The sequence below is a fragment of the Hibiscus syriacus genome, unplaced genomic scaffold (assembly GCF_006381635.1).
Source record: "Hibiscus syriacus cultivar Baekdansim isolate YM2019G1 unplaced genomic scaffold, ASM638163v2 tig00111022_pilon, whole genome shotgun sequence".
Taxonomy (NCBI): Eukaryota; Viridiplantae; Streptophyta; class Magnoliopsida; order Malvales; family Malvaceae; genus Hibiscus; species Hibiscus syriacus.
Window position 1 is genome coordinate 4,463,390 of NW_024062956.1, and position 60,948 is coordinate 4,524,337.

Genomic DNA, 60,948 nt, shown 5'->3' on the forward strand with positions numbered 1-60,948 from the left:
TTGGTTAAATGATTTTATTTTAGCTTCTATAATAGTTGTAGGTATTTATATGCATGGTATGTATTGTTCTTAATATAAATGATGTTGCTGCATTTTTCTTGACTATTAAAAGTCTCATTGCTTTTGCAGGTTAATCTTTGGTACCCGCTTAGTATTATAACTGGTGGCACCACCGCAAAGATCATGGTTGCTGCAAAGGACAATTTCCTGGGAAAATACATCTACAAGGATACGCTTGCCAGAAATCTCGCAGCAGTTATTTACAGAGTAAATTCTCTCGACCCTGACATTATCTCTCCATCAGATCATTATTTTCCCAATAATATGAGAGTTGTTTAGCATTTTTCTATCATTTTTTGGCTCCCATCTGGAGTACTTGCTTTCTATAACACTCTTTTGCTTTTATAGGATCGATTTTTAGTTGGTTTTCCTTTTGCTTCTTTTGTTTTGTGTTGCTGTGCCTTTTTTAATGCTTAGTTAATAGGAAGACACAATGTTATTGCGAATGATTACTTATCTCGAGTAGATAATGTTAGTGTCAACCTCATTCAAGGATTCATTGAACCTAAACTTGCAGGTTTGTCCAAAGTTATAATTTTGGCCCTTGAAATTTGGCTATGCTGTTGGGGAAAAAAAACTGAATTTGACACTTGTTTTGTGCCAACTGCCGAGTAACTCTCATCAATATTTATCACAGATTTGAAGCTTGTCCAACTCCAATATTGATGTTAGTAGAATTCTAGCACTATCAATTATCAAATAACATATATGAACTATGTTAGTGGAGTCGGTGTGATTGTTGGACATGGGTATTTATCCGAAGTGTATATGTTCAACTTCCCAATATTTTCAAGTTTGTGTTCCAAATATGGTCGGAAATGGGTACTTCAACAAAAATGAAAAACTCGAGCAACATAACATATGAATGTTTCATGCTTTCGGATTTTGACTTTTTCAAAGTTAATTACTTTCCACTATTTCAATCCGAGTTCTCAGGTTTTCTTGACTACTTTTTCTTTTTTGGCAAATAGGATGAGAAGGAGATACAAAAGACAGCATTTAAACAATTCCGAGTATTGCAATCTGCCACTGAGTTCAGATATGGTTACAAACTTGTTGTAATGTTTTTACCCTTATATTTTATAAAGTTCAATTCATCGTTGGTTTTCTTCCTTTATTATCTTCAACAATGTTATTCAGACTCGGTGAAATGTCGAATATTTGTGTCTGACACCAGTATGTTTATTCTTTTATTTTATGTTTATCGATATATTTGAAGGGTTTCTGGAAGATCGTATTCTCATGCCCATGTTCAATTATGGGCTGCATACCAGTGTCAGACACAGATATTTTGTTTGTTGAAATAACATAATTTATTAGAACTGTTTGTTTAGTGCACCTACATGATGAAGAAACTCACTGCTTTGTTGTCTTGATTGTATGCTAAATGTGCAGGAAAATGGTAATATCAAAGCTGCAGTTGCTACCAATGATGTTATCGAGGTGAGCATACATTTTTTTGTTGTTGATAATATCGGAAAAGAAAGTTGAACATACCCGTGTTGGACATATATCAATGTCCGACACTTACCGATCCTAGTAAGATAGCCTTTATCAACTTACTAACATAATATATGTTCCAAATGGAATTCAGCTTCCAACACAAGACCAGCTTAAAACAGTGGTTGATAAAGTGAAAGACTTCTTTGGTGATGCAAAAGAGTCGTTCGGGAAGATAACATCACTAAATTCTGCCGATTCTGAGTCGGAGGAAAAATCCACAGAAAAGTCCTAGTAAGTTTTCTACCATATTTGCTTTCTTTATTGTTCTGGAGTATGTATTTATCCAATGTAAGCATTTATATATTTTAAGTTTCTTTTATGCATTTAGAAAGTCCTTAATGAGTTATATCATCGTACTCATGTCCTAATATTTCTCGGACACGAGTATTGGACATAGATACTCGAAAGCAAAATGAAATATCAGAACAACATAGGAACATAGGGTATGAGGATATGAACATATTCGTATCACACAGTCGCATTGAATATTGGAATATCGAACAGTCTTTATCATTTTATCTTATCCTTGATCCATTCGAAGGGTTTGAATGATTTCGTTTTCCAACTTTTATTTCACTTGCTAGGGTTGAAGGTTGAGGAAAGACTAGCCATGGGAACTGGATTTGGATGCTGCATGTGTTCAGGCAAAAAGTAATAATTAACACAAAATTTCGGCTGCAAAGTTTTGTTCATCATTTATATATGTTTCGTTGTGCACAATTCTTAACTTCAGAAGTTCCGAACAGTTTATTCATGCACATATTTAATGTTTTTGTAGTAAGAAAGTTCGACATTCAAATTTGTTAGAACTTTGTCATACTTGGATACATAAAGTATATACTATTTTAGGGAGAACAATTGGTTTACTGGTCGGTTTTCGGCGGCCTTCTTTAGTTTAGATAAAACAGAATCTTCAAAAACCAGCCTCAACCAGATTACTGAAACAATCAGGTTTGTCAGCTTTCCGGAGAGGTGGAACATGTGCAACAATTGCCGGTTTAAGAGGCATGACCAGCAATGGATTGTGTAGATCCCCGGTAATGCTTCCGATAGCAACAGCAGCTGCTTCTTTAGTAGCCATGACTACTAGAGCAGACCCTTTTTTCTTTGAGCTTTTGATTTCAGTATCCTCCGCTTCCCCAAACCTGGAAAACATTTGCCTTAGCTTCATCGGTGTATAATCTTCCCCAATTCTTTCCCAAGAAACCTTTAAAACCTTCTCTTTATACAACTCAGCACTAGCCGCACTTTTATTCACGTGCATTGCTGCACGTATTATGGCAATCTCCTCTGAATTTTCTTGCAATTCTCTCTTCTTCCTCTTTAGCTATCACAGCAGGACCCGGAGCAAAAGAAGAACGTTCTCTACTTCCAAATCTGACATCATTTTTTTCCTTCGCTTTGAGTCTTGCTGTGCCGAACGATGTTTCTGTTCACGTTTCACACGGAGTAGATCATCGAAGAGCTTACGAGCTTTGTCGTCAACCGTACGAGGATTTGAGGTTTACAAAATTGTCATGGGCATTTGGATCATCTTATCGTTTATCAGGATGAAGATCACGGGCTTTTTCTCTGTAAGCCTTGGTAATTTATAAGTTGAGTTTAGAGTTTCAAAAAAATACCTTATAAACAATACGAGAGTGGGTCGGTTATTAAAAATATACTAAAATATTATATATTGGTTGTTTTATTAAGTCGATTGTAAAATTTAAAATTTATTTAAGATCGATAAATAATTTGAATAATTTAAAATGGAATTAAACATACTTAAATAATTTAAAATCGAGTCAAACTAATTGAAATATTTTAAAATCGAATTAAATTAATTGAGAGTGAATTAGTTTTGAGAATATTGTTTAAATTGAAAAAAAATTATTAGTTTATTGTGAGTCATTTAAAATAAAATTAATTATATTATATATATTTAAATTATTATTTCTATTTTTAAAATAACTTTAAATTTTTAAATATTTTAATTTTATCTTTAAATTGTAATTCTTATTTTAATTTAATGTTTTAAGTTTTAAACACTTTAATTTCATTTTCAAACTATGATTTTTGTTCTAAATTGATTTGAACTTTTTTTGAACATTTTAATTATTTTTAAATTTATTTAATATCTAATCAATTTTAATTTAATTTTTATTTTTATTTTTTAAATATATAATAAGATAATATGATCTAACAATTTTATTAAAAAATATGATTAAAATATATTGATATAAACTGAAATATTAAAAAATTAAATAAAAATTATAATTTAAAATGAGATTGAACATCCAAATTATAAATTAGTTTTACTTCTAACAATAAATGAATTTGAACATGTGTACTGATTGTATTCTCAAAAAAAAAAATTGAACATGAGTATAAAATTCGCAGTTCGACCAGTGGACACGAGCTGGTCAATCATCTTGTGAAACCTTTTCCAATACAAGGACTTTATTTCTGGAGAAATCTAGAAAACTTTTCTCCAGAAATCTCCACTCTTCCGGTCCCTTTAAAAAAATCAAATTTGCGGCTGCTATGCTCACACAGCTCACCAGAACTCCAATTTTTCTCACCTTATTTTCCCTCGAACCAAACAAGCCAACAACAGTGTAAAAACAACAGCAACAACGTTTTCTAAAGAGAAAATGGCTCAAGCCTTTTCAATTCTAAGCGTTTCTTTCCCCTTTTGTTCATCGGATAAAGCAAGCAATGCCTGTCATGTTTTTCCCCTGAACTCAACACGGACCAGATGTGTGAGTTGTAAGAAGAAGATTATGACGGCCATGGCGGCGGCGGGGGAGAACAGAGAGAACCTTGACCGCTTACAGAGAGTTGGTAAACAAGAACGTGGCTCTCAATCCAACAGGAAAAGACTTGGCCCTGTTGCACCAGTTGGTATGTTATGGACTAGTTTTAAAAATTCAACTCCAAGTTATTGAATTTGCTAGTAGGCATGAAATCGGGGACTAAATTGTTTGACTTTTAAGTTAATAGGTATCTAATAAATATTTAATTTTAAAATTTAGAAGAAATTCATATTTAATTTTAAAATTTAGAAGAAATTCATATTTAATTTTATAAGTATCTAAACTAATAGTGACTATAATTATTATTAAACAAAATAATTTTGAGGTCAAGGCCCTCTAACTCCCTTGTTTAATCCGTACTTATTTATTAATTAAATTAATATCGAATTGATTCATAATATTAATTCATTATAAATTTAGTATATAATATAAATATGGATTTTATTTATAATAAATTTGTGAATAAAGCACATAAAAGATCACTGAATAATATTTATTTGATTATTTAAATTTTAAAAATTATAAAATAATTATTAGAATTTATCTAATTATTATAAAATATTTAGTGTGTTATTATAATAAATAATAAAATTTAGATAAATCTGATTATTATTTTATAATTTTTATAAAAGCCAATCATCATTTTATAATTTTTGAAAATCATTTTGGTATACTTTATATTAATTTTAACTTAATATTATTAATTTCAAACATAATATTTATTTTAACTTGATTAAAAAAACAGGGTTATGGGACAGGTTCCCAACAGCAAGAACAGCGCAGCAAATGATGGAAACAATGGAGAGAATCATGGAAGACCCTTTTGCTTACTCCGGCTCGTGGCCATCGACGTTACCGACTGAAACCGGCACTTACAGCCGCGGACGGACGCCGTGGGAGATCAAAGAAGGAGACAAAGAATACAAGATGAGGTTCGACATGCCCGGGATGACCAAAGATGATGTTAAAGTTTGGGTGGAAGACAAGGTGTTGGTCGTAGAAGCCGAGAAGAAGCTTAAGAAAGACGTTAATGGCGGCGAAGAGGATGAAGAGAATGAATGGTCTGCTAAGAGTTATGGGAAATACAACAGAAGAATTGCTTTGCCTGAGAATGTGGTGTTTGAGAAAATTAAAGCTGAGGTTAAAGATGGGGTTTTGTATATAAATATTCCAAAGGGTGGTGATGATGGTATGATTTTGGATTTTAGTGTACAATGACTATAAATGTTGAGGACAACATTGTAAAAAATGTAAAGTTAAAGGCTTCTTTTCACATTATGCCCAAACAAGTATAAGCGTAATATTTTGCTTGTTGTGAAAGGGTAGATTACTGTTGATTCAATTCATTATAAAACCAAATTGACACACTACAAAATCTTATCTTAGAACCCTAGATTCCTAGTGTTATCTAACCGTATAAATAAGCTAGAAAATCTTCATAGTGGGACTAAAATTGAATTATAAATTTTTGAAGATTAAAATGCAATTTCGCCATTATAATAGCTCATATAACTTTACAATTTAAAAAGGACTAAAAAGCAATTTTATCATTTTGGGGGGCAAAGTGCAACTTCACCATTGCATTAATTTATAACATTGCGATTTTAAAAAGATGAAACCACGAAAACGATACATCCGAGTTGGAATAACTAAGAAGAATTCATTGATGAGGATCTGTTCAAATTTTTACATTACAACTCAGGTTTGAAAAAAAACAACTGAGTTGAATGCCAATACTCTCTTTTTTATTCTCAGATTTTCATCTATTTATCTTCTACATAAATAATCAGGTTTTTCTAGGCAAGACTAACCTGCTTGCTTGTTCCAAAACCCTCGGGACACGAAAGCGGCGGCCAAGTACTATATACAGCTGCCGTTGAACAGACCACCGGAGGGTTTTGATCGATGAATTTGGACTTCCCTCAGACGATAATTTATGTACAATGGGTGGATGATGGTGGTGTTGTAGTCAGATCATGTAATCTGATACATATGAATGTGTCTCGGGCATTACGAGAGGCAGCTTTTCGAAGTAGAGGTATAGGCGCCACAAGTTCTCCTTTGCAAGAGTAACCACGTCGAGTATGTCACTGCAACTTGTGAGAACCCAAAGATCTTTCGACTTCACTCTCTTTAAACTGCCACGGCAGAAAGGGCACGACTGCGAACGGACATTCCTGCAACTCCGATACAGCATCGACAATCAAGACTAACTAAAATGTTTAACCATAGGCAACCTTAGGACAAAAACAACATGAAGGGGAGACTGGGAATACCATTCATGGAAGCAGCTAATACATAAGGCGTGGCCACAATTCGGAAGCACCAGTTTCGTGCAATTCTCCATGCATATTCCGCATTCGTCGTCTCTCTCCGAATCTTTCTCGGCAACTCTCTTGCGATCTTCACCTTTCTTCCGGCTCGAAACTTCTGTCCACATGCCTTTTTTATTATCTTCTGATTCAATAAATTCGTCACCAAGTTGCTTTAGCAAAGGGTAAATAACAGCTGCAAATGATATTCCAATAAGTGCGTTGCAAAATAAGTTAAAAAGGAGAGCTGAAGAACCAAGAAACAACAGAGTAAAACATACCATAAAATTCCCTTAGAGTTGCTTTTTTATCTTTAGAGGATAAAGCCGGAACTCCATCGACATACGCCTGAATCGACTTGGGTGTAAGCGATACGGGTATTTAAGCGTCCAAAACAAAGAATCGTAATAGCTCACCTTGTATACGAGTACATGGAGAAGGCCTAAGTAACTAGGAAGGGTATCTGTACAACTATAATCCATCCATTCAACAAGAAACAAGATGAATGGCGCGAAAGGGCTATAAGATAATCTCATTTGGTAGCAATTCCCACCGAAGTCCCTCGGCAGAGCAGCGGCCCTGCAAATTCAACCCCAAAAAATACAATCAATGTACATTTTCCGACATCCATGTTCGACATGTTTCGAACAAGTATTTGCACTCGAGTGTAGAATGTTTCGAAAAGAAAAATTAACACACCCGAACCGACATATTTCAAGAACATAATAAAAAGAAGGGGGGGAAATAACAAGGGACGAAATTCTTCAAGTTCAAAGCAATTATTCTCCTTCGGTCAAATTACGGTTTTGGTACTTATACCATGCCAAATTTGGAATTTAATCTTTATACTTTGATATGACATAATTTCACCCATCTATTTTTATAATTTTATTGATAAAAAGGTTCAACTACATTTTACGTCTCTGAAGGTTTTGAAACTATACAAGTCAAACCCTACCCCTAATCTTTTGAACTTAATTACTTCTTAGGTCCCTATAAGATTTTTAACTAGGCAAATTAATCCCCGGCCCCCATTTTGTGGTTAAATACTTCTTAAGTCCCTAGGCAAAAAAGCAATATCCTCATTGTTTTCATTTAAATACTTCTTAGTAAATTAAGCAAAAACTTCAATCCGTAATTTTTTTAATTTTAGCCTAAAAATTAGACCTTGACCTATTTTATATTACTATTTATATTTGTCTTTTAATCTATCATCATGGCTCCGTCCAACCATTTTTTTAAAAGAAAAATCAACATTTTAACCAAAGTAGTTAACAGGATTAAATATATATACTATTATAAAGTTGAGACCATTAAATTGAAATGCACGGACTAAAATGAAAAATTGAGCATAAAAAAAGGACCAAAATCTCAATTCGACATCGTTTTTTTTTACAACCAAGCAACCCATGGAAGAAAGATATCAACCTCCACAAACACATAACTGATAATTCAACACAATCAAAATTCATCCATCGATCATAAACAAAAAATAATCAAAACAAAATGCTCAGCAACAGAAATTTCAGAACAAAGCAAGAATTTTCCCAGAAAAAAAAAAAAAACTTACAAGCTATTAGCATGCTGTATATCAGCTTCAAGTGCTTTGAGAGATTCCTGAAAGAAGACTTACTAGTAGGCTGTTTCTGCAACATTGATTCTCCCCCTTTTCGAGAAATCAAAAGGGAAAATTGAAGCCAAAAAGGGATGGGCCTTACTGGGTTTGTTTTCTTTTTTTGTTTTGGTTCAAGGAATGATGGAATTTGGTGGACTAATGTGGGGGGTTCTTTTTAAAAAGGGAGAGAGATTGCTTAGTGTTGAAACCTTTGATATTTGAAGGAAAGAAAGGGATATCTTCTTCTTTTTATCAAACGAATCTTCTCTTTCTTTGCCTTCATGATTTTCTCAACTGCTCTTTGTGGAAAAGCACCATTATTATTTTCGTTTGATAATACTTTGCCTACAGCCACCAGTTGGCTCCTACTAATTCAGCTTTATGATAGAGGTGGACATGCCTACAGCTGTTCATTGATCAGTTTGAGTTTGATTTTAGGATTAATTCGAACATTAAGAGATAAAATATATTTTATAACTTCAAAAGGATTAAATTGTAATTTTATTATTTTTAGAGAGTTAAAATGTAAGTTTATTATAGCATTACCTTATAATTTTTAAGTTTGAAGGATTTGAATTGTAATTTTATCGTTTTAGGTTATCAAATCTTTTACCTATCCCTGACTAGTTTTATTTATAGTTCAAACATGGTATACATAGTTATTTAAATTTGTTTGAAATATATACTTTAAATTTTGAAGAGTCGAAATATAATCTTATCATTAAACTAAAAGCTTGTTATTTTGAAATGGTCAAAATGTAATTTTATTAACTTTAAAGTTTGAAGGATTTAAACTGCAAATTGTTTATTTTAAGTGACCAGACTCTTACTTACCCTAATTTTTTTTATTGGATCAGAGGGAAAGAGGGGGTTGTACGAAATCGATTTTAGAACTTAATGAACTAAGATTATTGCCATGTCTTTTCTTGTATGTCATACATATTCACTTAAATTTACTTAAAATATAAGTTTTAAATTTTGTTTAAATTTAAACTTTCAAACTTTATCTAAACACATTCATCTTTGTGAAAATATTTAATATTTTTATTAGTATAAAGTGATTACAAGATAATATATGTTCGAAAGACTCTCAATCATTTTATAAAAAAACGTTCAAATATCTTTCTAGATGACATGCTCAAATCCGATGCTTCTAAAGATAATATTTCCTTTTAACCATTAAGGTCACTTGATTCATGCATTAACTCCATCTTTCAAAACTATATACGTTTATAAGTTTATACGTGATTTTATGAAATAAATGTAAAATTATATCATGTTTTTTCGATAAAACTTTCATATTTAAATTTTCACAATTTTTAAGAAATTCTGAACTGCCGATTCTTTATTATGTTTAGCCTCTGTTCACAAATTTCAAACGAATTTTTTTATTTCTATAAATTTAAATAACGAACTAACGGAGGTTGATTCAAGGTAGTTTGATATCGTTTAATATGTCTTGAGTTTTAAGCTTTGGGTATATAAAAAATCTCCGTTGAGATATTTACCCATCAAAACTAAATGTGACATTGATCCAGATTAATCAAGAGAAACAACGAGGAATCCAGAAAAAAAAAAGTCATGAACTACTTTAACCTTGACTTAAATTTATCTTTCTAAAGCGACCCGTGGATTATCCTAAAGCGTTGATCATCCCCAACATTATTGAAAGCTTTAATTGGAAATTTGAAAAAGAAATAAAGGTGGTAGAAAATAAATAAAAGCATTAATTAATTGATTAATTACATCATTAAAGATATAGCTGACGTTGATAACGACCAATATGTAGTGATATAGGAAATTTCAACCGTTTACTCAATCTCCAGTTTCACATGCTATTCATATGCTATTCATTTCATTCTTTTATCTCATGTACATATGGAAACTAAGTTTAGGTGAGGGATATTCCAGTTTAGGGTTTGAGTATATTATTGATTTTACAAAAGAAGTTAAAGTGATACTTTTATATCATTCACAAACGAGATTATTGTCAAAATTCGAATTTTAGTGCTTGCCAAGCTGTTAACGAATATGAATAGAATCATAATAGATTAGGGTCCAAATTTTTTTTGGAAAACAAATCTATATAAGATTTAAATTTATTAACTCCGTCACTGCTAATGAGTGCTAAATCAATTGAATTATGTTACAATTATATTTAAAGTGTTTATATTTTGGGACCAACATAGAAGTTCAGAATTTCAGGGAGGCCAAAGTTAAAAATTTTCACTTTAAAGAAGGCTTAAATTAGTTATATAAATTGAGAAGGAGCAAAACAACAACCATTTAATCAAGAGGCCAAGACCCTTCTTTTCTTTGTATAATCATTAATATTTAATTCATTGATCAATTAATTTAAATTTGGTACTACAAAATTTTATTAGTCAATTTTTTTTTTTTTCACGACTTTAAGATTTTAACTCCTAACTTTACTTAAAGGAAATAACATCTCATTAGACCAATTAATAATTTATTGTTTACCCTTTTCTTACACTGTTGTTTAGATCAATCTTATTCATAAAATATATATTTTCACATGAATTTTTACGAATAATTTAAAAATAAAATATTTTATATTATAAAGAAAAGTATAAAAATAAAGATTTAATTTGTTAATGTTCATATGATTCTTAAACACAAGAGGATGACCTTGGAGAGTTGGTTTCTGGATATGAAAATGACAATTTTAATATATAAAGAATGGAATGGTATTAATTGTGGCTATAGGATAGGGACTTAAAAGTGGTCCATTTAAAGATTAGTCTTAAGGCATTTCACCTAATCAGTTGCCCTCTTGGGTCCTTCGCCATAAATACTAGGTTGAAGTTATTAAAAGATTGTTATTAAAAGATTGCCATATATATATATATATATATATAAGATAAAATTCTGTTATATGATATAAAATTCTACAAGGTAATATCTGTTTAAAGATAACTATCAACAATTTGACGTAGAACGCTCATACCCTTGGTATTCCTAATGTTCGAACTCGAGAGCTCAAAGAATGACAATAATTCATTTACCACTGAAATCGCTTAGTTCGTGTTAGTTAAAATTATTGAATGATTCGAAAATGAGTAACTTATATTTGAAGTAAAAAACTCACAAATCCAACTGATTTTTTTTATATTTTATTATATAATCTGTTATTAATTATTAAAAATAATTTGAATTCAAATTCAAATTTAAACTAGAAGTCAATTTAGAACCATGTTTATTGTACTAAATAAATCAAACATATTTATTTATTCTTTTAAATCAAGCTTGAACCATAATAAAAAAAATCAATCTAGCTGAAGCCAAGCTTCAAAATTCTGGTCAAGTTTAAGCTTCTTATAATTAAAGATTCCATCAAAAAATAGATAAATCAACAATTTCCCCCAAACAAGTTTAAAAAGCAATGTTATTGAAAAAATTAATCAATCAAGTTATTTCAATGTTAATTAAATTTAATTATTAATTAACAAACAACCAATGATATGACGACATGTAGCAAACCCTGAAATCATCACACGTCATACAACCATAAAAATTATCCGACACTCAGCCCGGTAACAGAAATCAAATCCACTTATAATTCCAATATCCAAATTCCAAAGCAAGGATTTACACTCTTCTTATCTTCTCCTGAAATAAGAATTTTTCATAAAATAAATATAAAAAAACACTTCCAAAATAATATACCACCAAGTACAATAACTTCAACGTAGAAATCATTAGATACAACAACGACTGGTATAAACAAGGATGAAAAACAAAAATCTCATGTACAACATTATACGCCACATTGATTTACTTCAAAAATGGTAAAATATGGAAAACATGATCCATACAAGATAAACATTAGAACAGAACAATACATCAAACTAGCCTTCCCAAGCTTAATTCCAACATAAATACAACTAAAACATCGCCACCCACGATACAAAACCAGAATTGACCAAATATTCTTTGCCTAGCTCAAATACTGAATGTAGCAACAAACAAAAAGCTCTTCCTAGCTCAAATACAGAATGTAGCAACAAACAAAAAGCTCCAGAAACCCTTTACAATTTGATGGATATAAACCACTTAAACAGAAATCCGAAAATATGCATGTACATAGACGGTTACAGTTGGATCAACAACCCTAAGTACAGTCAGCAAAACTTCTTTATGCCTATTCTAACCTAACATATCGATTACAAATATACAAGGGTGAACAAGTGCTTAAACAAAAAACCGGAGAGTATGTTACATCAACGGTCACAGTTGGAACAGCAATCCCATGTTACAATTAGCATCTAGTTCATCAATGCCTATTCTAAGCTAACACATCGATTACAAGTGTATACAAGCATTGGGGGGGGGGGTGTTACATTAACGGTTACAGTTGGATCAGCAACCCTATGTTACAATTTGCATCTAACTCATCTGTGCCTATTCTATGCTAACATAAAATTACGCATATACAAGCATGTACAAGTGCTTACACAGAAACTGGGCATATGTATGTTACATCAACGGTTACAGTTGGATTAGCAAAACGCCGAGATCCTATGTTACAATTTTCATCTAGCTCATCTATGCCTATCCTAAGCTAACATGATGGTTACAAGTATATACAAGCATGAACAATGTTGGCCTCAATTTCCGTACAAAATTCTACAAGAAACATAGGAAAGCTGAATATGGGACATACAAAGAAACAAGGAAAGAGGCCATTACAAGATATGGACCTAATCAACAGATTGAATTTACAAGACAAAAACGCTTTACAAGAAGGCACATATCACCAACATTCCAGTCATGGATTCAGTTGGATTTACTTTCTTTCCAGAAGTTACAATTTCTTAGCAGGCTCAAATATTATATATTTTTTGCACACTTGAAAGGGCCAAAGCAAAAATCAGAGGCCAACGAAGCCAGCCATTCTAACACATCTTCCTCAACAAAGAGTTGCCTCATTTGACTCCCTGGATGTGATGATAAAAAGAAACCCGTATGTCAATAGACATTAAAGAGGAAAAGAAGAAGAGAACGAAAAAGCCAGATACCAACCCACAATCTATGCGCATTACTCACAAACAGTACAAGAGTCACGTATATTTTAAATTTTTAATAGTAAACAAAGGCTGCTGACACTAGTAGTTCTATAGCATGGTCTCGTATCTATGAATCACAATGACTATGAGTATGACTAAAACTGGAACCATAGCACCCTAGGTAAAGCATTGTTTTTGAAGCCAACCCTATCTCAGAGATTGACTTTTTCATAAAGTTCTTCAGAACACATGAACCTTAAATTCCACAGTTAAAAGATAACAAGAGAGAGAGAGAGAGAGAGAGAGATGGGAAAAAAGAAGGGTTAGAGAAACAAAAAAAAGGGTATACTCTACGCAATCCTTCTTTCTATTGGTGTTTTAACAAAAATGCCTTATCAGCTGAAATTGACAGGCACCAAAAGACCAAATCGCAACAAATGGCTTTGCATGGGGAAGACCATCTAACATATAGCATAACTCACCAAAACTCGAGTTTCAAATATTTGAAAGGGACGAAGGAAAAATCAAACAGCAATGTTGAAAGCATAGAAAATGATGAAGTAACCAGAAAACATTATGATACAAGAAGAAAGAAGAAAGATATAGTCAAAAAGGAGACGAAATTCATTCTCAAACAATCATATACAACATACATCATCCAGCAAGGTCTAAGGTTTATGCCAAGCAAACTTCCTGACCTACAAACCCTGCTCACTTCTAACCCCTATAAAAGGATGTTCAAAAAGATCACAAGCTAGAAATATTTTTTATCAACCAAGAATACAAATATATCACAAGAATGTTTCCAAAGACAAACCCAACAATCATATGAACAAGATTTTTTCTAAGCATGATCACAAGTCAAGTAAGCATTCCCTTAAATATAGTGTTTTTCAGATAATTATAAACCCAATGTTGATATTCATCTGTAGGATGTAGGACTCCAACCCCACAAAGAATATCTCCATTATAAAATACTGTTTCCCAAGTTCCAACTACGAATAGTAAGTTGGAAACCATAGCACCCTAGGTAAAGCATTGTTTTTGAAGCCAACCCTATCTCAGAGATTGACTTTTTCATAAAGTTCTTCAGAACACATGAACCTTAAATTCCACAGTTAAAAGATAACAAGAGAGAGAGAGAGAGAGAGGATGGGAAAAAGAAGGGTTAGAGAAACAAAAAAGGGTATACTCTACGCAATCCTTCTTTCTATTGGTGTTTTAACAAAATGCCTTATCAGCTGAAATTGACAGGCACCCAAAAGACCAAATCGCAACAGAATGGCTTTGCATGGGGAAGACCATCTAACATATAGCATAACTCACCAAAACTCGAGTTTCAAATATTTGAAAGGGACGAAGGAAAAATCAAACAGCAATGTTGAAAGCATATAGAAATGATGAAGTAACCAGAAAACATTATGATACAAGAAGAAAAGAAAGATATAGTCAAAAGGAGACGAAATTCATTCTCAAACAATCATATACAACATACATCATCCAGCAAGGTCTAAGGTTTATGCCAAGCAAACTTCCTGACCTACAAACCCTGCTCACTTCTAACCCCTATAAAAGGATGTTCAAAAAGATCACAAGCTAGAAATATTTTTTATCAACCAAGAATACAAATATATCACAAGAATGTTTCCAAAGAACAAACCCAACAATCATATGAACAAGAAGATTTTCTAAGCATGATCACAAGTCAAGTAAGCATTCCCTTAAATATAGTGTTTTGCAGATAATTATAAACCCAATGTTGATATTCATCTGTAGGATGTTAGGACTCCAACCCCACAAAGAATATCTCCATTAATAAAATACTATGTTTTCCAAGTTCCAACATACGAATAGTAAGTTTCTTCATCTAATAGTTGTTCTTAGAATGCAGTAACAAAAAGGGAAGTCTATTCTTCCCCACCCCCACAAGTAGAACTTACTTCTACCTTTAAGAAGCCACGTTCTGCATATGGATCAACATCATCACAAAGAATGCTGGAATGATGTAGCAACCAAGGCAAGGGAAACTGAGAGCATAAACTTAATTAGAAGTCTCGTAAAAAAGAGTAAAGAAGCATTCACAGCATAGTTTGTCACTCTGATGGTAGGCGTCTCTTCTTCCCATAGTCTGCATCCCTTGATCTAGACTTGTGCTCTTCTTCTCGGTTTGCATGGGACCTGCCCCGAGATCTTGAAGAAGACTGTCCCCTATCCCAGTCATCATCATAATCCAGGTCACGTCCACGATGTCGATGCTCTCTGTAGCTGTCTTTCTCTTCCCTGTAATGTGCTCCCTCTCAGACCTGTCCACTTCCCGTTCCTTCTCATCATGATGCCTCCTCTCAGAGTTGCCAGACCACTCTCGCTCAGAAACCCGCTCTTTTTCCCTAGTGGCACCACTTGACCTTCCTTTTTCATGATTCGCATCCCCATACCCATACTCTGAAGCACCATCTTCACCACCATAACTAGACTCTCTTGTCCTACGATCATGCTCATCACCTCCCCACCCACCCATGTTAGAGTCAGTCCACATTCCCGAATGAGGCCCATCCATTCCAGATATACCCATCATTCCCATTCCATTAGGTGCCATTCCACGACCAAAGAAAGCAGGATTGACATGAGGAGCAACACCAGCAAGTCCCATTGTATTAACAGCTGGAAATGAAGGAAGCATACCCGGAAAACCATGTCCTGGGAAACCTCCATAACCGCCTCCTCGACCCATATATGTTGGATCAAACCCAGCACCCATCATACCCTGCGGATGCATCATGCCACCAGCAGGACCACCAAATCCAGGACCTCCCAGTCCTGGTCCATAGGCCCCAGCACCATAAGCACCATTTCCAACTCCGGCCGAGCTCCCAACCATGTTCTTTACACCTACAGCTCCCCTTCCTCTCATCATTCCTCCACCCCCACCTCGACCACACCTTGACCACCCCGCCCCAGCCACCCCTTCCATAGCTCCTTCCTGTATCCCCACCTTGGTAATTCATATTACCACCTTTCCCAAATCCTTCATTTGGCCTCCTTCCTTGAGGCTGTACTTGAGGCTGGCCTTGGTCTTTGTTTGTATAAGAAGCTCCCATCTGCTTCAATGTTTGTGGTGAAGCAAAAGCCACAACACAAGCTCGCCCATTGAACATATAATTATTCATTCCCTCTTTGCATGCAGCTGCAGACGCAGAATCATAGAACTCAACTTGACAATACCCTTTAGATTTACCACTAGCTCTCTCATCAAAGAACTTAATATCCTTCACCCTTCCGTATTGAGATAAAACTCTCAAGCTCTGCATCAGTTGTCCACCAATGTAACTCACCAACATAAAGCACGGTTGGACCATTCTCTATAGGTGGTCTAACCTGATTTTCATTCATCATAGGATGATTTGCATTCATACCCATTTGATTATGTTGAACCGGAGAAGCTCCGCGAGGACCAACAGCACCTGAATTTAGGGATTGAGCAGGGTTGTTAGGAATCGTTTGAGGTACACCAGAAGGACCGGTCCCAACCTTTGAGGATGCTGAATTTAATCCTTGAAAACCCATATTTTTAACTTGGGTATTAGGGTTCATCTCCATGACACCGCCCCCTTGTGAATTGTTAGACCCAGTTGGATAACTACCAATCCTCTATCTGGTCTGTTACAGCTGGTTGCCCCTCTGGTTCACGATAACTGGCACTAACATTTGCGTACTTCTCTTGAACTGAAATTCCGGAGATGGTTAGCCCTTGTGGACCCCCTACTTCACCTCTTGGTTCAGAGCCTCATTTTTATGAGCTTGAAGTCCAGTACTGCCCATGCCAGCTGGTTGATGAGTTGCCTCAGATCGTTGCAACTGAAGAAAACCTTCTCCAACATTAACATTGTAGATCATCGTATTCATCGTCCTCCCCAATCATCTCTACATCTGCAAGAGCAGGTATGGTTCCACTCCCTTGGTACTGAGTCTTTGTGCCCCTCCGTACTCCTCATCTCCAAAATCTATTTGCTCTTCAGCCATTGCCCAATTAACCTTTAACGCATCAAAAGTGACTGGGAAAAAGAAAGAAGTGGTTATTCCCAACTCCAATATAATGAAACCAAAGACATAACAAGGAAAAACGGAACTTTAAATCTATATCAATCATGTCAAGACTCAGAATACAAATTCCAGAACAAATGTAATAAAAAAATCCAGAGGGAAAAAAATAAAACAAATAAAAATTCCAGAATGCTGTAAAACAGATAAATACCATTTATACAGCTCTCAAAGTCAATGGTACCAACCATGATAGAAACAAAAAGGGAAGAATTATAAAATACAATAAAATCAGTAAATGGAAATAAAAATTAAAGAAGACCCCCTACGGATCATCATGATCTATAGGTATATTATGATTTAGATGATTTTTATTTTTCTTACTCTTGCCTCTGTTCTGTTCTCTCTCTCAGCTTTGTCTTAAGCCTATTACCAAAGAACAAATAAAAAAGCGGATCGAAGATCGAATCGGTGGGGCCACCGGTTTTGATACAATACATAAAATTAGAAACAATTAAGCTAATTGCAAACAAAAAATCAGTTAATCACCCACGAAATAGCACTAACACACAAGTTTGATCAATCATAAAAGGGAAAGTTTCCATTTTCATCTAAAGAATGTGAATGCCTTTTATTTTGGGACTCATAAATTGATAAATATCCCTTAATAACCAGATATACATAGAATTCTAGGTAAAAAAAGAAAAGAATCTAACCTTGATATCTGAAAGAAGAAAAGTTGAGGGAAGAAGATAGAACCTGCTACCGTCTGAGGATTTGCTTGAAATGGAAAGAATGGGGGAAATCTATGTGCAAAAGCTGATGCCTGAGAGCCTGATCCGAGAATGCCCTAAGCAAATCAGCGAGGCCAAGAATGGCTTACGAAAGTGATTCTCCAATGTCTAAAGGCCTAATGGATACTTTTTGGGCCTTCCATTTTTTTTGTCTGTTTAAAAGCCCAAAAAAACACTAGAAGTTTGGGTTAAGTTATTAGGTGATTTTTTTGTCTATAGGTGTGCTTTGCTAATTGATTAAAAAAAATCTCAAAAATATATTTAGAGAGTGTTGTTATATCTAGAGATCATGTATTCAAACAGTTGCGTATAGGAGTGTATATGCATTACCAATAGCTAAGGAACAAATAATTATAATTACTTTAAATTATTAAAAAATAATTTTAATAATTATTTTATTTAATATTAGAAATTTAATAGAATACAATTACATGAATATCAATTTATAAAAAAATAAATAAAATAAAAAGTTATAAAAATATCATATATAAAATAAAAAGAATATTTAAAATGAATTTGAGAGCGATATTTTTTGACTTGTTCTTTATAGATAAAATTAGGATTTGTGATCCTAGATAAAGATTAACTCATGATTATCCAATGTTTTTTTTATTAGATAGGTTTAATATAAAAGAAGTGTTTAAAATTATAGTATTTTTTTAAATAAGTGTTTATTTCTCCGATCAATTCAGGGGTATAACATTACAAATTATAACTTATGTGTCTCACCGTAATAACCATTAAAACATGTTTGTCATGTTTTATTTTATATATATATTAAATAAAAAATCAATTTAAAAAATGATCACATGCCTCCCTCCCCCACCCCTTCGTCAATACTCCCCGGGAACCCCCAACTGAAACAACCAAAACCCCAATCGATTGGAACCATAAATAAATGTAATGGTGGTCGTCGATTAAGGCCAACAATTTTATTTTCGAGGTTAAGGGTGGCCGACGTTATTATTAGGATTTGGAGATTGAGTATTTGAGATTTAGGGATTAGAGATTAAAGTGTAGGGATTTAAGAATTTTGAGTTTTGAGATAATAGCAGGGTTATGACTGATCAACGGGTGGTCGATGACGTATGGGGATCTTCGTCGGTGATGGATGGGTGGCCGAAGATGATCGACAGATGAAGTAAAGGGAACTAGAATAAGATATTTTAAGAATTTGGGGTTATTTTTTAGATTTTAATTTTTTAATATTAATTTTATGTTTTTTAAATAAATTAAAAAAATATATTATGACACATGTCACTTAACGGGGGTTTTCTAATGGCCGTTACGATCAAAACACCTAAAGTGATAATGTGATAACGTTAGACATTTAGATTGACAAAAAAAAAATTAACACCTATTTAAGAAAAACAATATAGTACTTTGAGCTTGGAACGAACATAAATATACCTATTTTTTTTGCGTGTTTATCATTTTTGGTATCTATCCAACCTGATAGAATTGGGATCAAACTTCCTTTAAATGAACTAAATTTATCTGATTTATTCAACGATAGTTGAAAGTCATTCTCGACATATTTTCAGCGATATGAGATTAACGTGGTTGAAGATGATAGTGACACTAATTGATTTATTAAACATTACTCAATAAGAAATCTTAAATTCGATATATACAAAATTAAGTTATTGAGCAATGAATAATATGAAAATCATTTTGTATTTCTTAAAATTTTATACATTTTAACTAATTTATAATTATCTATATTCTTCTACATTTAATAGTTTCTAGATATTATTATCATTTTTATAGTTTTGTAATTGTACTGACTTAATTCTTTTTTTTTTTTTTTTGAATTAAAAGAAAGCCTAAGACAGTAGTCTAAGCATGTCTAGTGGCATCGTCTTGTTGTGCATCGGCTGCTTCTAATCGAAGAAGATCAACAAGCTCATCAGGGGGAGAGTCAAAACGAATCAAACTGAAGTGATTCCAGGAGGCAAGCTTTGCCATCTTATATGCAATCTTGTTCTCATTCCTGGCTTATCCATTGGACCTTTGTTATCCAGCATCCAGACCTTCGTTGCTTCAGGATTGCGCGCACTAGAGGAATATGATATCAATGGCAGCACTATCTTCGACCAGCTTGACTGCTCTATTACGTCTGATTGTATCAATAATCTGAGAACCCAAGGCTCCTTGCAATGAGTAAACCTTCATAGATGCTCCAGAGTTCTGTGTGGAGGGCCGATGTTGTCCCTATATTCTTTGTAAAACTGTAATCAGTCACCAGTGGAGTTGCGAAACACACCAATCAAACCGCCCACGTGTCGCAACTGCACCATCAGTGTGTAAACACGTCCATCCTCGGGTGGAAGACCATGTTGAAGTAGCCCCTGTTGTCTCGGGCGTGCAGTAGGATTTCTGATATAGTTTCATAGCATTGGCCCAGCTATAACTACTATGAATAATCGAGTCAGTTTTATAAGTGATGCCCTTAAAAATAATCGTTCCTTTGTTCCAAATTAGCCAAATGAGGGCAGTAAAAAGGGAGGACCAAGAGGGATCACCATCATATAAGGGACGATACATGTGGATGTTTTGCGTAATCCATGAATGAAGGTATGACTTAATTCTTAATATCAAATAAAATAATTAATTAAACCGTCGCATCAACGACATAGGTTACTATTTAGTGATTATCAATCATGTAAATAAAAATGACAATTAGTAAAATTCATCAAGTGGTTGTAGTGATTAATGAGAGTGTTATTCCTTCTAAGGTTCTGAGTTTGAGTAGTTGATTCTACGAGGTGTGTTTGCATTATCAATAGTTAATAAAGTTTATAAACATATACTACCTTATAATCACATTAAATCATTCAAAAAATTGACAATAGTATAATCAACTTTATTCACATTAATAAAAGGGTTGATTAACAAGGGCTTAATTGTCAACATCACGTTATTTTTAATAGTGAGTGATTGAAACGAAATCAAAACTAAATGCAGGTATGATGATTTTAGAAAGAGATAGTTGAGTGACCAAAATAGAATAAAAGTGATAATTAAGATACTAAACATTTAGTTTACCCTAATTATCGTATGTGATGAGTAAGTACTTGATTGGTTTTTTATTTTTTACTAAGGGCCAAAAAAACATTTCACCTTTTGGTTTTGTTTAGCTTCATCTGGGTTTACAATAAACCAGAGTCCAATGGCCATTAAACAACAACGATGAACAAGTGAAAAACATATAAAATCAGTCTTTACAAAATCAACAAATCATAGACTTTCACTAATTACAAACCGATAAAGCTCTCACCATGAACTCCATAGCTTTGATCTTCATTTGCAAGACAGAATATATTCAGCCGTCTCCGTGAAAGACCTTCGAACCCCATTGATCCATTTGAATCAACTTCTGTAGTGTTCTTAGCTTAGTTTCAATGGAGGTATTGGGATTTCCACGGCGTTCGACCTGTCATCTTCTTCATCAAAACGCTTCTGGTTCTGGGTTTTCTGCACTTAATTTGCCTTAGGTTTTTCCTGCTGATTCTTCGATTCTTAAGCTTCGATCCAGCTCTGTTGCCTTTGTTCGACTCGAACGTAATTTGGGGAAGTGAAGAGATTCCCATGATTTTCCAAAGTGTCTTACAGGCCGACCTTTCTTTTTCAAGAGAAATGGAAGCTTAAAGTTTGGAAACTCTTGTTGTTCTGCAGAATTTGGTAGGGTTGAGGTTTTATATACGTTCCTTCGAGGATGGTATATTTAACGACTGAGATTCAAATAATTTAATTTTTTTTTGGTTACATCAATAATTTATTTAATCACAAGCAAAAGAACTCCACATGAAAACTTAAAATCGATTCGATCGTAATTTTATAAAATTTAATTTAAATTTCATTGAATTTGAGATAATTTTATTTAAGTTATCGAATCATATTTTTCATCTCTATTTTGCATATCTAAATCATGTTATTTATTTTATATTATTATTTGCATGATATTATAACAATTTTTATTAGGTTAGATTTGTTTTTCTTAAATTGATAAACATATGTAATTATTGATAATATATAGAAATTAATTATGATAATGTCAGTCTATTAACGTACAATCGTTATATATATTTCATATTGATATTGGGATAATTATTGATATTGATGATTATCCTTTGATGCCAATAGTGATTTTAATTTATATCTATCATTTATTTGAATATTTTGTTGAAATTTTAATATTTTTCTTGTATGATTATATTTTATTATTTAACAATTAATTTGCCCACTTCAATATTTTTAACGAAAATAATTAGTTTTCTACTACCTTTATAATTTGTTGTATTTTCCTATTCAATGAACTATGTCATGTAATTATTTGATTCATTGAATAATTTCAGTAGTTAAAGAAGTGTTTTTTTTAAGGTTTTGGGTTCGAACATTGTGTTTGTAGGGTGTATGTGCGTTGTAAATGACTAATATAAATATAATATACTAAACTAACCATACTATCAATATAATAAATTTAGTTCGTGATAGATTGAATTCAATTTAAATTTTAAATATATATAATGATAGTATGTATTTGAAATTGAACTAAATTAGATATGAATTACACAACCTCAATGGTAAATTAATTGTTATTTTTAGGTTTCGGGTTCGAACACTATAAATGTCAATGATACGAAGTTTTACTGTCAAATGGTTAAGAATTATCTTTGAACATATATTGTTTTTATACTTATCCCACATTAATAAAAATTTGAATTGAACTGATATAGTATTAAGATGATTTTACAAGTGCATTGAAAGGTTTCGAGTTGTTTGCACATGTTTGTTGCTTTGAGTGCATGTTATCCAACGCAAATGCACGTGGGCAACCCACATGATTCCACCACCACCCACCGCCGCCGCCCTCCTCCCACCTCCTAAACCACCGATTTTCGTCACCTCCATCTCCCCTAACACACCCTGGATTATGCTCACAAACCTTTCCAAATTCAATGCACATAATTTGGTTCATGTAATCGTGGTCTCATTCCAGCTCAACCAACATCGGCTTTCCGCCACGTTTTAAAGAGAAATAAATAAATTATATGCTCACAATTAATTTAAATTAAATTAAAAAAATTATTTCAACTCGGTTGTTACAAGTCGATTTTAAACAATTACTGTTCATCTTCGAGATTTAGAGCAATAATATCAAAGTATAATATGTTTTATTATTACGCTCAATATTTATTAATAAATTTAAATCTTTCAATAAATAATACGAATAACTCATAAATTATAGATGTCTGTTCAAAAATCATAATTAAATAAAGATGTATTTATTTAAATTTAATTATAAAATATATAAATATAGTTTTTCTTGAGTTTTTGGACAGATATTCTTAACTTATGAGTTCATAAAAACTCATATTCCTCTTCTGTTACATAAAATGGATTTACACACAATATTGTTATGTAATTTCATATTATGCATATTTTTTTTATTTTAAGATTTTCTATTATAATTGTAATAAAATATTTCTTAGTTCTTAAAATTTAATAAATCATATTAATATGTCTATGGTTTATATTAATTATATTTTTTTTTTAAAGTATAAGTTGACATATAAATTCTTTAAAAAAATATTTCTCATCAAACTTTGATTAAGTTTTATTTTTTGAACATTTTGAATATATCATTAAGTTTTAATTTTAAAATAAATAAATAAATCTCTAAATTATTTTACCAAAATCCGATCTAATTGAGCTGCAAACCCTAATGATTAGCACTTGTTTTTTCAGACAGGAAACCTACTAAACAGAACACTACGAAACAAATACATGGAGCTGAAGACTGCAAGGTGTAACTAAATATGTGCACAAAACGTTGACGTTTCAGATCATAATGTTGGGATAAGGTAGATTTTGATTATTTTATTTTTCTGACATTCATGAACCCATGATGTTTTCGATCAAAATAATAATGATTGGTTTGCTAAGGCATTGTAAAGATCATGTTCGGACATGTTCTGAAAAAGAAGGTACGTATGAAGGAATTGATGATGCAGACAGATGTTAGGGACAAAGATGCATGCATCTGTGTCACCTCCGACGCCAACATTCTCAAGCTTCAACTCATATTCTTTGTTTTGTTTCTACACAAAGGCTTGGTAATTGCTATACAAAGCAAGCTAAGCCAAAATGTAAGTTGAAATTTTTAATAGTATAAAATTTAGTATTCCTTAAAGAGGATAAATAATAGTTGGCTATTGTTATATTTTTAAAATTAACGGAAAATCATTGATAAAAAATAAAAAATTATGTATAATCAATCTATAAAAAGTATGTAAGAGTTTTATATCTAAAGAGGATGAAAATCTGTCAGAATTTTCATAAAATAAGAAAAAATGCCTTTTTATTTAGAAAAAATATGAGTTAATTGCATCGCATGTCTTCAAAGTACGACCTTCATTTTAAATTGGTCTATAAACTTTTAAATGTTCCAATTTCATTCTTAAACTACGACTATCATTCTAAATTAGTCCTCAACCTTTTTAGCATTTCAATTTCATCCCCAATTATGACCTTTATTATAAATTGGTCCCCAAATTTTTTGAACATTAAAATTGCATCCCAAACTATATGTATATACTAATCACATCCCTTCTTAATAAAATCATTAGGCCAAGTTACATTATTGTATGTTTGAAAAAAAATAAAATTTAGGTTAAACTATAGTTGAAATTTTACATACTTGGATGAATTTAGAGATAAAATTGTAATATTCAAAAGTTTGGGGACCAATTTAGAAAAAAAAGTCATAGTTTAGGGATCAAATTAGAATGTTCAAAAGAATAGGGACTAAGTTAGAATGAAAGTCATAGTTTGAGAATGAAATTAGAACATTCAAAAGTTTAAGGACCAATTTAAAATAAAAGCTATAGTTTTGGGACTTATGATGCACTTAACTCAAAAAATATTGATAAATGTATGTAGTCCTACATAAGGTGATTGTTGATATAATATTTTTTCCATAAATTTCACTTACATGTATTTTTGAACATTAAAATGAGTTGGTTTTGAAATTAGGCCATGCCCCAACGGGCTCAAAATGTTAATACACGTAAACGGAAGTTAAAAATCTAACCGTTGAAGTTGATCCACGGATCATCTGGATCCGATCCATATAACTCAAGAAGAGACTGATTGTAAGAAAAATAGAAACGCCTTGAAAAAGTTTGGCGCGTGGAATTTGGAATTCGGAGAACAACAATTTGGGGATTTTAGGGTTTTACTCTTATTTTTCGTTTCCCAATTGAACCATTAGGGTTTTAATACGTCCCCAAGACCAGAATGTAACTTTCCATTTCTTCTCATTTTTATTGAAATCAGTTATTTCTGTTTGATAAGTTGACTTATAAAATACATGATATTGTAGGGAAGTCGTTAAATTGCAAATTCGGTGTCCTCAATCCGTTAATGGAGTCGGTCTTGAACCCGACCCAGATTGGAGTTTCAGTACTCTGTTATCGGAGCTTGGTGCCTTGGAAAAGAAGCTCAATATCTCTTCTTCTACCGATCCTGTGCCTTTTACAAAAGCCAAATCAAGGTATTTTTTTTTTCTTTTCCGTCTTTGTATTTTATGTGATTGTATCGGTTGAATTAAACAATTTGTTATTTTTTCTTTTAATGTATGAAATAGAGAATTTTATGGAGAAAAAAGTACCAAGAGAAGCTCAAATGCATTTGTAATGAAAGTATCTGATGAGGAGTTTGAGGATAGTGAGAGTGAGAATGAGGAGGCTTATGATCATGATCGAGGTTTAGTGAAAGCTTCTGGATTTAAGTGCGATGAAATTTATTTAAGGTATGGATTAGGTATAACCCATTTGTTTTTATTTGTTAAATATGAAGTATTTATTTTAATTTGTTGATCAAAGAGATAAATTTTCATTGCTTCTTTTTTTTTTTTTGTAAAATTGTTTAACTTTCAATAGCAGGGACGATGAATCTGATGGTTGGCGGCCTTGTCTTGATGTCCTACCCTACTTGATGAATGAGGTGGGGTTGGTGGAGAGTGCCTTATATGAGTTAGCCAATGAGCATAATCTTGGAGTTAAGGTTTGTCGAATTAACTTATCTTGAAGAGAGCTCAAGTTTTGTGTTTTTTATATTGTGGTCATTATGAACTTGATCTTTTTGTTTCATGTGTATCTCATTGTTTTCTATAGTTCATTTATGGATTATGATATGGATTTAAAATGGACTTAACTACAGGAGGAAATTAGAAATGCAATCTCTGCATTAGAGATAGATTTGACGAGTGAGAACGAAAAGTCTTCCTCTGCACATAATAAAGTTGAGAAATATAGAGAAGCAAGGCGGGAAGTGGAGAGGAAATTTGATGTTCAGTATCAACGCAGAATGTAAGTAGGCGTTTTCTGTTTCAAATTGCTATTTACTCAGATATTCAGTATGGAATTACAGTTTCAGAACTGGGTCCTGTTGCCATCCTCCCCCTTGCTGCCTTTTTCCTTTTTTTATTGAGGCTGCATGATGTTCTATTATAGGCATGCTGTTTTGGAAACCATTTCTTAATATTTCATGAAATTACTACAGCGCAGAAGGACTTGATAATCACTTGACTGCTGTCCAGCGGGATCATGAATTCAAATCACAAATTGAGGAAAGACGAATACGAAGTGATGCAGCACATGAGGAGGCAAAGAGAAGGGAAAAGGCTCTTCAGGAAGTAAGACTACGCCAAGAAAAGGCCAAAGCAGAGGCAGAGGTTTGTTTGCACAACCCCCTAGTATGTAGTTATTAGGCCTCTAGCATTTGTGGTCTTGCACCTTTTGGTACAGGGACGTTACTAGTGCAAACTTCAATTTTTGAACTGACTGGATGTTTGTAGGATGTGGAAGCTCTCCTTTGCTAGGTTGTCATGCATGTAACTGAATTTTTAAGAAAACTTGTCTGATTGAACTTCAAAAGGATTTGGTTATTACTTATTATAGACTTCAAACAATGTTGCTTGTCACCTTGCTGGTGTTTTCTTTGTTCGTTATATGAGAGCTATGCTTCATTGCAGCGGCAAAGAAAAAAAAGAAAAAAAGGACAAATTAAATGGTTCGGTTCATTGACATACATCCATGTAAAGACGGATTTAGAGAAAAGGAGAATTCTATAACCTGTCTTAATATTTTAAAGATCACATTAATGGCATAAGTACATAAGAATAATAGCAGTATGATAAATGGTCTTGTTATTTTGCATTTCTTTTGTGTAGTTTTTGGTGGTGTTCTTATGCTTTTCTGATAGTAGATCTATTCTCTGCTACCATTTGTGAACCATTTTTCTAGAAGAAATATTATTTACTTGTAGATGCATTTTGTTTTTCTAGAAACATATATATTTTCATTACTTTAATCCTTTTAGAAACTATTTCCATTTTATAGGATTTCTTATTTCAAGGATATTCCTTTATGATTAAGAAATTTATATATTAGGTGCAGGCTAAACTTAAAGCTGAGGAAGCCAATAGAATTGCTTTGGAAGCTGAGAGGATAGCAGCAAAAGAAGCTGCAGAAAAGGAAGCAGCTAAAACCCCAAAAGCTACTACTTCTAAAGTGCCACAAACGGCAGCTTTAGGAGGCCCCAGTGCTACTAGTTCGGGAGCTTTAATTGCTCAGCCCAAGGGATCTGAAAATGATGAAACAAATAAATCACAATCAGCAGGTATGTTCGTTTTTTTTCCAGTTTAAAAACTTACGTGCATATTTGCTAATGAACATACTTATAGAACCCTGAACTGAAACACACGGACCATACAAGACCTCTGTGGCTCTGTTCTTGTAATTTCATTGCTATCCATGTTTCTAATGAATGGTTGCTAGTTTCTAGACATATTCTTTATGCTTTCCATATTTTGTCTGAGTTTTTGCACTTCATAGATTTCATCACCGGCATGCCTCTTGTAAATGTAGATGTATGTGTGTTTCTTTGTTCTAGAAAACAATATTTTTGTTCTAGGCAGTACATCAATGTGTCTCTCACGTCTATAATTTATCCGGGCTAACTGTCAACGTGTCAGGTAATATGCTCAGGTCTGCAGGGAGTGCTTTAAATCTAGAGAGGGAAAGGATGCAAAAATTAAAAGAGTTGGAAGAAATAAACCAATCACTGAGATCAAGTTTAAATCAGGTATTCCTTCCATCTATGTTTGATCTGCAACTTTGGGTTCTGTTACCTTGTAAGTTTATAAATATTTTGTAAATCCTACTTTCCTTCATTTTCTGGTATTGAACTGCAAACTACTTACATTTAGGATATTGTTGAAATTATAAATTTGGGAGGTAAATTATTGTTTTCGTACTTATCAAAAAATGTACAATGTAAAATTACTAGGAAAAAAAAACAGGGTCATTATGTTGATATGTGAGTTTCGAATTTGTATTATATCATTGAAAGTGCTTTAGATTTGTTAACATATTTTCTCTATTTGTATTATAGTATTTGGAACTGAATTTATTTCAGCGTCTCAATTTGTTTGTATGCATCAATCAATTGGTTAACCAATGTTGTGTGTTTTTAGGATTTTGGCAGCACCGAAAGGCATATTGGTAGGTTGATAAGACAAATAAGGGGTACTAAAGATAATGTTAGGTAAGTTGGTTGTGTTAAATTTTGTGGTAGTTACTCTGTCAAGTTTGTTATATTTTTCTGCATCTTGACTTGTGTTTGTTTCAAGTAGAATTTTAGTGTCCAAAGTTCCGTGATGCTGTTAGATTGATAACTCTAAATGTGAACAATCTTTTGCAGCACAAAAGCTAGTGAGCTTGTAAGATTTTCAACAATCCTGGTTGCCCTCAAACCATAAGCATTGCATCTTTTGCTAAGAAGGTAATGACAATTGTTCAGCTCTAAATGATACGTCATTCTCAAGAGCATGTACAAAAAGTCTTAACCATTAAAAAGACAAAGTTCGAATCTGGTTCCACATTGAAAGCTAATATAATCTTTTAAGATGAAACCAAATACACATAACTTAGAGAAACTGCCCAATTCTCTAATGAAATAACCAAGTAATGTAGCCATGACATGTGTGGAATTAATTCAGTCTCGAATCTCAAATCTATATTATCTGTCAGCGGATCAACAATTGTAGTTCTTTAATGTTTTGACCGCAACAAATAATTATTCTGCTTCCAGATTGTATTTGAAAATCCTTATGGTTATGGACGTGCATTTCTGTTGTTGACACTTCAGGTAGTTTCTCACTGTGAAAGCCCTGATAATTCTCCCTTTGCCTGTGGGTATGTCATTGTCCTTGTAACATCACAGGTAGATCTTTTATAGTTCCTTTTGTTTTTGGGTTTGGGAGGGGTGGAGGCTTCCCACTGATCTTGAAGTCGGAAAATTTGATTTTAACATAGAAATAATCCTTGTTTTCCCAGTTCCCACAAGCAATGGATGTACTTGTTGCTGAGCTACAAAGAGCTTGCATTTACACCGTCCCAAAGCATATATCATACTCCAAGGTAACTCTTTTTCAACATATATAGGGCATATATTTTTATCCTATTGCATGCCGTTGTGCCATACAATAGTTAGCCTATCTAGATGAGTAAAAAGCTGGCACTCAAACTTGCTCTTGTTTCCCCAGTGTTTTCATTTGTTAAACATGTGGCTCCACTTTTTTGACGTGTGTAATCATCTAAATTATTCACTTTCACCCTGTTAAGCCTTTGACCTTTACATGTTAATTTTTGGCTGAAATTTTGAGTTCAGGGTCTGTTTAGTTTTAAGCCTCTATTTATCTAGTTGTACCTGGTGTGCCTCTCCCCTGTTCTTTTTGCTGCCGCCACTACTGTTATATGTAACTCTAAGTTATTTTCTATTTCAGTCCGTATTTGAATCCAAAGAAGCTTATTGGAAGGTTCTTGGATTCCGAGAGGACGATGGGAAGATTGAAAGTAAAAAGGACTATCTGAAACGGCTGGAATCTTACATGAAGCTGTATGGGGCACTGGTTCAGGTACGTCAATGGTCATATCCAAAAGAAAGTTTTGTTTCACTCCTTATAATGCATATGGATGCTTTTGTTCTTATGGTTGTAGCATAATGACTCACTAAAAACGAACCTGCTAACCGGGATGTTTCATTAATGGCAGACCGAGGGTCGCCAAAATGTTCATGGTCTAAAGGAAGGTTGGGCATGGCTTGCTAGATTCCTAAATGCACTCCCTGCCAATAATTATACTGCTGTGGCTTTGAACGCATTCCTACAAGTAAGATTTCTCTCGGTTTACTTTTTGCATCATACTGGAAATTTAGGACTGATAAAACTAATACGGAGCTAACGTGCTCACTGAGATATAAATTTCTGTTGGATTAACGATAGATATATTTGTTTCTACAGATGGCAGGCTTTGCTCTCTACAGAAAATTCAAATCCCAGTTCATGAAATTGCTGAACATCGTCTTGGAGAACTTTCTAAGTGCCTTGAGATCCCAAGAAGATCCCGAGCTGAGGCCGATTATGGCCGAAATTCAATCCTACTTGGAAGACAAGAAATTCCTTAAAGAACCGGAGGGAAGGACTTTGCAGGGTTCTTTGCTGTCGAGTGTAATGGTGCCGGATTCGGATTATCAGGCCCCGTCCTATTATCAACACAATAGAAATTACTTCTGAGCGAATCAAGCTGAGAAATCATTTGCAAAGAGTTGTCCAAAGGCACATACGAGTACAAAGCTATTCTATTTCATACGGGTTAAGATTCTTATGCTCATACTGTATTTGAATATTTTTATATAGTATAATTTATTATATTTAAAATAAAAATCGATATGTCAGACATTTATATTAAATAAAATTTGAAGATTTTTCGATGAGTTTTAACCGAAAGAAGAATAAGAGTAGTTCAATAATCTTTTCAACCGGAGAAATCAACCAACGACGACATAATTGATGATGGTAGTCATAAGATTTTTTAGAGTTTTTCAACATGTCATGACAATTGTCATTAATGATTTAACGATTAGAATGAAAGTTTTTATTACAAAATTAAATCTAATGAAAAAATTTCGATTTGGGTGTCCAAAGTGAGAGCAGTCTAAAAATTCAACGACTATTAGTGTAGTTTAGCTTCAATTATACTAATAAATCACTTTCACTATTTGATCAAATAAATAAATAAATCACTGTCTCTCACCAAAGATCAATGGTGGTCATCCAGTCCTAAAAGGCCCTCCGTTGATTTTCAACTAAATCTCTGCAATAATTGGTAATTTTCATCTTCTTATCCAACCACAGGTTTGAATTCAAGCTGTCTGTGTCTAAATTCTTTTAAGGTTTGTGATTATAATCAATCTGCTACTTTATTTATGTCATAGCTTTTAGCTTTTATTTATTAGTGATACAAGAAATGGAAATGAAAGAGCAACTGGTTTTTCATTTGTAGTGATATATAAAGAAATCTGATATCTGTCAAGCCTTTCTCTCCTTGAAAATTTTGATTTCAACACCATTCTGTTCCTTTGGAATTGGAAACAATGGAGTTATCAATCTCTCTTGATCCCATAATGGGCAAGGTCGTTTCCGTTTTAGAAAACGAAGCCTCGTTGCTGGCAGAGGTTGTAGCTGAAATCGATGAAATCAAGCTTGAGCTCAAGGCCATTAGAGCTTTCCTTGAGGATGCTGCTGACACAAGCCTAGGAGTACCCATCTCTGAAACCGATAAACAAAGGGTCGAAAGCGTGAGAGACATTGCCTACCAAGTTGAAGACGTTGTCGACGAATTCATGTACCACTTCAACAAGCAACAACATTGGAGGGGTAAAACCTCCAGGTTTTTCTTGAAGCTTATTCATTTTCCCAAGCATCTGTTGGTCAAGCATCGAGAAGCCCTCCAGTTACATGACATCAACAAGAGGATCAAAAGCATTGCAGAGAGAAATCAACGATACCGGGTTTCTTTGTCAGGATCAAGACAATCTGATGAGCAAATGAGAGGACAATATCATAACAACTGGGTGAAGAATCTGAGTGAATCTACTCTATTTTTTAAAGATGAAGATCTTGTTGGAATCAATAAGGCACAAACTGAGTTACTGGGATGTCTGATGGATCAAGAGCTTCAAAGGACCGTGATTTCTGTGGTCGGGATGGGCGGTATAGGTAAAACAACTCTCGTCGCCAACACTTTCAACAGGCAAGTTATTAAGCAACATTTCGATTGTCGTGCCTGGATCACTGTCTCACAACAATATGTTGTCACAGAGCCATTCAAATGCATCATCAAAGAGCTCTACGGCAAGGCAAAAGAAAAAATGGATCCATTGATCAACCTAGACTCCATGAGTTATCGAGATTTGGTGGAGGCACTGGTGAACTTCTTGCAGCCAAGGAGGTATCTAATTGTGGTTGATGATGTTTGGAACACTAATTTATGGCAAGATATCAGCATAGCACTTCCTGCCAATATGAATGGAAGCCGAATCTTGCTTACTACACGGAAGGAAGATGTTGCATCTTTTGAATTTGGAGTTGTAAAGCACATCTTTCCGCTTAAACACTTACCGTTTGAAGAGAGTATGACCCTTTTTTGCAAGAAAGCTTTTGTTGGCAAAGGTGGACAATGCCCACCATATCTTGAATCTTCAGCAAGAAATTTGGTTGCAAAATGTCAAGGCTTGCCATTAGCTATTGTGGCCTTGGGCAGTTTGATGGCTTCCAAAAGTTTTATTGTTGAATGGAATGGAGTTTATAACAACTAAAATCGGGAGCTAAGCTAAAACGATGCATATTTTGAAAGGCTCAAGTATATTTCATTGCTTAGCTACCATGATTTGTCTTACACACTTAAGCAATGTTTCCAATACTGTTGCATATTCCCAGAAGATTATGAGATTAAACAGAAAAGGCTCATTAGACTTTGGATGGCTGAAGGCTTTGTTGAACCGTTAAAAGAAACACTCCCAGAAGTTGTTGCAGAGAGATACATATCTGAGTTGATTTGCAGAGGCTTGCTTCAAGTTGAGAGCAGGAATCCATCAGGGAGGCCCAAAGCATTTAAGATGCATGACATTTTGCGGGAGTTTTCTGTTTCCATATCAAAATCCATAAAGTTTGTTGCCAAATCTGATGGGAAAGAAGAAGTGGAAGACGATGGAATCCGTCGTTGTTCAATTGAAGCAAAGGGGAATGAGATGAAAGCTACAAGGAAGACTGCACTATCTCGGGTTTGTTCATTGTTTGTTTTTGCCGTCAATGAAACCTCTAAATCTTCCGTCAATAGACTGCCCTCTGGTTTTAAATTGATGGGAGTGTTGGATTTGGAAGACATTCCAATCAAGGAACTCCCAGATGAATTGGTGGATTTATTCAATTTGAGATATCTTAACCTGACAAGAACTCAAGTGAAAGAGCTTCCGAAATCCATCGGCAAGCTTTACAATTTACAGTCTCTAATTATGAAAGAGACTCAAATAAAAGAGCTTCCTTCAGGAATTGTGAAGCTGAAAAATCTTCGATATCTTGTTGCTTATGGTTACAATGCAGAAAAACCAACCGCATTTGACTATTGGTTTGGCCCAGTAGTTCCGTCCAACATTTGTTTACTAGACAACTTACAAGTTTTGATGGCTGTGGAATCAAGAGGTGATTTCATCAAACAACTCAGCAAATTGACTCAAGTGAGAGACCTTGACGTTATTAATTTGAAGGAAACTGATGAGGAAAACTTGTGCTTTGCCATTGGAAAAATGATGCAGCTTCAATCCTTAAGGGTTAAATCATGTAATGAAGATGAGCAAGTGAAGATGGAAGCTCTTAAATCAGTTCCCCCTGACCTTCAGAAACTTGCACTATTTGGGAAATTGGAGAAGGTACCACAATGGTTTAACTCACTAGACAACCTCACAGGCTTGGATTTATATTGGTCTAGATTGAGGGATGATTTTCTCCCTCACATCCAAGCATTGCCTAATCTTAGAGAACTTGAACTACTAAATGCATATGAAGGAGAGCGATTATACTTCCTTGAAGGATTCCAAAATCTTAAGATTTTAAAAATTGTCGCTTGCCCTCAATTGAAAGAAATTGTGATCGACAAAGGAGTGATGTCTGCTCTTTAAAAGCTAAATATCGTTGAATGCCACGAGTTCACGACACTGCCACATGGTTGGGAAAGTCTACCTGATCTAAACAAAGTTTTTTTGTGTAACGTGTCGCCTGATCTTATTCAGAAAATATGCAAATCAAAAGGGATGGATCGACAAACAATCACAGCCATCGTGTTAGGTAGACAAGAAGGCACTGAAGCCATATTCAATATAACGAGATGGCTTGGATGAAATGCTTGCAGGGTAAGTAGCAATATATTCAATAGCCCAAGTCATATTCATTCGTTCAGTTTACTCTACCTAACTGCCCGAAAATGTATTCTCATTCTATTTCAGGTTATTGTGAAGCAGAGCATGATTTATGATTCCAGAGCCATTGTTCAGTTGCTGTTGTTGCAGAATAAAGCCCAGGGCTTATGTTTTATGTTTCAAAGAATATTGTGTTTTGTTCATTCTGTAAAATTGACATCCTTCTATATATGTTGCTATTGGTTTCTTGGTTTGGATAAATATTATTTGCTATCATCATTGTTTCTAAATCCAGGGCTTCCTTCCCACTGATCTTAAAATGGGAAATTATGATTAACATAGAAATAATCCTTGTTTGCCCAGTTCCCACAAGCGATGGATGCACTTGTTGCTAAGCTACAATGAGCTTGCCTTTACACTGTCCCAAAGCATACATGATACTCAAAGGTAACTCTTCTTCAACATATGTAGGGCATATTTTTTTATTATTTTGCTTGCCGATGTTCCATACACTAGTTAGCCTACCCAGATGAGTTAAAAGCTGGCACTCAAACTTACCCTGGTTTCCCCAGTGTTTTCTTTTGTTAAACATGTAGCTCCTCTTCTTTGACATGTGTAATCATCCAAATTACTTGCTTTCACCCTGTTAAGCATTTACACACACTACAAGAAATTTCTATTATTGTGACAAATTTAATTTTGTCAAAATTAATTTTGTCACTATTAGTAGCTTTTTGGTGACAAAATAAATAATCGTCACATTAGATTAAAAAAAGATATACAATTATGACAAAAGTTAAAATCTTCATAATAATTTGTCACAATTAGCAAACATGTGTAACATGTGGTAACAAAATAAATTTTATTACGAATTTTTGTCACAAATGTTTCCCTCCAATTTTTTTACTCCAAATTAAAGGCATGTAGTGAAAAATTTTGTAACTAAAAGTTTTAGTAACTATGACAGAAAAAATTGTCACAACAAATAATGAGATTTAGATTTGTTGTGACAAATTTTGTTTGTGATTATATATTTTAATTATAGTGACAAAATGTATAGTCATAAATGATTATCTCCAATTTTTTGTACAAAAACAAAATCATATAGTGACATGATTTGTAGCTAAAGTTATAATTATTGTTACAAAAAAAGTTGTTACAACAAATAATGAGATTCAAGTTTTTAATAAAAAACAGTGTTTGTCATTATATGTTTTAATTATATTGACAAAATATATTGTCACAAAGATTTCCTCCATATTTTTGCGCCAAAAAGTCATATATTGACAAATTTTGTAACTATAAATGTTAATAATTATTACAAAAACATTGCCACAAAAAATAATGATATTCACGTTTTTGTAACAAATTATATTTGTAGTTATAAATTTTAGCTATAGTGATAGTATATATTGTCCTAACTATTTTTCTCCACTTTTTTGTTTCAAAAGTTGACAATTTTTATAATTATAATTTATAGTTATTGTTATAGAAAAAAATTATCACATCAACTAATAAAATTTAAGTTTTTTTGTAATTAATTATTTATGTACTTATATATTTTAATTATTATAAAAAATTATATTATCAAAACCATTTTCCCCTATTTTTAGTGTCAAAATGTTATATAGTAACAAAATATATTGTCATAAAAATTCTCCATATTTGTTTGCGTAAAAAAATCATATAATAACAATTTTTGTAAGTATAAGTGTTTAATTATTACAAGAAACATTGTCACAAAAAATAATGGTATTCATATTTTTGTGACAAATTATACTTGTAATTATAAATTTTAATTATAGTGATAACATATATTGTGATAAATATTTTCTCCAATTTTTTTGTTTCAAAAAGTTATATTGATAAGTTTTGTAATTATAATTTATAGTTATTGTTATAAAAAATATTATCACATCAGATAATAAAATTCAAGTTTTTTGTAATCAATTATTTTTGTAGTTACATATTTTAATCATTATGAAAAATTATATTATCATAAACATTCTGCCTTTTTTTGTGCCAAAAATGTTATATAGTTATTGTTATAGAAAAAGTATAACAAAAAAATATTTTTTAATTAATAAATGATTTTAGTTTTTTATGAAAAAATATGTTCGTAGTTATACATTTTGATTATAATGATAAAATATAATTATTACTGTTGAGTCATTTGAAAAAGATGAAATAGAGGTACTAAACATAATAAATTTAGCCAAAATAAAAATTTATGTCAAATTTATCTACTAGTAAACTAGTAATCTTTGAATGAAATAGTTTTTTAAAATAACTACTAAAAATTATTAAAATATTAACGAGCTGCTCGCGAACTTATGAATCGAGTTAAATTTTATTCGACTCAGCTCATTAAGATCTCGAGTATAGTTAACCCGAGTTGAACTTTTACCGAGTAGATAATCAGCCATAAAACCCAAAAGGAGAATATCAGCCCAATTGACCCATTAAAATGCTGAAAAATAAAGTATTTCACTTTTGCTAAACCCTTTTCCATTTCTCTGTCAACAGCCGCTGCAGACTCTCTCTCTAGGGTTTCAAGGTCATTCTTCGTAGTATACTAATGGTGTTTTAAAAAATGGTGTTTTGAAAAATGTCAGGGTAAGTGAAAAATAGGGCTACATTAAAATGCTTCGTAGTATACAAGGGATTTATCCTTTTGTTTTCGGTTATTTTTCAGGTGGATTTATTTTGAACTTCACTAGCATTTGTATCGATGAGTTTGACGGAATTGTCTTTGGGGGGCGAGATGAGATCAGTATCTGGAGATGTACAAAAAGTCAATAGAGGATCCCGCTGGATTTTGGTCAGACATTGCCTTATCGGAGTTCTATTGGAAGCAAAAATGGAGAGATCAGGTCTACTCTGAGAATCTCGATGTCAATTATGAGAATCTCGATGTCAATAAAGAAAATATCAAGATCGAGGTATTTCTCTCTATCCTTGTTCTTTCTTTCTTTCTTTTTTTTTTTGGATTTATTTAGTTTAGCATTAAAGTCAACGCTGATTGGATTACTTTATTTTTGGGGTTTTGCCAATGGTTCAAAGGCGGGATCACCAATATATGCTACAATTGCTTAGACAGAAACATCGATGTTGGGCTTGGAGACAAAATCGCCCTTTACTGGGAATCCAATGAACCTGGCTTTGATGCCCATTTAACTTACTCCCAGCCACTGCACCGAGTTTGCCGGTTTCTTCAACTTTATATTAATTCTCCGCATTTTACAACTTCTTCAATTGGAATCACATCTGATTTATTGTCGTCTTCTCTGCAGCTCGCTAACTACCTGAAAAGTATTGGAGTTAAGAAGGGTGATGCTCTTATTGTTTATTTGCATATGTTTTGGAACACCCGATTACCATGCTCGCCTGTCCTCGCATTGGTGCAGTTCACTCGGTACGCACCCCTTCTTGCACATAAATAAGATGAACAATGTGAAACAATTTACTATACCATAAGAGATTATTTTGTTAATTTGTATTTTTTATTATTGAATAAATTCCCAACTCCTTTTCCTTTTCAAGTTGTATTTACTGGATTTTCTTCAGATTCTCTTGCCCTACGAATAGTGGACTGCCAACCAAAAGTTGTTATTACTTGTAATGCTGTTAAAAGAGGCCCTAAGGCCATCCATCTCAAGGACATTGTTGATGCTGCCCTTATTGAATCGGCCAATAATGGATTCCCCATAGGTTGGTTTACATTAAGAAACCAGTATCTGATTTGAAGATGATTTCCTCCATAGTAGTTCATGCATATTCAGAGTTTAAACTGGATCAAACCTATTTTCTCTATTGAATCTTAGGTCTTTTACATAAGACAATGCTTTGGAGCACTTATCTTTTACCTAAATTTTGTTTTTCATATCAATGAAAATATTGGGCTACAATATCCCCTTCTGCTACTGTTCCTTCTATTATATTCAGAATGTTTTAATAGCTCAGAGTGGTTGCCAATTTTCCTTACATTCCTGATGGAAAGTACCGTATGCTAGCCAAATATGGCTTAACATAACTGATGTAGAGCATGATTGATGTTAATCAAGTTGGTAAGTATTTGTGACAAATAATATTCTTTCACAATAACAAATTGTAACAAATGATTTAGTCACAATAACACGTTAAATTTAGTCAAAGTAAAAAGTTATGTCGAACTTATTTCGTCCTAATATTTTGTCAAAATAAAAAATTGTGACAAATTTATTTAATCAAAATAACAATTTATAACGAATATTAATTTCTCATTATAAAAAATTGTGACAAATAATATTCTTTCACAATAACAAATTGTAATAAAATTATTTAGTCACAGTAAAAAGTTATAAAAAATATTTAGTAATGAAATAAAAGTAGTGAGAAAATAAATTTTGTTTAATACGTCTTTTTGTCACAAAAATCTTTTTTTGTTTAATGTTATAATTTAACTTAATTGTGATGAAATTTACTTTTTGTGTTAAAATAATTATTTTATTTTAACAAATATTTTGTCTATGTAAGTTACATTTAGTGACGAATTAATGTTATAATTTAACTTAATTGTGATGAAATTTACTTTTTGTGTTAAAACAATTATTTTATTTTAACAAATATTTTGTCTATGTAAGTTACATTTAGTGACGAAATAGCAAATGCGACAATAATTTTTGTTGCCTTATGTATTTTCGTCACAAAAACCTTTTATATTTGATGTTTAAATACAAGTTAGTTATGACAAAATGTACTTCTCGTGACGAAATAGCTAATTAATTGTGACAAATATTTTATTATGATAAATTAATTATAGTAACGAAATTTCATTGTTACAATAAATATTATACAACGGTAACGAACACAATTTTGTCACAATATACTTTACATGACAAGGTTGTTCTAATAAACATGGCAACAAAATAAAATTGGTCAGAATAAATATATCATGACAAATTTAGTACTTTTAGTGATAAATAATTTTGTTGAAACAATAAAAATTTCTTGTAGTGACACCTTTAATAACGGTAGTCATTAGGTTTTTTAGAGTTTTTTAACGTTAATGATTTAACGATTTAATAACTAAAATGAAAGTTTTTATTACGACAGTAACTCCAATGATTTATTTATTTATTTCGATGATCAAAGTGAAAGCACTCTAAACATTGAATGAGTATTAGTGTAAGTTATCCTTTATTATACTAATAAATCACTTTCATATTGATCAAAATAAATAAATTTCATGTCTCCCACTAGAGACCAGAGATTATGTTTTATGCTTTGAATAAAACCCAATTCCAGAGTCTTTGTTCAGTTGTTGCAGAAAAAGCCCAGGGATTATGTTTTATGTTTTGAATAATGTTTTGATCATTCTGTAACATTGGCATCTTTCTATATTTGTTGCTAATATGGTTCCTTGGTTTGGATAATATTATTCGCTATCATCATTCTCTCAAAACTTTGTTATAAGATTGAGTTTAATTGGTGTTCTATTATAATGCATATTTTCTTTTCTTTTTTTCAAACTTTATTAAATTATGTTTTAATCAATCAGTCTAATCAAAATAAAAATTAATATATAGAAATAATCCTTGTTTGTCGAGTTCCCACAAGCGATGGATGCACTTGTTGCTGAGCTACAAAGAGCTTGCATTTACACCGTCCCAAAGCATATATCGTACTCCAAGGTAACTCTTCTTCAACATATGTAGGGCATATATTTTTTATCCTTCTGCTTGCCGGTGTGACATACACCAGTAGCCTAGCCAGGTGAGTAAAAAGCTGGCACTCAAAGTTGCCCTTGTTTGCCTGGTGTTTTCATTTGCTAAACATGTAGCTCCTCTTCTTTGACATGTGTAATCATCTAAATTACTCGCTTTCACCCTGTTGAGAATTTACACACCTTTGACCTTAACATGTTAATTTTTGGATGAAGTTACGAGTTCAAGTTCTGTTTAGTTTTAAGCCTCCATTTATCTAGTTGTTCTTCTCGAAAGGTTAAACATGAATAATTTGAATTGTGTCTGTTGCTGTTCTTTATTGCTTTGTCTTTTGATTTTTTTTATTTTGCTTTGTTTTGGTTTGAAGTGTGGCACAGTTGGGTAAATATAAAATATAAAATATAAAAGAAATAACCAATCAAACAAATTTTTATTCAAACTCATTTGGTTTGGTAAATATAAAATATTAAAGAAATAACCAATCTTAATCAAGTCAAATATAAAAATGGTGGTAAATCACTTTCATGTCTCCTACTAGGTTAATCCATACATTCACTAAAGACCTAAAAGACCTAACCTTTTACTTTCAACTAAATCTCTGCAATAATTGCTCTTATTCTCACCCAACCACATGTTAGAATTCAAGCCAAGTCTAAAAGCTTTTTTAAGGTTTGTGATTATAATCAATCTGATACTTTATTTATGTCATTTGCAGAGATATACATATAGAAGATCTGATACCTGTCGAGCCTTTCAACATCATTCTCCTCCTTCGGAATTGGAAGCAACGGAGTTATCAAGCTCTCTTGATCCCATAACAGGCAAGCTCATCTCTGTATTAGAAACTGAAGCTTACTTGCTGGCAGAGGTTGGAGCTGAAATTGATGAAATCAAGCTTGAGCTCAAGGCCATTACAACTTTCCTTGAGGATGTTGACAGAAGCCTAGGAGTAGTACCCATCTCTGAAACCGATAAACAATGAGTCGCAATCGTTAGAGACATTGCCTATGAAGTTGAAGACGTGGTCGACGAATTCATGTTCCACTTCAACAAGCAACAACAATGGAGGGGTAAACCCACCAGGTTTTTCTTGAAGCTTATTCATTTTCCCAAAACTTTATTGTTCAGGCATCGAATAGCTGTCCAGTTACAAAAAAGAATCAAAAGCATTGCAGAGAGAAACCAATGATATCCTATTTCTCGATCATAATCAAGAAAATCTGATAAGCAAATTCGAGGAGAATATCATCGTAACAACTTGGTGAAGAATCTGAGTGAATCTACTCTCTTTTTAAAGATGTCGATCTTGATGGAATCGACAAGGCAAAAATGAGTTACTGAGATGGCTGTTGGATGAAGAGCTTCAAAGGATCGTGATTTCTGTGGTTGGGATGGGCGGTCTAGGTAAAACAACTCTCGTCGCCAACGCTTTCAACAAACAAGTTGTCAAGCAACATTTTGATTGTTGTGCTTGGATCACTGTCTCACAACAATATATTGTCACAGAACTATTCAAATGCATCATAAAAGAGCTCTAGGCAAGGCAAAAGAAAAAGTGGATCCAGTGATCAACCTAGACTCCATGAGTTATCGAGATTTGGTGGAGGCACTGCTGAACTTCTTGCAGCCAAGGAGGTATCTAATTGTGGTTGATGATGTTTGGAGCACTAATTTGTGGCAAGATATCAGCATAGCACTTCCTGCCAATATGAATGGAAGCCGGATCTTGCTTACTACACGGAAGGATGACATTACTTCCTTTGAATTTGGAGTTGTAAAACACATCTTTCCTCTTAAACACTTACCGTTTGAAGAGAGTACGACTCTTTTTGCAAGAAAGCTTTTGTTGGAAAGGTGGACAATGCCCACCATATCTTGAACCTTCAGCAAGAAAGCTGGTTGCAGAATGTCAAGGCTTGCCATTAGCTATTGTGGCCTTGGGCGGTTTGATGGCTTCCAAGAGCTCGATTGCCGGATGGAATGGAGTTTATGACAACTTAAATCAGGAGCTAAGCGAAAATGATACATATTTTGAAAGGCTCAAGTATATTTCATTGCTTAGCTACCATGATTTGTCTTACACACATGAACAATGTTTCTTATATTGTTGCATATTCCCAGAAGATTATGAGATTAGACGTAAAAGGCTCATTAGACTTTGGATGGCTGAAGGCTTTGTTGAACCGCTAAAAGAAACACTTCCAGAAGTTGTTGCAGAGAGATACCTATCCGAGTTGATTTGTAGAGGCTTGCTTCAAGTTGAGAGGAGGAATGAATCAGGGAGGCCCAGAGCGTTGAAGATGCACGACATTTTGCGGGAGTTTTCTGTTTCCATATCAAAATCCATAAAGTGTGCTGCCAGATCTGATGGGAAAGAAGAAGTAGAAGATGGTGGAATCCGTCGTTGGTCAATTGAAGCAAAGGAGAAAGAGATGAAAGCTGCAAGCGAGACTGCACTATCTCGAGTTCGATCATTGTTTGTTTTTGCTGTGGATGAAACCTCTAAATCTTCCTTCAATAGACTGCCATCTGGTTTTAAATTGATGAGAGTGTTGGATTTGGAAGACATTCTAATCAAGGAACTCCCAGATGAACTGATGAATTTATTCAATTTGAGATATCTTAACCTAACAAGAACTCAACTGAAAGAGCTTCCGAAATCCATCGGGAAGCTTTATAATTTACAGTCTCTAGTTATGAAGGAGACTCAAATCAAAGAGCTTCCTGCAGGAATTGTGAAGCTGAAAAATCTCCGATATCTTATTGCTTATGGTTGCACTGCATCTGACGGTGCGTTTGGCCCGGTAGTTCCATCCAACATCCGTTTGCTAAGCAACTTACATGTTTGACCTTTGTGGAAGTAAGAGGCGATTTTATCAAACAACTCAGCAAGATGGTACAATTGAGAAGGCTTCACCTTACCAATGTGAAGGAAACTAATGTGAACTATTTATGCTCAGCCATTGCAAAAATGATACACCTTCGATCCTTAGGGGTGAAGTTATGTAATGAAGATGAGCAACTGAAGATGGATGCACTTGAATCAGCTCCCCCTGCTCTTGAGAAACTTGTATTAGTTGGGAAATTGGAGAAGGTACCGCACTGGTTTAACTCGCTCAACAGCCTCAGGCGATTGTCTCTAGGCGAGTCTAGATTGAGGGATGATTTTCTCCCTCACATCCAAGCATTGCCTAATCTTGGAGAACTCGGACTACTAAATGCATATTTGGGAGATCGATTATGCTTCCTAGAAGGATTCCAAAAGCTTAAGGTTTTAACAATTGAGAGATGCCCTGGATTGAAAGAAATTGTGATCAATAAAGGAGTTATGCAAGTCTGCAAGAGCCGTCTATCATTGGTTGCCCAAGCGTTATTCATTCATTCAATTGATTTCACTCTACCAAACTGCCTGTAAATGTGTTCCTTTTCTATTTCAGGTTATATTGTGAAGCAAAACATGGTTGATGATTCCAGAGCCTTTGTTCAGTTGATGTTATTGCAGAAAAAACTCATACTCTACAATGTTGATGTTATTGCAGAAAAGCTTAAATACTCTACAATTGTTGATGCTCAAACTTGTGATTTATATATATGACATTCATCCTTTTAACCAGTGAGATAGTTTGGTTTGTGTTTAATTAATTGGATTTTCTTTCATTGTTTTTCTAATTTTCTACATTATATAACTAAATATTATATAAAATAACAAGGTATTCAAATAACAAATTTTAAAATTTTCTACACATCAATTGATTTTTTTTAAATATAGTGTTTTTAAAAGATAAAATCTATAATTAATTTTATTGTACTTTTAAATGATAAGAGGTATAGTTAAATTTAAATAATTATTTATTATTAAATATGTTTACAATATTAGAGGATGGGTTTGAGAGGCTGGTTCCTTACAACGTAATATGGTGACAAGGGTGTCTGCGGCATTGTTCACCTTCGACGATTTCGACACACGGTCTTATTGATGATGATGATGATGAGCTAGGATGTCGGTCTCGATACTGGTTGTAACCAAGTCGTGGCAACAAACATCCGGTGGATACTACGTTGCTGGGCATTGTTTCATCAGGAACTTCGATTAAAATGTAGGATGATGGTTTTAATATGCCGATAAGCTATTCTAATAATGAACATATATGAATGGAACTATGTAAAAGCAAAGGGATGATGCAGGGTAGTTAGTCAAAAGAGGATCAATCAGCTTCATGGAAACTTCACGTAAAGGCAAAGAATCAAACATAAACTACCTAAGGGAGGCATTGATTCTTGCTACTTGGAGTTTTGCCTAGATATACTGTTTTCCAAGCCATAAAATTTATTTTTGGGCATGGCAACAAGATATGTCCACTGGCCTAGTCATGACCACTTCCCACATTCGAATCAAATAATTACATTATCATTGAGTTTTGAAACAAAAAAGAGTAAAATAAAACAAATAATTACATATGGATTCTTCATTAGTGTTTGGTTCTGCATTTTCTCTCCCTTAAGACCCCTGTTGGAGGGCTTGAAACTATGATGCCACAATAACCACGCAACCAATATGAATATTTAAATAAACCTCCGAGTTTTGACCGAGCTCGGAACACCCCTTTGACTGTAAACATCACTTGATTGTTCGCGATCTGGTTCCGAAACAGAACTGTTTCTTCCATTGAAAGCTTAACCTGACTGGTTATCATATGAATATTTGCAAACATGGTCTCACCTTTTGCAGCTGAGAAAGGCTCTAGGTATTGAGTAGAAATCAGGGAATTCTCAAAGTAAAGACCAAGATACATGTGACTAAAATCGATGTTCACCTTCTTGTTTGGATTTGTGAAGTTAGACAGTAGACTAACATCAACATTGAGCAGATAACCCATGTCGAGAGAGGCTGCATTCAAGGTGGCGCCGTTGAGATCAAACAGTGGACTATGTGGTCGATAGATGAGATAGACTATGAGAACGATTAGGCCTCCTAGTATCATGATCAGCAAAAGAATTGCACAGATTGTTGCCGCAGGCCATGCTATAGGGTTGGTTTGAGGGTCCCTTGGGAGAAAAGGACTAGAGCGAGGAGGATGCTCTTGGGGATGCTTGCCGTGGCACTGGTCACCTTCAGTGATTTCACGCTGCGGTCTTATCAATGATGAGTTAGGATGGTCTTGAAGCTGGGGTTGCAGCATTTCTTTTGGGTTCAGACCTTGAATTGATGAGGGTTGTGGTTGTGATTGAGGGCGTTGATCATCATTTTGTACTGGTGGCAACACCCAGACATGTAATGGCAGGTGATGTTGGCTTTCAGGATGTGGCTCTGCCGGAGATGGACCGAGAGAATGAGGATGTTGGTCTTGATCTTCAGGATCCCTTAGCGGGACACGGCGGTTGAGACTACGACGTGGCAGTGAGGTAGCAGTAGATAATGGCGTTGCTTGGGCGTTGTACCGTCAGGATCTTCGATAAAATGTGGGTTGGTTTCAACATGTCGATGAGCCATTCTGGTAATATGAATATACTAGAAATGAAGTCAAACAAAGCGATGAAGCAGGGTAATTAGTGAAAAACGATCAACTCCATGGGAACTTCATGTCAAGGCAAAGAATCAAACAAAAACTGAAGCAAGTACTCTTTGATGATTCCTTTACTAGATGCTACGTAAAGGGAGGCTTTGATTCTTGCTACTTGGAACTTTGCCTAGGTATACTGTTTTGAAAGCCATTAACTTAGTTTTTGGGCATGGCAACAAGCCCTGTCCAAAGGTCAAGACCCATTTTGACCAGGCTTGGCCCAAAGGTCCCGATTTATTATTCATTTAAATATTAAAAATGCTTTTATAAATATATTCAAAGAAAATTTAATTATTAAATAGTAATTTGGGCTGGCTGGAATTACTGAATGTCTCGTCCAAGGTATGGCCGAGACAGACCCATAGGTATGACTACATGATATGAGATGAAATGCAGCATTATTTTCAGTAAAAGGGTAATGATTAAATAAAGTTAAAAGAACTTACCATAAACGTGACACCTGCCTGCTTTTCCATTGCCCAAAGGTAAACTACAAATGGTCAATGTAGATTTGACAGTGAGACAGATTCCAGCTGAAGCTGAGAAGATGAAAAAACTAGGCAGGGGGAGTCTAAATATGCCAAATTTATGTTACTCAGGCATAGGAATATGCACGACATAGGCATGATGTTTCTTAAAGTTTTTCCATATATTTGAAGAGTCCTTAGAGTCATATTCACGTACCCATGTCCAAATATGTTGGACAAAGGTATTTCAAAAGAAATGAAGAGTCGGATTACCCTATTGCCAAATAAACATGAGAATCATGAGGAGAAAGTATTTATTGGTTTCAGATAGATGTAACATACAATTTTGAGCTCACAGCTTCTGAAAGAACCTAGTCCAATTTCAAGCAATGGCAGAGTTTCCCCTGCAATACACAAGCGCACAGAAAGGTATTGAATGGTGAGATGAACACATAGATGAGAGTATGAACAGATAAATCCATACGATGGGATAGTTGTCACTTATATTGATGATATAACCATGGTCTCATACAGTCATACTTGAAACTTGTTGATGATCTTCAAATATAGGGACCTTCCCCCAATGGTATAGCCAACATACCATTTTTTCCTAGCAGCATTCTTATTTGTAAAAAAAAAAAAGTAGAATTTTTTTCTGCTAGTATATTAGTATACAGTTCGTCTATAAATATATTCAAGAAAGCGAACAGCTCAAACCTGAGATTTATTTTCTAAGCGTCAGCAGGAAGGGCAAAACAGTGGCAAGAATAGAGGGTCATAAGAAAAGCTTATACCAAACAATCCATCCATATGGCTACCCAACACCAATTACCAAATCGTTCACCTGAAAATGTGAAAAAAGACAAAATTTTATTGCTAGAACTGAGGCAAGAGTCAACCTAATACTCATGCTCTGCCAACCAGGGACATATAATTCATTCTAGAGAAGCAATAACCATCATTAAGCTGCTCTTAAATAAATCAGTTAACTTTCAAGAAAATGTGCAAGCACGGGATCAAATTGTCTCACATTGCCATGCAATTGAAAATGATGTTGCAACGCAGTGACTTATAATAAAATACCACATGATAATTCCATTGCATGTCATACCAATGCAACTGTTGTGATCTAGATGTCAATTGGTATTTCTACCTGCAATGCAAAATCTCAAGTTTTCTAGCTACTTCATATCAAGTTATTTTAGAGTGTCCAGTAGCTAATTCTTAAGTTTACAAAAGTGGTACAAACAAGGGTATGGTATAATTGGAAACAGTTTCCAGAAGGATATCAAGAAATATGGCATTGCATTGCACTAGTAGTTTCAAAAAATTCATTAATACCATGTGCTGCTCTTAGAGAAAATCAAATATTTCCATAACTGAAGAAGAAACCATCCAAAAGACACATGGATGTAAGTGCTGGAATTTGAAATGCAAAATATTACCATGTTCATGCAGAGTCTGTTGAATGGATAGCATTGATCAGTGTCTCAGAAACAGATCCATCAAGAGTAAAACCCTTCTCCATCATTTGATCCCATACTTTGCAAGCCATAGAGAGATTCTTTTCCCTTATGAGCCCTCCAATTATCAATTTGTAAGTTGTCTCATCTGGAGAGAATCCTTTAGTCTGCATTTCCTCATATAGATGTAAAGCTTCAGTTACTCTGTTAGACTTGCAAAACCCATTTATGAGGGCATTGTATGAAATCACATCAGGATTAACTCCCTGCATTATCATGTCATCAAAAATACAACAAGCCCTTTCAACTTTCCCACTTTTGCATAGGTGGTCAATAATTGTAGTATAGAAAATACGATCAGGCAACAGACGCATCCTTGACATATAATCAATAAGTTCTTGAGCTGCACCGAAACTACCTTCATTAAGAAAAGCCTTTATAAGAGTTGTGAATGTCGCCACATCAGGTGCGATCCCCTTCCTACCCATTTCCTCAAAAAGCTTGTAAGCTTTTCTAGCATGACCACCGTTGCAAAATGCTTTGATAATGGTATTATAAGAAACAGCATCAACCAACCCATTCACCTCCATCTTGTTCACCATCAATAAGTATGCTTTATCCAGCCTATTAGCATTACAAAGACCCTTAATCATCTGGTTATAACTATACACATCAGGTCCTATCCCGCTCCTCTCCATTTTCTTCATCAACTTCTCAGCCTCCTCCAACATAAGCTCATTACAACAATAATTCAACAAAATATTATATGTAGCCAAATCCGGCTCACACCCATTATTCGTCATAAACAGCTTTATCGCCTGTGCCTTATCGATTCTCTTCATTCTACAGAACCCATTAATCAGTGCATTGTAGAGCAATGAACTAAACTTGATATTTCCACCTTTAATCACCTCAATAACAAGTTCATACGCCAAATCAACCTTCCGACCTTCGCACAATGAAACGACAAGCGCACAACAAGCTTTATTATCAGGTTTAAAACCTTTCCCAATCATTTCCCTCCAAAAACCAACCGCATTATCAAGCTTACCCGCTTTACACATCCCATCGATCATTATTGTATACGTTACAACATCCGGGTCTCTCCCTTTCTTATCCATGCTACAAAAAACATCTAAAGCTAACTCTACCTTTTTCTCTCTAAACAAAAGATTCAAATAGATGTTAAAAGCCCAAATATCAGGAACGTAATTCAATTTATCCATGTCATCCAAAAGAAGCTGAACCAGATTCAAGTTCTTCACGGAGCACAAACCGGATATAAAACGAGAGTAGGTGAAGGGGGTTAAAGAGAAACCCTGAGGGAACATTTGGAAGTAGTAGTATTCAGCTAAGTCGAAACGGGAATGACGAATGAGGACGCCAATGAAACGGTTATAGTCGATGCCGAAGACCCGGCAATCTGATTGAGTCATTTCGTCGAACAGGTTGATGGCTTGGTCGATGAGGCCGTTCTTAACGAGCCTTGAGATGTGGGCACGGTATATTAGGCGGGGCGTGCCAAGAACGTGATACATATCAGATACAAATGCATATCAGATGGACTTGAATGGGTTACAACCCGATCAGAATCGACACGAGAGGAGCATTGGCTTTAATAAGAATATACGAATCAAAAGAGTTCGGCTAGAGAGGAGAATGCAAAGGGAGCAGCTAGGTGTAGGGGTAAATGGGCGTCGATTATTTTGGGGGCCCAATAAGTTGTTTGGGTTTATTGTTTATAAGGAAGGAGTTTTCTAGATTTAATGAGTTGTTATATCCTCTTAACTCTTCGTTTAGCATGATGAAATATAATATTGTTAATAAATATTTGATTAAATGGTAGTTGACCCAACCTGATAAATTATGTATTTTATTTTATTTTATTTTATTTTATACATATAGAGATGTAAGGTTTGATTTTGAACCAATAAAAACTTATAATCAATGAGATAAATTATGTTTTTTGATTTTATCTACGAATATATGATTTAGGTCATGCATAATTAATAAAAAATGATGAGATAAACCTTTTGGTTTTATCTGGTTATTTAAGTAAGGTATTCGATCTTCGTGGACTGATATATTGATTACATTTTTAATTATCTAAAAGTGTAAGTACATATTTTATTAGATATTTGATTATGGGCACCCTTAATGAACGTTATGATCTTTAAATAAAATCAAATAATTTGAAATTTAATATTAAAATAAAAAATATTTAATTAAAAATCCATCTAAAAAGAAATTTCTATAATGCTCTGTCTAAATTATTTAGTCCATAACTCAAGTTATCAATTGAGCTCATTTTATTTATTTTAGTAACTTGGACACCCTTGCTAAATGGTAGTATATTTAAACCTTAGATTTTCAACAAGAACCAAAAAGACGAAAACACCCTTGCTAAGTATGTATATCATATCAGCCACTAATAGTAACTTAGACACCCTCGCTAAATGGTAGTATATTTAAACCCTTGATTTTCAACAATAACCAAAAAGACGAAAACACCCTTGTAAATGAAGGTGTTTTCAGCCAGGTTAAGTTGAACTTTGGACACTTCACATGTGGACTTTCAAAGAACTTTCATTTCTCAGTCGCTTTAGCTTACCATAATCACAATTCACCGCCACCACAAGCCGCGAAAACCCGAGTCGAAGAAGCATAGGCCGAGCTCTCTAAAGCTGGCTTACAGTCCGAAGTGAGCCATGGTTGAGCTGAGGCACTCGGGCAGCTCGCTCGGGAGCCGAGCCTCTTCTCCGATGAAACGCGACGAGGACGCTTCTCCTCTCATTCACGATCACATCCCTCAAGATGTCGACGATGACGATGATCATCCTCGCCATGCTTCACGAGATCGCGACCGTTCGTTTTGGTTTCAAATTCACTCATTTTTTTCCTTTCGTTAACGATGATCCTAGGTTTTCTCAACACTCCTTCGGGATCTCGCTTTTCTTGCTCCTTCTCGTAGCCGTTGCTGGATTGATATCCGTTTTCTCGATCTTACGGCGATTAGTAAGGAACTGGTTCACTTTGTTTTTAAATTGTTGAAATTACTCGCTAATTAATCCATTTTCCTAGATTCTTTACCCTTTTTTATGTCTGATTATAATTTTATATTATTCTCATTTTTTAAAAATAGCATTATCTATGGAGTGAACTAGCTGGTTAAGTAAAAGTAAAGTTTAGCTTATTTTTATGGAAATTGCGAGGCCAGCCTTTTTTTGGATTTGGTTTTTGTGTCACTAATTCTAATTTTTCTGTCAATCCATTTGTAGACTTCCCCGTATTTGTGTAAAAAATATGGAATTGTTCTTCACTGTCCGCATGTAAGTTTCTTATGGATCTTGTTCTAGTTGTTGTTTCTCTTACTTGTTGTAACAGCGGCCCGAGCTATTTGTAAACTGCGTTTCTTGGGTTTTAGGTTAAGGAGAATCCTTCACTTTGGGAGAATCCTATATCTGCAACTACCTCTTGGAAACCTTGTGCTGAGCGCCGTGATGATGGAATGTCGGGATCTTGTTGAAAGGTCTTGGCAAGCACCGAAAGATGCTAATAAAAAATTTCACCGAAAAAATTTGTCAAAAAGATTGGGTTTTTGTTGAATTTTGGACAATAGTAAAATTATAATTTTAGTCATTATAATTTAATGTATTTACAAATTAGTCTTTAGAGCTTCAACTATAAATACCTTAGCTCATTTAGTTTTAAAATCATCCCAAAGCATTCTAATTTTCTTCCAATACTAGAGAGATTTTAGAGAGTTTCTTGAGAGTTGTTTTCTCCTTTTTATCTAGAGAGAATTATCATTGTTTTCTCCTTGGTAGGTCGAGAGAGGTTGTAATTTATATTTTCTCATAGTGAAATTCTTCTACTGTTGCCCGTTGTTTTTACTCTAAATTTTTAGGAGTTTTCCACGTAAATTTTGTGTCTCTTTTATCTTTATTTTTATTTTCTCAAATTATCAGTTGCGATTTTGCTCTATCCGATAGCCGTCTTCCGCAACAATTGGTATCATAGCTAGATTAGAGTGTGTAATATTTGCTTATTGTCTTTGTGGTTGCCACCAAAAGGTGGATCATCCAACATAAGAAAATAAGAAGTTATTACCCATTCTTTGAAGGTTCCAGAGAACTATTCACGATAGTGAAATAGTGGGAGCTATCTGTAAAAGAAGCTATGGCAAAGAAATTTGATATTGAAAAATTCAATGAGAGAAATTTCTCATTGTGGAAATTGAAGATGAAGGTCATCCTGAGGAAAGACGGGTGTCTAGCATCTATCAGTGAAAGGCCGGTAGATTTCACAGATGACAACAAATAGATCGAGATGGACGGGAATGCTATGACAAACTTTCATCTAGCATTAGCAGATGAAGTATTGTTAAGCATCGAGGAAAAAAAGACAGTTAAGGAGATATAAGATCATCTCACCAAACTGTACGAGGCCACATCGTTGCACAATAAAATTTTCCTTAAGAGAAAATTGTACACTCTACGTATGCCAGAATCTACTTCAGTGACGGAGCACTTAAATACACTGAACACTTTATTTTCTCAGCTTACATCTTTAAGCTGTAAAATAAGAAAACAAGAACGTGTTGAAATTCTACTTCAAAGTCTACCGGATTCGTATGATCAACTCATCATCAACTTGACAAACAGTAATGTCACAAGTCTAGTCTTCAATGACGTTGCAGTTGCTGTTCTACAAGAAGAAAATCAGCGCAAGAACAAGGAAGACAGACAAGTAAATCTGCAACAAGCAGAAGCGTTGACAACAATGACAACGATGAGAGGGAGATCAACAGAACGTGGTCAAAACAGCAGTCACAAACATGATAGATCGAAGTCGAGAAGCAAGAAGAATTTAAAGTGTTACAACTGTGGAAAGAATGGTCACTTGAAGAAGGATTGTTGGAGTCTAAATAAAAACTCTAATCTACAAGGCAATACCGCAAACACTTCAGATGATGGAGATGCTCTATGCTGTGAAGTGTCAACCACCGTGGAAGGAAGAAAACGATTTGCAGATATATGGCTCATTGATTCGGGAACAACATATCACATGACCTAAAGAAGAGAATGGTTCCATCATTATGAACCTGTCTCAGGAGGATCTGTGTATAGTTGCAATGATCATGCCTTAGAGATCGTTGGCGTGGGAACCATCAAATTGGAGATGTACGATAGAACAATCAAAGTTGTTCGAGATGTGCGGCACGTAAAAAGCCTGAAGAAAAATTTATTATCCTACGGATTGTTGGATAATAATGCTAGCAAGATTGAAACACGGAAAGGAATCATGAAAGTGTTCCGTGGAGCGCTTGTGGTGCTGAAAGGTGAAAAGATAGCTACAAACTTGTACATGCTGAAGGGAAAGACATTGTTAGAAGCAGAAGCCTCTTTTGCCTCATGTAGTTCAGATTCTGTAATGCTATGGCATAAGAAACTTGGACACATGTCAGAACAAGGAATGAAAGTCCTTGTGGAGTAAAAGCTACTTCCAGGCTTAACAAAGGTATCACTTACTTTGTGTGAGCATTGCATAACAAGTAAGCAGCACCGGTTGAAATTCAACACATCAAATTCTAGAGGCAAAAGTGTTCTAGAATTGGTTCATTCTGACGTATGGCAAGCACCAGTAACGTCCCTAGGTGGAGCAAAATACTTTATCTCATTTATTGATGACTACTCCAGGAGATGTTGGGTGCACCCTATTAAGAAGAAGTCAGACGTGTTTTCAACTTTCAAAAATTTCAAAGCGCGGGTGGAACTTAATTCTGGAAATAAGATCAAGTGTTTCAGAACAGATAATGGAGGAGAATACACAAATGAAGAATTTGATGACTTTTGCAGGAAAGAAGGCATTAAAAGACAGTCCACAGTGGCGAACACTCCTCAACAAAATGGAGTGGCAGAGCGGATGAACAAACATTGTTAGAAAAAACAAGAGCAATGTTGAGGGATGCAGGCCTAGAAAAATCATTTTGGGCAAAAGCAGTCAATACCGCCTGTTATTTGGTGAATCGAGCTCCATCAACTGCAATAGAGCTGAAGACACCAATGGAGATGTGGACTGGTAAACCAGCTGATTATTCAAACCTCCATGTATTTGGAAGTATAGTGTACGTGATGTACAACTCCCAAGAAATTTCAAAGTTGGATCCAAAATCCAGGAAATGCAAATTCTTGGGGTATGCTAATGGAAGGGGTATCGCTTGTGGGATCCCACTGTCCGCAAAGTGATCATTAGCAGGGATGTTATCTTTGTAGAAGATAAGCTACAAAGAAAAGAAGAAGATGGTAGCGCTGAAAAGTCAGAGACTACGCAGATACATGTGGAAAAAGAGTTTGAACAAAGAGATTCTTCTGAAGCAGAACCAACACATGATGAACAAGAACCAGAGAGTTCTGAAGCTCCAACAACTCATCAATCAGATCGTGTGACAAGACGTTCCAATTGGCACTCAGATTATGTTATAGAAGATATATTGCATACTGCATTTTAACAGAGGACTGTGAGCCATTAACATACCAGGAGGCAATAAACAACTCAGATGCTTCACTGTGGATGATGGCGATGCAAGAAGAAATTGAAGCCCTTCATAAGAATAATACATGGGGACCTTGTGCCACTACCACAAGGAAGGAAGGCAATTGATAACAAATGGGTCTTCAAAATCAAGCGAAATGGTAACGATCAAGTAGAGAGGTATCGTGCAAGACTGGTGGTCAAAGGATATGCTCAAAAAGAAGGTATTGATTTCAATGAAATATTTTCTCCTGTGGTTCGACTAACAACAGTTCGAGTATATTTGGCAATGTGTGCTACATTGAACTTACATCTAGAGCAACTAGATGTTAAAACAGCTTTTCTTAATGGAAATCTTGAAGAAGAGATTTACATGCTCCAGCCTGAAGGTTTTGAAGAAAAAGAAAAGAAGAATTTGGTTTGCTAGTTGAAAAAATCTCTGTACGGTCTAAAGCAGGCGCCGAGGTGTTGGTATAAGAGATTTGATTCCTTCATTATGTGCCTTGGATACAACAGAGTTAACGCAGACCCTTGTGCTTATTTCAAGAGGTCTGGTGATAACGATTTTGTTATATTGCTGTTGTATGTAGATGACATATTGGTTGCAGGACCCAACAAAGATCATATTGAAGAATTGAAGGCACAACTGGTTAGGGAATTTGAAATGAAAGACTTGGGATCAGCAAACAAGATTCTAGGGATGCAAATTCACCGAGACAGAAGTAATAGGAAGATTTGACTTTCACAAAAGAATTAATTGAAGAAGATCTTGTCACGATTCAACATGCAAGATTGTAAGCCAATTTCTACCCCTCTTCCTATTAACTTAAAGTTATCCTCCAGTATGAGTCCTAGCAGTGAAGAAGAGAGGATGGAGATGTCTCGAGTACTATATGCATCAGCAGTGGGAAGTTTAATGTTTGCTATGATATGCACAATACCAGACATTGCACAAGCAGTGGGAGTGGTTAGTCGGTACATGACGAATCTAGGCATAGAGCATTGAAATACAATAAAGATGATCTTGAGATACATCAAAGAGACCTCAAATATTGCATTATGTTACGGATGATCAAATTTACTAATCAATGAGTATGTAGATTCTGACTATGCAGGGGATTTGAATAAAAACAAATCTACTACAGGGTATGTGTTCAAAGTTGCTGGTGGAGCTGTAAGCTGGGTTTCTAAGTTGCAATCAGTTGTGGCTACATCCACAACAGAGACAGAATATGTAGCAGCTACACAAGCCAGTAAAGAAGCAATTTGGTTGAAGATGCTGTTGGAGGAGCTTGGGCATAATCAAGAGTATGTCTCTCTATTTTGTGATAGTCAAAGCGCCTTGCATCTAGCAAGGAATCCAACATTTCATTCAAGGACAAAACACATACGAGTTCAGTACCACTTCATTCGTGAAAAGGTGGAAGAAGGAACGGTAGACATACAGAAGATCCATACCAAAGACAACATAGCAGATTTCATGACGAAGGCAATCAATGCTGATAAATTTACCTGGTGTCGATCCTCCTGTGGCCTGTCAGAAACGTAAGCAATATGAAGGTACAAGGTAGAAAGAATGGTGTGAAGATATGATTGTTCCAATCAAATCTTCAAGTGGAGATTGTTGAAAGGTCTTGGCAAGCACTGAAAGGTGCTAATAAAAAAATTACACCGAAAAAATTTGTCAAAAAGGTTGGGTTTTTGTTGAATTTTGGACAATGGTAAAATTATAATTTTAGCCATTGTAATTTAGGGTATTTACAAATTAGTCCTTAGAGCTTCAACTATAAATACCCTAGCTCATTTAGCTTCAAAACCATCCCAAAGCATTCTAGCTTTCTTCCAATACTAGAGAGATTTTAGAGAGTTTCTTGAGAGTTGTTTTCTCCTTTTTATCTAGAGAGAATTATCATTGTTTTCTCCTTGGTAGATCGAGAGAGGTTGTAATTCCTATTTTCTCATAGTGAAATTCTTCTACCGTTGCCCGTGGTTTTTACCTTAAATTTTTAGGGGTTTTCTACGTAAATTTTGTCTCTTTTTTCTTCATTTTTATTTTCTCAAATTATCAGTTGTAATTTTGCTCTATCCGATAGCCGTCTTCCGCAACATATCTATGGCTTCCTTTATTAGTAACGTTTTATGTATCATCCATATTTTGTTAATTGTACTTAAGAAATGTTTGATAGTTTGAATTGTGTGCGGTAACTTTTGTTATGCGTTGGAGGAAAGGACTTGTTTTCTGGTCGACAATTTTGATATATAGCCTCAGCATAGAAGTCCATGGTTGTAGGTTTTGGTCATAGAGACCTAGTTCACTCAAACATTTTCAGATGTGTTATCAAGTTGTTTCATATTCTTCTTCATGTTATCACAGCTTAGGTTATTGACTCTTTAACTAATCTGCAGATCTTCCTCATGAGAATGAAACGAGTGGTTATATTTTTATTCATGGTAAGGGTGGTCTAAATCAGCAAAGAATTGCGGTAGATATTCTTTTCTTCTTTTTGTAACTTGATCCAGTTGAGTTATCATTTTTAAAACATATCTTATGGAGTTGGTAGCAGGTTATAAGTCCTTTTTGAATGATTGAACTATAAAATTACTGATGCTTTTATTTGGTGTCAATGAATTCAAGTTAAAGATCATGCCTCACCTTCAATTTCAAATTGTTATGATGATGTCATGCTGATTGCTGTAACATCAAGACCTATGATTATAGCACTAAAATTCTATTATTTTATTGACTTTTTCTTGCCTATTGTATCCCGTGGACTTCTTTTGGAGTTAAATTCAAATACCGGTAATTACATAAAGAACAAAGATGATTATAAGTACATCCCTGCCTAAGATGAGAATCAATAAAATAAGGTTCTTTCTAAAAGTTCTTTTGCTGCTTTGTCTATCATGATTTATTTATCTTAGTTTTGGTTCTGTTCTTGTTTGATGATTTCCCAGCATCCTTTAGCTATTCTTAGATATAACTTTTCTAAATGATTTCTGACAATATTAGTGATCTGGTATCTTCAATGGCCAGCAGCAAACTTACGAACTTATTGTGTATTCAATGCAGATATGTAACGCAGTGGCTGTGGCCAAAATTATGAACGCCACACTTATCCTGCCAGTGCGAAACAGGACCTGATTTGGAAAGATCAAACGTGAGCTTTCTTGTTCAATAACCTTATGTGTGCTATTGGCCTTGCGCATATAATTGTTATAACCATTGTAATAATTTGCCTTATATGCATAGAAAAAAATAAAGTGACAGATTATTAGTTTAGCAAAAAGACAATTATTAAACTAGAGCTCCCAACTTTAATACATATACTTCATGTATATACCAAACATTGTTTTTCTAAATCTACAGAGATTGGAATAAAATTTTTGTTTGTACTATGTAGTGACTTTGTTTCTCTCATATCCTATGATGTTAAAGTTCCAATAGTGCCTCTACTTGGAACAATATAGCATGTGTAAACATTGAATTTACTAGGTGCATCATAATTGTTTCTTTATTCAAGTTAATTTGAAGGCTGGCTTACAACATTGTGAGGCTGTCAATTTTATTGAAATATATTCTTGCAGTGAACTGAAATTCTAAGCTCTAAACTAACTATGGATTGGTGAAAATTCTGAGTTTTTCTCACTGCTAAGTAAATCATTTCATTTCATTTCATTACTTACCATTCAACTGCAGCAACTCAAGTTCCTGCTTTCGTTTGTAATGTATTTGTAAAATCATTTGCAGGAAATTTGAAGATATTTTTGATGTTGATCATTTCATTGACTACTTGAAGGATGATGTGCGGATTGTCCATGACATACCTGACTGGTTTACTGACAAATCAGAATTGTTTACAAGTATAAGGTGATTTTTACATGGTTCTTTGTGTTGTCTCTACGCTGGATTTTCTTGTATAATTGGCCAGATTTCAACTACCAATTTAGAATCTCTTTGCTTCTATGGTTTTGCTTCAATCATGTCAGCATAAATATTTTCCTCAACCTTTTGATTGTGAAATTATTTATTGACATGAAGCACTTGTAGACATAAAGCTAGAGGTAGGGAAATGTGGGTCATCTAGGGGACTTCCAATGGTCGACTTCTTTCATAATGACTTTTATAGACAACACAATGGAATTTTCATTTAATTTTAATTTATTTAGACTAGCTGATCGAGTGTGCTTATCTTTGGCTCTATTTAACTTTGGGAAAAAAATTGTAACTTCTTGGCTTTTTCTGATTCTTTTCAAAAAGAAAATGTTAAAATAGTATATTACTCATGTCCTGGTTAATATTGTTCATTGTAGACCCTCATCTTGCTAAATGTATATCATACGTGGGTTGGAACTTGTAGACAGTAAATCATAGGTTTATTGATGTTTCTTCACTTCAAACATGATATGACAATCCGAGGATTTATAAGGCACGTCTTATACAAATTTATCCCAACCTTTTTCACTTGAAATTCTATTAACCTGGAGAGGTTTTGTGATGTGTTATAGACGGACTGTGAAGAACATTCCAAAATATGCACCGGCTCAATTTTATTTTGACAATGTGTTGCCTCGGCTCAAAGAGAAGAAAATAATGGCCCTAAAACCGTTTGTTGATAGACTTGGGTAAGTCATGGATGTCATGGATCTATCCATGACAACTACTTTCAAAAAATTTCTTTTCAGATAAGAAATATGGCCTTGGATCATTAATCATCTTTATCCTTTTGTATTTCCTTTCCTATTTCTCTTGGATAATGTTCAGGTATGATAATGTCCCTCCAGAAATCAACAGGCTTAGATGTAGGGTCAATTATCATGCTCTTAAATTTCTTCCTGAAATTGAGCAAATGTCAAATTTATTGGTCTCAAGGATGAGGAACCGCTCAGAAAGTCCAAATCCTTACATGTATGTAGCATTTTCATTTAAGACATCTGATATGCTGAATTGCTGCTATGTTGTCTCCAAATTAAACAAAACCTTGTTTTGTTCAGGGCTCTACATCTTAGGTTTGAGAAAGGGATGGTGGGCCTATCATTCTGTGATTTTGTTGGGACTAGGGAGGAGAAAACTAAAATGGCAGAATACAGACAAAAAGAATGGCCTCGACGGTATAAGGTGATCTATAACAACTTACATAATCAGCTTGTTTGATTGGTAGGAGCCAAAATTTGGCCCGGATTATTTCTTATCTTTGTAGTAACTGGCTGTGCAGAATGGATCCCATCTCTGGCAGCTCGCATTGCAGAAGCGGAAGGAGGGTCATTGTCCTCTTGACCCTGGGAAAGTGGCTGTAATTCTTCGGGCAATGGGATATCCCAAGGAGACTCAGATTTATGTTGCATCTGGTCAGGTTTATGGTGGTCAGAACCGGATGGCACCCTTACTGAACATGTTTCCAAATCTGGTACATGCTTTTTTAATTTTTTTCTATATATGAATCCTACAAAATCTCATTCTCCGGAACCACTTCTCCGTATTCAACTAAAAAAGTAGCAGGCGGCTTTTCAATTGTAACATTTGCTTATGTTAGTTAATAAAACAAGATTTTTATCAAAAAAAAAAAAGGTTAATAAACCAGGATTATCTCAGAGCCTGCACTGCGATTAGTTCGACTTGATGCTTACGAAATTGATGTGTTGTTTTTCTTTTTCAAGGAAAAATAAGTTTTGCTTAGTAAAGATGCTCATCGTAAGGCTTTTATAACAGGTTACCAAGGAAGAGTTAGCTAGTAAGGAGGAGTTGGCGGTTTTCCGGAAGCATGTAACAAGCTTAGCTGCACTCGACTTCTTGGTCTGTCTAAAATCTGATTTGTTCGTAATGACCCATGGAGGTAATTTTGCTAAATTGATTATTGGGGCGAGAAGGTACATGGGTCATCGTAAAAAATCGATAAAACCAGACAAGGGACTATTCCTATAAAAAAAAACGAGACAAGGGACTTATGTCTAAATCTTTTGGGGATCCTTACATGGGATGGGCAACTTTTGTAGAAGATGTAGTCATCACCCACCAAACCCGAACCGGATTGCCAGAAGAGACCTTCCCTAACTATGACCTTTGGGAAAATCCCCTAACTCCTTGTATGTGTAAAGCATGATAGCCACTTTTATTCTTCTCATTACTTAATGATTCTTGTCGAGTTTCATAGAAAGGAAACTGCATCATATCTGCATTTAACAAATGAAGATCCCTTTTATTCAAAATCTTTAAGGGAGGGAAAAAGGCCGAGTGCCAGACAGACCAATAAACTTTCTTAGCCTAGAAAAAGTACTAGACAGGATAGTGTCTGATCGATGGAGGACTCGGAATTGACATCACGAGGACTGCCGATGCTGAGACCAACCTGCAGCACTAGCAATTGTCTCCAAAAGCTACAGGTAATTTTAACCGAACCTCTGCCCCCTTGGTTTATCGATTTTAGCATAGTTCGTTTGTCGAAGACAGTAGAACATTTTGTATCTTCAAGTACCTACCAGGACAGCGTCACGTAAAATATTAGTGAACTTTAGAAAAGGAAAGCATTGCCCCCTGCTCTTATATTCATTAGAATGCTACAATATTTGCTTATAATGTTTAAGCATAAATGTTTTGCCTCTGCCGTGTCGAAAGTGTCAAGCCAATATTTCCTTCGAATGTGCTGCCTAATTTTTGAAATTTGTGATACGAGGACACACATACCCCAAAATCTATGTTATATGGATTAATAGTGTCAAAATTTATAATTCGATTTTTTATTCTTTCAATTTA

The 60,948-nt window shown here is 34.3% G+C and overlaps 6 protein-coding genes and 4 pseudogenes across 14 annotated transcripts in view; 5 read left to right on the top strand and 5 right to left on the bottom strand.

Moving 5' to 3' along the window:
* LOC120150621 (protein HHL1, chloroplastic-like) overlaps window positions 1-2,330 on the top strand; it is a 4,118-nt gene extending 1,788 nt beyond the window's left edge. Inside the window, exons 3-7 of the mRNA XM_039163264.1 lie at window positions 130-267; window positions 1,032-1,118; window positions 1,456-1,503; window positions 1,655-1,794; window positions 2,148-2,330. Of these exons, the coding sequence (XP_039019195.1) occupies window positions 130-267; window positions 1,032-1,118; window positions 1,456-1,503; window positions 1,655-1,794; window position 2,148 (414 nt within the window). The 3' untranslated portion in view covers window positions 2,149-2,330. The remainder of the gene's footprint in view (window positions 1-129; window positions 268-1,031; window positions 1,119-1,455; window positions 1,504-1,654; window positions 1,795-2,147) is intronic.
* A 73-nt stretch (window positions 2,331-2,403) lies between these two features.
* On the bottom strand, window positions 2,404-3,149 carry LOC120150622 (annotated as a pseudogene).
* Window positions 3,150-4,090: 941 nt separating this feature from the next.
* Window positions 4,091-5,594, top strand: LOC120150391 (small heat shock protein, chloroplastic-like). The gene is made up of 2 exons (XM_039163073.1): window positions 4,091-4,449; window positions 5,107-5,594. Exons 1-2 carry the CDS (start codon window positions 4,200-4,202, stop codon window positions 5,577-5,579), a joined length of 723 nt encoding a protein of 240 aa, XP_039019004.1. The 5' UTR covers window positions 4,091-4,199; the 3' UTR covers window positions 5,580-5,594.
* A 490-nt stretch (window positions 5,595-6,084) lies between these two features.
* On the bottom strand, window positions 6,085-8,576 carry LOC120150365 (annotated as a pseudogene).
* Window positions 8,577-15,408: 6,832 nt separating this feature from the next.
* Window positions 15,409-17,347, bottom strand: LOC120150426 (annotated as a pseudogene).
* An 8,003-nt stretch (window positions 17,348-25,350) lies between these two features.
* LOC120150325 (protein GLE1-like) lies at window positions 25,351-30,879 on the top strand. The gene is given in 16 exon segments (XM_039163018.1): window positions 25,351-25,451; window positions 25,535-25,705; window positions 25,799-25,963; window positions 26,097-26,217; window positions 26,374-26,522; window positions 26,716-26,887; window positions 27,606-27,834; window positions 28,190-28,299; window positions 28,691-28,761; window positions 28,918-28,934; window positions 28,937-28,998; window positions 29,365-29,439; window positions 29,553-29,636; window positions 30,002-30,133; window positions 30,270-30,386; window positions 30,518-30,879. Coding segments are annotated over 16 exon segments (1,950 nt in total). The 5' UTR covers window positions 25,351-25,449; the 3' UTR covers window positions 30,791-30,879.
* Window positions 30,880-31,585: 706 nt separating this feature from the next.
* LOC120150494 (disease resistance protein RPM1-like) lies at window positions 31,586-43,697 on the top strand. Its single transcript, XM_039163183.1, is given in 2 exon segments — window positions 31,586-33,848; window positions 43,134-43,697. Coding segments are annotated over 2 exon segments (2,655 nt in total). The 5' UTR covers window positions 31,586-31,650; the 3' UTR covers window positions 43,591-43,697.
* Window positions 43,698-44,644: 947 nt separating this feature from the next.
* Window positions 44,645-45,355, bottom strand: LOC120150623 (NDR1/HIN1-like protein 2). The gene has a single exon (XM_039163266.1). It carries the CDS (start codon window positions 45,353-45,355, stop codon window positions 44,645-44,647), a length of 711 nt encoding a protein of 236 aa, XP_039019197.1.
* A 222-nt stretch (window positions 45,356-45,577) lies between these two features.
* LOC120150496 (pentatricopeptide repeat-containing protein At1g13040, mitochondrial-like) lies at window positions 45,578-49,321 on the bottom strand. 9 transcript variants are annotated; one of them, XR_005518536.1, is made up of 4 exons: window positions 47,649-49,321; window positions 46,546-47,047; window positions 46,183-46,226; window positions 45,578-45,667 (listed from the first exon to the last, which is right to left on the bottom strand). XR_005518536.1 is itself a non-coding variant. In XM_039163184.1 (2 exons), the coding sequence occupies exon 1, from the start codon at window positions 49,202-49,204 to the stop codon at window positions 47,654-47,656; it is 1,551 nt and encodes a 516-aa protein (XP_039019115.1). In that variant the 5' UTR covers window positions 49,205-49,321; the 3' UTR covers window positions 46,395-46,607; window positions 47,649-47,653. The 9 variants fall into 9 exon arrangements, 2 of the variants coding, with proteins under 2 accessions (XP_039019115.1, XP_039019116.1); XR_005518537.1 differs by lacking the exons at window positions 45,578-45,667; window positions 46,183-46,226 and adding an exon at window positions 46,246-46,275 and having other exon boundaries at window positions 46,546-46,607; window positions 46,921-47,047; XR_005518538.1 differs by lacking the exons at window positions 45,578-45,667; window positions 46,183-46,226 and adding an exon at window positions 46,246-46,275 and having other exon boundaries at window positions 46,477-46,607; window positions 46,921-47,047.
* Window positions 49,322-50,255: 934 nt separating this feature from the next.
* Window positions 50,256-60,733, top strand: LOC120150495 (annotated as a pseudogene).
* Window positions 60,734-60,948: the final 215 nt, after the last annotated feature.

Coding starts and splice junctions, on each gene's coding strand:
- LOC120150496 (XM_039163184.1), bottom strand. CDS start 49,204: ATGTATCACGTTCTTGGCACGCCCCGCCTAATATACCGTGCCCACATC.
- LOC120150391 (XM_039163073.1), top strand. CDS start 4,200: ATGGCTCAAGCCTTTTCAATTCTAAGCGTTTCTTTCCCCTTTTGTTCA. Junction 4,450..5,106: donor TGGCCCTGTTGCACCAGTTG/GTATGTTATGGA, acceptor TTAAAAAAACAG/GGTTATGGGACAGGTTCCCA.
- LOC120150623 (XM_039163266.1), bottom strand. CDS start 45,355: ATGCTGCAACCCCAGCTTCAAGACCATCCTAACTCATCATTGATAAGA.